At 38.4% G+C, this 72,089-nt stretch overlaps 5 protein-coding genes and 1 long non-coding RNA gene across 6 annotated transcripts; 1 reads left to right on the top strand and 5 right to left on the bottom strand.

Moving 5' to 3' along the window:
* Nucleotides 1–19,565: 19,565 nt before the first annotated feature.
* Nucleotides 19,566–20,414, bottom strand: LOC138887982 (uncharacterized). Its single transcript, XM_070169775.1, has one exon. The coding sequence runs from the start codon at nucleotides 20,412–20,414 to the stop codon at nucleotides 19,566–19,568; it is 849 nt and encodes a 282-aa protein (XP_070025876.1).
* Nucleotides 20,415–28,979: 8,565 nt separating this feature from the next.
* On the top strand, nucleotides 28,980–29,585 carry LOC104237942 (uncharacterized). The gene has a single exon (XM_009792174.2). It carries the CDS (start codon nucleotides 28,980–28,982, stop codon nucleotides 29,583–29,585), a length of 606 nt encoding a protein of 201 aa, XP_009790476.2.
* Nucleotides 29,586–31,180: 1,595 nt separating this feature from the next.
* Nucleotides 31,181–37,473, bottom strand: LOC104237943 (uncharacterized). Its single transcript, XM_009792175.2, has 2 exons — nucleotides 36,309–37,473; nucleotides 31,181–31,489 (listed from the first exon to the last, which is right to left on the bottom strand). The coding sequence occupies exon 1, from the start codon at nucleotides 37,222–37,224 to the stop codon at nucleotides 36,619–36,621; it is 606 nt and encodes a 201-aa protein (XP_009790477.2). The 5' UTR covers nucleotides 37,225–37,473; the 3' UTR covers nucleotides 31,181–31,489; nucleotides 36,309–36,618.
* On the bottom strand, nucleotides 35,611–36,592 carry LOC138887981 (uncharacterized). The gene is made up of 2 exons (XM_070169774.1): nucleotides 36,588–36,592; nucleotides 35,611–36,430 (listed from the first exon to the last, which is right to left on the bottom strand). Exons 1-2 carry the CDS (start codon nucleotides 36,590–36,592, stop codon nucleotides 35,611–35,613), a joined length of 825 nt encoding a protein of 274 aa, XP_070025875.1.
* Nucleotides 37,474–38,214: 741 nt separating the features above from the next.
* On the bottom strand, nucleotides 38,215–42,189 carry LOC138888749 (uncharacterized). The gene is made up of 4 exons (XR_011406177.1): nucleotides 41,560–42,189; nucleotides 41,054–41,387; nucleotides 40,887–40,970; nucleotides 38,215–38,409 (listed from the first exon to the last, which is right to left on the bottom strand). It is a non-coding gene; the product is annotated as an uncharacterized lncRNA (long non-coding RNA).
* Nucleotides 42,190–44,180: 1,991 nt separating this feature from the next.
* LOC104237939 (receptor-like serine/threonine-protein kinase At4g25390) lies at nucleotides 44,181–46,672 on the bottom strand. The gene has a single exon (XM_009792173.2). The coding sequence runs from the start codon at nucleotides 46,466–46,468 to the stop codon at nucleotides 44,408–44,410; it is 2,061 nt and encodes a 686-aa protein (XP_009790475.1). The 5' UTR covers nucleotides 46,469–46,672; the 3' UTR covers nucleotides 44,181–44,407.
* Between the last annotated feature and the right edge of the window lie 25,417 nt (nucleotides 46,673–72,089).

Raw genomic sequence — 72,089 nt, 5'->3', positions numbered from 1 at the left:
TGGAGCATATGTACCTTCATAGCCCCTCGCCTCGGTCCTTTTGACTAGAGGCTTTCTCGACTTTGAAGTTGTTCTCAATGGAGCAGCCTCCAGGAATGAACCTCTTTAGGGGAGGTTCCGGGGCCACCTCGGGCATGGTTACCTCGGCATCCGTGGCCGGGTTAGAAGTTGAAGGAATGGTCTGTTGAGGCACAGATTTTAAAGTCTTCACCATCGAATTCTAGAAAATATAAAGGTTTGAAAGTGAGGATGAAGATTTAAAGATAAGGATGAAAGTATGAAGGTCAGATTTGAAGATGGAGTATGAAGATTTGAAGATGGGAGGACAAAAATATGTAGATCTGAGAAACAATGTATGAAGATTTGAAGGGGTTAAGAATAAGTAAAGAGTTCGAGGGCAAATTAAGAGGCTCTAGAATCGGAAAGTGAAAAAGGGACCAAAGCTTTTATAGAGAAAGGATAATCAATGCGTGACATTTCACATTCGAGGATAGTCAACATGTGGTTAACACGTGTCCGAAGCCAGAACGACGTGACTGATGGGACGTTTCAATGACCCGTCAGCTTGGTTGTAGCGTACGGAGGAAGGAACATGGGTTAATTCATCGCTTCCCATTGCTTCGATAAATCTGATCTCCAAGAAGCGAGGGGACTATCTGTCTACGAGTAAAATCGGGGGCAGAGTTTTCCTTGATAAGGAACAAAAAAGGGAAGCACGGCTTGACACAATTACAAGCGAGGCTGAAGGACCCTTCTAACGGAACCCAGGAGGAGTAAATGATGCCTTTGGGATCGGGCATGGTGAAATAACAAACAGACCAAGTAAGGTTTCTAGATCACGAGAAATGTGGAGAACAGTTATGCATGATGAGTAGGGAGCCGTAATATTCGCCCTCAATTTTGTTTTAACTTAATTACCTGTTGTTCTTAATTATTCGTGTTGAATTAAATCACTTATCCTTTAAACCGCGTACAAATTTGATTATTACTCATTTTTTAGGGTAAACAATGTTAAGAATTGGATAGTGTTATTGTACTTATTTAATTACCTTCGAACAAATAAGCCAAATCATATCACTTGTTACTACACTCAAGTCCAATGCCTAGATGGCTTTCCAAACAACAACTCAGTATAATCCCACTTAGTGGGGTTTGAGGAGGGTAGTGTGTACGCAGATCTTACCCCTACCCTAGGGTAGAGAGGTTGTTTCCAAATAGATCTTCGACATCCTTCCCTCCAAGAACTTCCCACCTTGCTCTTGGGGAGACTCGAACTCACAACCTCTTGGTTGGAAGTAGAAGTTGCTTACCATCAGAGCAACCCCTCTTGTCTTTCCAAACACATCCTAAATTAATCGTGATATCGCCAGCGATACAAGAACTAGGGGTCCGGAACCCAATTGTGGTTCTTTTGGACTCAAAATACATAAATAGGTGGGGGAAAAAAAAGATGACATTTTTATATATAGTGCCACAATACTTGGCGCTATACATTAATGTTAACTGTGCCGTTAATGTATAGCGCCAAGTATTGTGGTACTATACTGAAAAAGCTGACACGCCCAGATATAACACCATAATACCTGACGCTATACATTAAGTTTTATATATAGCGCCTGGTATTTTGGCGCTATACTCTTTTTTCAGGGAGTAACTGTCCGAAAAGTCATAAAGTGTCCATATAAGGTAAATTAATCAGTTCGAAAATATTCGGGATTCGGTATTAATTCCTGTACAGTTACGAATTCAAAGTTTTATGCTAAACATCATAAGAAGCTCTTACTCCTTTAAATTGTTTTCATATTATTCTCATTTTTAATTATTTGCTTTCAATTCACAGAGATCTATTTATATGAAGTTTGAAATATACTTGCGGCCTAATTTTATAGATTTAATTATTTTAGTCTACTAATCAAATCTTAGATTAAACAGTATATTGATCATTTCTGTAAAAAAGAATAACAAATATATTGCTTTAAATTAATTTCCAACCAAAATTTGATTTCATCTGGCTAGGATTGCTATAATGATTTTTTAGGTGGTTATAATTCTTTCTTTCATGTTCTATTCTACATTTTAATAGTTTTACACGTAAATTTATGCTTTTCATCGAAAATATTAAGCTAAGATAGATTCGACACCAAAACATTGAATCAACCATATGATGTCTATAAATAAAAAAAATCTACAACTCAGATGTTCTTACAAATTAATTAATGTATGATATATGTCTTCTTATTTTTTATTACTTAATCAAGATTACTTAATAGTATATACTTTACCTCAATTTTCATTTGATTTAATATAAATATTGATTCATTTATGGTGGCTTGCAATTGTCAATTTCGCGTCCTTTGGTCGCAAAGGGCCATTTAATTTAGGCACCAATAACTTCAACCCAAAGCACGTCTACTTCAATATGTAGGTTGACAATTTATCCCAAATATTGAAGGAAGTTTGTTGTTAGCCATCAAGTTTGATTTTTAACTTGGCTTTAAAAAAAAAAAATAATAATAATAATAATAATAATAATAATAATAATAATAATAATAATAATAATAATAAGGTTTTGTGTTCTGATCTTCCATTTCGTTCATTGCAAACTTCAGTTTAATGGAAGGAGTGGCAACAAAACAATGCACTCTTATCTCATTCAGTTTACGAGAATCTATTTTTTTTATCCTTTCTAAAAAATGATTTATATCTAAATTTAGAAATAAATAAATATAAATTTTTAATTCTTCCCTCAATTAAAAACTTCAATAGTAATATAAATGTTATGGCACATTTAATACCATTTTTAAAAAATAATTATAGCCACACAAATATTATGCCTTATTAAGGACCACAAATCTTTAAAATCTTCATTTCTTTCTTAAATTTTATACTCAGTCAAATATGTTATAACATAAATTGGAATAAAAGGAGTATCTATTTTTTAAATATAATTTAATATTAATAATTTTGTTTTAATATATTTAGTTACGAATATAATTACCAATCCGGTACATGAAAATATTATTCAAATTAATATTTGTATAGAATTTTGTAACATAAAAAATGTATCGCATTGTACATGAAATATTATTCAAATTAATATTTGTACATAATTTTGTAATGTAAAATTTGTGTCTCATTTACGTCATATTACATGAGTGCTTATTGTTATTTTTTTTTCCTTTTACACAGAAGAACACTTTGTTGATCAAAAGACATAACATTGTAGGTCGTGGATGTAAATAATTTGAAATGTGGCGATACATTGTATCCTTTTTGTAAATGTTACAAAAAGAAATAAATTTATTTGGATAAATAGTTAAAAATAGGTAATACTAATGCAAACTTGTCCTTGTATATCGAGTACCACAGTATAGTGGACCTCGTAATCTGCATCAAATGAGATGCAAGGGTATAGCGCCAGGTATTGACGTTATAGCTAGGCGTGTTAGCTTTTTCAGTATAGTGCCACAATACTTGGCACTTTACATACAACACAATTAACGTTAATGTATAGCGCCAAGTATTGTGGCACTATATATAAAAATGTCATCTTTTTTTTCATCTATTTATGTATTTTAAGTCCAAAAAAATCACAAATGGGTTCCGGACTCCGAAAACTAGTCTCTGGAAGGTCCATACTCTATAAGTACGACAGGCCAGAGTAATCAATAGAGGGCAGTGCACATAATTAAGATCTGATTTAATATGATTGACCTTTGCATTACTTATACTGGGTCAATGGGTCATGGTGGCTTTGTGTTTCCCAGCTCCTCTTTTGTTGGATTCAACTTTGAAATAGACAGTTGATTAATCAACTGGCCGCAAATGTCGTTATTAAAGCAATGTGATCTATCTTTGCAAAAAAGTTTCCTTTCTAATTTTTTTAATTAAATAGTGGAAGAGCCGGAAGAGGGTGATTGTTTAACCAAAAATCTGAGTCTTTGGTCAAAATTAAAAAGAAATTCGGGTTACTGATAATCAGGAGACAAAAATAAAATACTTTTGAGAACGATGGTAAAGAAGCAAATAGATGTGTATTTCAATAAATTCTCAATAGTCTTTCGTGTCCTTACAAATGATGATACTTCTTCCTTTTATAGATAATTCTAGGTAAATGAATGAAGCCTCAGCTTTAATGATATAATCATGAGTAATAAATGATATTAAATAAGCCGTTATACAATTATTCCTATTAAATACCGATTTTGTAACGTATCAAGTATTTAATAATGAATTTGGACTCCTTTCTGTCACCAGATCTTTGCTTTCAATGCCTTCTATCCGTTGGCTGTAAATAATTTAAATTGGTACGAGACTCGTATCTATACGTCGTCTCGTGCCTATTTAAATTCTTCTTCCCGTGGCTGTTTCCATCCGTGCCTCTTAGTCAATTGCTGCGCTTTGACCATTTAACTAATCCACGTGTCATGCCACATCATCTTTTAATATAAACTCAGTTTTTTCCCAATATAGATAGTCCCCCCACTTTCCATTTTTTTATCAATTAAATAATTGGGAAGTGGATCTTCATGTAAAAGGAATTTTTACCACAATTAATGCTCATGACAGTACTAACGTCTCATCAGTCTTTTCCATTTAATGTTCTGCCCATGTGTCATTTTCTAATTGATTCCACTATTCATACTCTTTTTCGAGACTTCTTCACTCTCACTATTTACGAAGTGATAGCTGCCTTTATTATAGGCTTTTCATCATTACACTTAAAAAGTTGACGGTTCCCATTTTACACATAACTTTGTCCTCCTTTGTCTTCTTCACAAATCTTCAGCACATACTTCCTTCTTAACAATGTCTTCTTCAAACCCTAACCGTAAAAAAGTTCCAATTCTAGATCAATTCCCCAACGCCCCTGTTAAACACAGAAGAGGCGGAGGAGGTAGGCTTCGAACAGGGTTAGAATCTACGCGAGGCGGCTCCTCTGGTTCTTCTTCAAGGAGTTCTATCCCAAAAGCCCCTTCTTCTAAAAGTATGGAAATTCTTGATCCTTCTCAAGAACCCTCAGTTGATGATATAGTTCCCAGCGATTTGTCTTTTGAAAGTGACAAAACGTCTCTTCAAAAACAAATTAAAAATTTAGAAAGAGCCGATACTTACCCAACAATAGTAACCGAGCTTACAATCCCCACCATAAGAAGAGATTGTAACTGGAAGGATAGTCTCCGAATGTCAATTCCTTCCCCAAATCAAAGAATTTCCTCTTTTAGAAGTGGGTATTCTTCTGTTTACACTTACCCCTTCACTTTAGGTTTCAATCCTCCGATTGACCCAGTTATTCTCGATTTTTGTCGTTTCTTTACAATTTGTTTGGCCCAAATCGGTCCATTGGTGTGGAGAACAGTGGCTTGTTTGAGATATTTATCTTCCAAGGCCAATGTCAATTTCACCTTTTCTCACCTCATTCATCTATACCATCCTAACTTAATACGCTATGGGGTTTTTACCTTAACTGCAAGGAGCAAAAAAGTTTTGGTAAATCCTGAGGATGACAAAGATCGTGGATGGTATATCCGTTACGTTGTTGTCCGTACAGTGGACTTGATTGGCGAAACAAATATTCCCTTCCCTGAGAAGTGGAATTTTGAACGTAGGTTTCCTTTTATTTACCGTACCTACTTTTGAGAATTTCAAAAGAAAGTTGTTTTTAACCTCGTCCCTTCTTGGTTTTTTGTAGCAACCATGGGAGATGTGGAACCTATTCCCAACTTTCGTGGTTGGGTAGACTCACTTTTGAAGATTGCTTCTAGGGAGCAGAGAACTTGGAAATCAATTTCTTCCTTACATGGCTGGAAAGTCAAAACACATGGTATCCCCCTTTTATATGAAATTTTTTTTTTACATGTTAAGCGCTTTTTCCTCAACTTCAATCATGTATATCCATCCTTTAATCAGGATTTGGCATCAGAGGAATGACGGTTGAAGTAGCTATGGCCATTCGCATATCTGCGAATGCTGCTCTTGATTTGGATAAGGCTCGAGCCTTGCTGCCTAAAAGGAAAGCTACAAAGGAAAGTTCTGAAGAAGAAGAGGAGGGTACCTCCCTAATTACCAGGCAGAGGGTCAGGAGACGAATAATCATTGATGATGAAATTGAAAACACTCCTGCTCGTACCTCCGCCACCGAGCCTGTTTTGATTCAATCTGATGAGGACGCCGAACCAAGAGATAATGATGAATCAATTCAGCATCTTTTTGACAGTGGTTTCGGGAGTAGCGAGCTCGGCCCTATTTTTTATGAAGCTCCCCTTTCCTCATTTGTTCCTATTTCCTCCATTCCTCTGCCAGCCGTAAGTATTTCGTTACCAGTTTTGACGACTTCCGTTCTTTTGCCAGTTTCTACCGCTCCTATATCCGTTCCCTTGGCTGTTTCTACTGCACCTGCTTCCGCTCCTGTGTTGGTTTCTACATCTTTTCCTTCCATTCCTTCCACTGCTCCTCTTCCCTCTGTTCATCATACAGAGACAGGTTCTAGCAGTGGAAGTATGACTATGAGAAGTGTTACTTTGGAGGTTCCTGCCAATCATAGCCTCTTGAGGAAGACCGGCAGAGCCGATGTTTGGCTCGAACCTCTAATTGGAGATATCGAGAAGAAGAAGATGGAGAGCCATAGCTGCTTAACTCTGATGAATGACGTAGTTCATTCTACTTTGAAGGTATTTTTACCAACAAGTTTTTTTTTTAAATTATCTTCAATCTCTCATTTCCATGACTTACCTCTGTAGGCTAACCTTATTGGCACGGAATTAATGGGAAGAATTTCCCTACTGGAAAGAAGAGCTCGTGAGTCTGAAAAGACTATGCACGAGGCCGAGGAAATAGCTAGGGGAGCCCAGCTTGAAGCAACCAATTGGAAGGAGCAGTTCGAGAATGCTCAAGGGACCATAGAGGAGTTGCAAGAAGATAAAAATCTCCTGGAGCAGCAAAACCGTGGTTTAACTTCTGAACTGGCAACTGTCAAAGCCTCTTCAAGCCAATTGAAAAGAGACAAAGAGCTTTTGGAATGCTCTTTGTCAGAACAATTATCCAGGGCTAGTGAAGAAGTTAGAGAGCTGAAGGCACTTTTGGCTAGGAAGGAAGAATATGCAGGAGAGTTAGTGCAAAGCTTGACTCAAGCTCAGGCTGACTTACAGACTTCTTCTGACGAGATTCATGCCTTGAAGAGTTCTCATGCTTCTCTTGAAGCTTCCCTTGATTCCCATTTAGCTGAATATCAAATCTTAAAAAACGATCTTGCTATGTGGGAAAAGGAATATGGACTTCTAGAGGAAAATTTTAACATAGAAGTGAGTTGGGCTTTCCTGAAATCTCGTCGTGATGCTTTGACGGAAGCTGCTCAAGAAGGTTTTGACTTGCAGTCTGAACTGGCCAAAGTCATAGATACCATCGAGAAAAGCCAACAGTCTGCTGATACTCCTTCTCCTGCACTTGAAGTTCCTGGAACAGAAGAACTTTTAAATGAAGAAGTGAATACTGCAGCAATTGGGATTACAATTCCTGCTTCAGCTGAAAATGTTGCAATTCCAGCTTCAGAGGGTGAAACTTCTATGACCCAGTCTGTGGAAGTTGAAGCTTCCGTGACTCTTGTTTCCCTCATTGATCCTAACATCTCAAGCTCTACTGAAATCGTTCATGTTGCTGCTTCTTCAGAAGTTGCCACCGTGTCTATGGCTGAAAGTGAAATTAATATTGCAACTTCTGATGTGCTAACCCCTTCAATTGGATGATGGTTTTATCCCTTAGTTTTTAAGGGATTTTTTGGTGAAAGTCCCCAGTTATCATAATGGGGCACTTGTATAAACTTTTATTGACTAAGTTTCTACTTAGTCTTTTTAATTATATTAAGAAGTTTTGTTAGTACTTCAATGTGTTCTATTCTTGCCTTTACCTTACTTATTTAGGACTTATAGAATAGTTTAGCATTTTTATCCTTTGAAAATGCTTTATGATTCTTCTCATGACTTATTAACATGAGGCTTATAAAAGAGGGCCCTTTTATTTTATCGACACTTAATGAAGAAGACGTCTCAACTTCATAATGGTGTTATAATACGATGAAAGTAATAGGAAAACACACGTTTTATATGAAACAACTTTGGCAAGTTTTTATTCATAAACTTTTAACAAGTGTTTGACTGTTACATGTATTACAATACATCTACAACTTTCTCGTAACTGTTTTTCTTGTAACAGATTTGTAAATAACATAAAATAAACAAGGTTTTTCTTCATAACCTGTTTCAGTACATAGTCATGACCCTATATTTACATGTTAAGAAGGGTTTGAGAGGTGACTTTGTTTATGAGTTTGAGAGATGACTCTGTTGTTCTCATGAATGCTGAAGACTTCGTAACTTTTTCTCAACATTTGCTTCTTTGTGGCCGATTTTTGTTCGATACTCGTATCTGTTTCTTTCTCTACACATATTTGTGTATAATATGTAGTCCCCCAAGTGTTTGAGCGGTGAAGTATGAAGCCTCGAGCACTTGTTTATTTCTTTTACTTTGGCCCTTTTCCTGAAACAGAAAGATATACGGGACTCGACGGTGCGATTATAGATGAAGACTGCCTAACTCGTGTGTATTTCCATCAGATTAATTGTAACCCTGGGCTAGGAATTTAAGAATACTCCATTTTGCCTTGCAGGTTGTGACTCATCATTTGGCACGAGTTAGGATATTTTGCCTAGCATCTAAAATCGTTAGTAAAATATTAATAAACCAAGAGAGAAATTTTAACATGATGATACCTGACCGTAGGTACTTTCTTAAAAGTAATATCTTTTTAAGTGGACAGCATTCCAATGTGAGGGTAAAACTTTACCATCCATTGTTTCCAACTGGTATGCTCCTTTTCCCGCAATGCCACGGACTTTGTATGGTCCATCCCATGTTGGACTTAGCTTTCCTGAGTTAGCAGCTTTTTGCAGATTGGAACACCTTTTTAAGCACAAAGTCCCCAATTTTGAAAAATCTGAGGCGTGCTTTCCTATTGTAATATCGTTCTATTACTTGCTTTTGTGCTGCCATTCTTATCAAAGCAGCTTCTCTTTTTCCTTCAAGTAAATCTAGGCTAACCCGCATCTCTTCATTATTAGATTCCTCCGTTGTCTGATCGTATCGTGTGCTTGGCTCACCTATTTCAACTGGAATTAAGGCTTCCGTACCATAAACCATCGAAAATGGTGTTTCTCCAGTGCCTGTTTTGGTCGTTGTACGATAAGCCCATAGTACTCCAGGTAACACCTCAGGCCAATTACCTTTTGAATCTTGTAACCTCTTTTTCAAGTTATTGATAATAACTTTGTTAGTTGATTCTGCTTGTCCATTCCCCACTGGATGATATGGCGTAGACGTTATTCTTTTGATCTGCCAACTTCGAAGAAATTCTGTAACTTGTGCTCCAATAAATTGTGGTCCATTGTCACACACGATCTCCTTTGGTACTCCAAAGCGGCATATTATATTTCGCCATATGAAGTCTTTAACTTCTTTTTCTCGTACCTGTTTAAATGCCCCTGCTTCTACCCATTTAGTGAAATAATCTGTAAGTACAAGTAGAAATTTTACCTGACCTTTTGCTTGTGGAAGTGGACCTACGATATCCATTCCCCATTTCATAAAGGGCCAAGGGGCTAAAACAGGATGTAGTAACTCAGCTGGTCTGTGCATATTATTGCCGTACCTTTGACATTTATCACATTTGGACACGAAACTGGTTGCCTCTTCTTCCATCTTAGGCCAATAATATCCTGTGCGAATTAACGTTCTTACCAGTGACCGTCCTCCTGCGTGATTCCCACAATGTCCTTCATGTACTTCTCTCATGACATATTCGGTTTGAGAGGGACCGAGACACCTTGCTAGTGGTCCGCCGAACATCTTTCGATAAAGATTACCTTGATATAAACAATATCGTGCAGCTTTTTTGTGAAGCGCGTAAGCCTTTCCTTTGTCATTAGGCACGGTTCCGTGCTGTAAAAAGGCAACAATTTCATTTCTCCAATCCCATGTTAGATGATTAAAATTTACCTCGTTTTTATCAGGTTCAAGAACGGAATGAAATAGATGTATGACTGAAGCATCTGTATTGTTTGCCACGTCTGCTGCGGATGCAATGTTTGCTAAAGCATATGCCTATACATTCTCATCTCTTGGGATCTGCACTACTTTCCAAGTTTGGAATTGCTTTATTAACTCCCGTACCTTTGCGAGGTATTCTTGCATTCGTGACTCTCTGGCTGTATAAGTCCCCAGCATCTGATTAACCACGAGTTGAGAATCACTCTTGATTATAATCTGTGTTATGCCGAGTTCTCGTGCCAATTCTAAACCTGCAATTACAGCCTCATACTCTGCTTCATTGTTAGTTATAGAATGACATTTTATAGCCTGTCTAATGGTCTCACCCGCAGGTGGTACGAGGACTATTCCTAAGCCTGCCCCTTTTACATTAGATGAACCGTCAGTGTATAAAACCCAAGTCCCCGGGTTCGCACCATTAAAAACTAATAATTCTTTTTCTGCTTCTAAATGCATCCCCTGGCTAAAATCAGCCACGAAATCAGCTAGTACTTGAGACTTTATAGCGGTCCTGGGTTGATAAATAACTTCATACTCACTTAGTTCTATAGCCCATTTTGCTAATCTTCCTGAAAGTTCGTGTTTATGCAAAATATTTCGAAGTGGAAAAGCAGTAACTACTACAATGGGATGACATTGAAAATAAGGTCTTAACTTTCTAGATGCCATGATCAAAGCTAATGCTAATTTTTCTAGCTGTGGGTATCGTGTCTCAGCTTCCAATAAGGACTTACTTACATAATAAATAGGAGATTGTTTACCTTGGTCCTCGCGGACTAAAACAGCACTTACTGCGACTTCAGATACGGCCAGATAAATGAGAAGTTTTTCCCCCACCTTCGGTTTTGCCAACAACGGTGGTTTTGACAAATAAGCTTTCAAATTTCTAAGGGCTTGTTGACAATCTTCATTCCATTCAAAATGATCTTGCTTTTTAAGTGCAGAGAAAAACTTAAAACACCTTTCCGAGGATTTGGAAATAAATCTCCCCAAAGCTGCAATTCTTCCCGTTAATCTTTGTACTTCCTTTTTATTAGTAAGTATATTCCGGGATTTCTTCTATTGCTTTGATCTGAGAAGGATTCACTTCAATACCACGATTAGAAACAAGAAAACCCAAAAACTTACCTGATGCAACACCAAATGCACATTTTTCTGGGTTGAGTTTCATATTAAATTTTCGCAAAATTTCAAAAGTAACAGATAGATGAGAAATATGGTCGTGAGATTGTTGGGTTTTGACGAGCATATCGTCTATATATACCTCCATTGTTTTCCCTAAATGTTCTTGGAACATTTTGGTGACCAACCTTTGATAGGTTGCCCCAGCATTTTTGAGGCCAAAGGGCATTACTTTATAACAGTAAGTCCCCCTGTCTGTGATGAAAGAAGTTTTTTCTTCATCACCAGGATCCATTTTAATTTGATTATATCCTGAGTATGCATCTAAAAAACTTAAAAGTTCATGACCTGCGGTTGCATCAATTAGTTGGTCTATATGCGGTAAGGGAAAGGAATCTTTTGGACAGGCTTTATTTAAATCGGTATAATCTACACAAACACGCCACTTACCATTTTTCTTGGGTACAACCACCGTGTTAGCTAACCAAGTAGGATATTTTACCTCACGGATTGATCCGATTTTTAATAATTTTTGGACTTCATCCTGAATCACCTGGTTCTTGAAAGCACCTTGTTTCCGTTTCTTTTGCTTTATTGGTGTGAAAGAAGGGTCCTCATTGAGTTTGTGAGTCATCACATTTGGTGGTATCCCTGTCATATCAGCGTGGGACCAAGCAAAGCAGTCTAAGTTAGCTTTTAAAAATTCGATTATCATACCTCGCATGTTCGTGCTTAAATTGGCCCCGACATAAACCTTCCGTTCAGGCCATTGATCAAATAACATCACTGCCTCAAGCTCTTCAATTGTCGTTTTGATGCTTTCATTTTCTTCAGGTTCTTGAATTGTGTCAGGTCTTGAGTCCAAATCCGTCTTTTCCTGTTCAGTTGAAGTTTGATCTTTTTTACCTTCAACTGTTTCCTGTAATTGCTACTTTTCTTTATTCTCGGCGCTCGTACTTGTTACAACGTTGACACTTTTAGCCATCTGCTGATCCCCACGAATTTGGCAAATTCCCCATGGCGATGGGAATTTAATAACCTGATGTAGAGTTGATGGGACAGCGTCCATATCGTGTATCCATGGTCTCCCCATGATCATATTGTAGGCCATTTCCATATCAACTACCTGAAATTTAGTTTCCTTCACAACACCCATAGCAAAAGTTGTTAGAAATACCTCACCTTTTGTTACTACACTTGAATTGTCAAAGCCTGACAAGGTGTGCGCCTTGGGTATCATTTTGTCTTCAGCTTGCATTTCTCGTAGTACCCTTAGTAATATAATATTTACAGAACTCCCTGGATCAATCAAAACTCGTTTTACATTAGTATCATGTACAAGTAAAGATATTACCAGTGCGTCATTATGTGGAGTTGTTACTCCTTCGGTATCTGCGTCATCGAACGAAATACTTTCATTTTCAAGGACCTGCCGCACCCGTTTCCCGTGTGTAATTGTTACCTTAGAAACCTTGTTGGAGGCGGTATAGGTTACGCCGTGAATGTCCTCTCCCCCGCTTATGACATTCATTGTCCTCTTGGGTGAAGGAGGTTGTGGTGGCTCTTGTCTGTTTTTCATATAAGCTTGTTTTCCTTTCTCACTAAATAACTCAGTGAGGTACCCTTGCTTTAATAAATGATCCACTTCACTCTGCAGGAATCTGCATTCTGAAGTTTTGTGCCCGTGATCGTTGTGAAATTCGCACCAATGATCCGGATTGCGTCTACTTGGATTTGACCGCATCTCTTTTGGCCACCGTACCTTATCTCCCATGCTTCTTAAAACAGCTACGAGCTCGGAGGTAGAGACATTAAAATTATATCCACCGAATCGTGCCTTTAAACTCCTGTCATCATCTCGTGATTCTTGTCTGTTCCGATCATTCCTGAACTTTGAAGAAGAGCCAGAATCCTGGTTCCTTGATTTTTGATCATATTGCTGGCTATCTTGTTTCGACCGTGGGTCCTTTCCTGCGGGTCCCATATATGGATCGTACCTGTTTTTACCTGATCTTTTTTCGGTTTCTGACATTCGGGTACCGCCCCTTTCTTCATGATGGAGCTTAGGTACGGTATCTTCTTCGATTCGCAGCTTCGTGCTATACCTGTTGTAAACATCATTCCATGTGGTTGCAGGAAATTCTCGAAGACTTTCTTTGAGTCGTCTCGTGGCTTCAGAACTTTTGTCATTTAAATTACTTGCAAAAGCTATAGCAGCCCAATTGTCAGGCACACGAGGTAGAGTCATTCTTTCACGCTGGAATCTATCAACGAAGTTTCTAAGCAACTCTGAATCCCCTTGTTTGATTTTGAAAATATCTTCCATCCTTTTCTCAACCTTTTGTGCTCCCGAATGTGCTTTAATAAAAGAATCTGCAAGCTCAGCAAAAGAATTAATAGAATTTTCAGATAAAAGAGAATACCAGGTTAATGCACCCTTGGTGAGTGTTTCTCCAAATTTCTTGACCAATACTGATTCAATTTCTTGTTTGGTCAAGTCGTTGCCTTTTACGCCGGTTGTAAATGCAGTTACGTGGTCACGTGGGTCTGTAGTACCATCATATTTCGGGATGTCAGGCATTTTGAACTTTTTCGGAATTGGAAGGGGAGCAGCACTAGGCTTCCATGGTTGTTGTGAGTATTTGTCCATGTCTACTCCTTTTATTACAGGTGGAACTCCAGGGATTTGTTCAATACGCTCATTTTGTTCCTTAAGCTGTTTCTGCAAGGTTAGTACTAAATTTTGCAAATACGAATTATTTAAATTACCTGGTCCCCCTTCTTGTGGTTCACTGGGGGTTGCTCCGTTTCCAGAATTATCAAGACCAGAACGGGGGTTCTCCAATGTATTATTATTAGGAGTTGGTGTAGGTGGCGCAGCAGGCAATCGACTAACAAGTGCCTGAAGAGCTTTGCCGACCTGTGCATCAATTAGCTTTTGCAAAGCTTCAGTTGTAACTCCTTCAAAATGTTCAGATTGCTCTTGTTGATCAGCACGGGATTCAGTAACAGGAGTGCCTTCACGAGATTGACGTGGTGAATTTAGAGGAGAGGGAACCACGTTATCTTGATTTTGATGTATTTGATTCTCATGGTTTCCCAATGTGTTATTACTATTGTTGTCGGCGTTGTTGTTTGACATGGTGACGACAATAGATAAGATATAGCTTAAAAGGAAAGATTATCAGATTCCCGGTAACGGAACCAATTTGTTTAACCAAAAATCTGAGTCTTTGGTCAAAGCTAAAAAGAAATTCGGGTTACTGATAATCAGGAGACAAAAATAAAATACTTTTGAGAACGATGGTAAAGAAGCAAATAGATGTGTATTTCAATAAATTCTCAATAGTATTCCGTGTCCTTACAAATGATGATACTTCTTCCTTTTATAGATAATTCTAGGTAAAGGAATGAAGCCTCAGCTTTAATGATATAATCATGAGTAATAAATGATATTAAATAAGCCGTTATACAATCATTCCTATTAAATACCGATTTCGTAACGTATCAAGTATTTAATAATGAATTTGGACTCCTTTCTGTCACCAGATCTTTGCTTTCAATGCCTTCTATCCGTTGGCTGTAAATAATTTAAATTGGTACGAGACTCGTATCTATACGTCGTCTCGTGCCTATTTAAATTCTTCTTCCCGTGGCTGTTTCCATCCGTGCCTCTTAGTCAATTGTTGCGCTTTGACCATTTAACTAATCCACGTGTCATGCCACATCATCTTTTAATATAAACTCAGTTTTTTTCCAATACAGTGATATGTATGGGATTTGAATCCTTTTGTTTTTATGCCCTTTACTAATTTCATATATCTTTACCCCTTTAACAACTTATTATCACTTGAAGGAGCAATTTGATGTGTGTACACAAAAAGATGAAGTAAATGAGTTTCACATGATGATGTTGACATCTCTCTCTCGTAATCCTATTTTAGCTAAAAGCAATCCTTCAATCAGAATAAAGCAAGCAAGTCTAGAATCCACATTGCAAACCTCACATACAAAGTTAGAAAAGAAAATAAAAACACTTGGTTTTGTAGTTTCGTAGAAATTTAACTTCTTGACAAAAAATGAATACACACAAAGTATGAAAATTGAACTCGTTTTTGACAATAAACACAATTACTATACTAGTTAATACCTTTTGTGAATTGTGATATGTTACCTTCTCAAAGTTTAACGGCTAATATCGTATTTTTTGCAACTCTTAGGTGTGGTTTGGTTAGGAGATAAATTATGCAGGATTTAGCTATTTAGATATTAGTTATGTAGGTATTAGTTATTAATTATCCAGAGATTAGTTATGCAGAGATTAATTCTTTTTGAAAGGTTTAGTCATTGAGGAGAATTTTAGTACACATTATATAATAAAGTATAATTTTTTTAAAATTATTATTTTAAGAAAAAACTCTGCTTAAATTTTTTTTTTTGTGGAATCTACTTAGTTGAAATTAAGTGATCCAACGTTACTCTCACGTAGCTGTATAGAAAGGCACCGGGCATAATTAATGAAACTGTCAATAATGTATTCTAATGAAAGGTAATTAAAGATAGGGTCCCTTAAAGACATAAGCTTGAAGTTTCGCCCTTTTGATATTTTAATTCAGGTATAATTAATATGCAACTCTTATTCCATCTCTATTCCGCATAAAATAGTGTAGAGATTTCCGCATAAAGTTATGCATATATTATTTAGGAAGAAAACTAAAATCCTAACCAAACATTTGTATATGTTATGCTAGGTTTTATATATACGGAGACTAACTTTCTTTTAGTAACAACCAAAGATACTTCTTAAACACAAACCAAAGGCCGCTTAATCTGTAACCATTTCCCATCTGTCACCATTTGTTTTCAAAATAAACACCATAAGAAGATTTTTTTTTCTCCATAAAATCAACTTTTGAGTTTTTAAAATTGGCAATAATATGTAAATCACCAATGGTGAACTCGATAGTACACAAACTCTGTTTTAAAAGACAAAATTGGGACTAACCCGGGGCTCTCCTCGAGGCGAAGCAGTCGTAAAACGCTCCTGAGCTTATGTGTGGGGCTTAATTCCATGAGACTTACGCCTCGGCCATCGGGGCTTACGCCCCGGACACGCCCAACGCCTAGCGTTCTGGGCTCGTCTAATAGAACTTTATGCAATCGTATGTAACTGACCTTGTAAATCCTCAAAAATTCTTAATAAATCGTTGATTATTCAAAATTACTTTTTCTGTTTCATAAATTATTAAGTTGAGAGTTTTTTATATCATAATTAAAATAAAAATTATTGCACGTTATCCAATAAGACTGCTATGATATTTAATTTTAAATAAATCTTTCATTTAAAAAGTATTTATTTATTAACTTTTGTTATGTCATTACTATATAACAGTCCATAATTTTTTTATAATTATTTTTCTAAATATTATTTTTTTTCACGTTTACGAGATACAATACTTATTAATTTAATAACTCTGTATTAGCTAGTAACTATTTACAAATAATTAGTTATCATGGTATTGTATGGTGAATTATGTGTCACTCTGATGGTAAGCAACCTCCACTTCCAACCAAGAGGTTGTGAGTTCGAGTCTCCCCAATAGCAAGGTGGGAAGTTCTTGGAGGGAAGGATGCCGAGGGTCTATTTGGAAACAGCTTCTCTACCCCAGGGTAGGGGTAAGGTCTGCGTACACACTACCCTCCCCAAACCCCACTAAGTGGGATTATACTGAGTTGTTGTTGTTGTTGGTATTGTATGGTGAACTATGTGTCACTTTATTAACTTGTTGAAACTTAAAAATAAATGATGCTAGAGAATCATATTTAAATTATAAATTGTGTTCTTATATAATTCTTTATCAAATAGAAAGCATATTAAATAAAAGGAGTATTTTAAGAAAAATATTAAATTATAATATTAAAATTCTTTTAAGACTCATTAGTCATTGCTCCTTCAGAGATACATATAAGATTTCATATTGAATACATTATTTTTTATGTTTGAGTTGTAACGACGTTGCAGCTAATTTGTATATTATGACATATGTCATACTTTTCGTATTATTCATAGTTGATTTATAATTTATAAATATTTTAAATAGATTAGTTGTTATAATTTTGTGATTTTAATGTAATTTTTAAAATTATTTTTTATTTTATACTATCTTAAAATTCTTGAAATTAGTAAAATTTAAAGATTCGTGGGACTTACGCCTCGCCTCACGCCTCCGCCTTTTAAAACATTGTACACAAACAACCCATTGTGGATGTAAATATTGCATGGGGCGCCCTATTTGGTCGCCCCCATTTAACTTATACCAATTTTTTAAAAAAGTTTTAACTTGTACCCACTTTCTAAATAACTTTAGCCCCCTTTCTCCTCCTTCGTTTTCTTCTTCTTCTTCTTCTTTCTTCTGCCTGTTGGTGCTACTAAAGCAACTGTACAATTGTAATTGTGAACTTTCTGGCGGATGGAAGCTTAAGTTTTGATAACTTCGTGTAGCATCATTGGAAATTTATTTTTCTTCTTTAGCCATGTGTGTAGTTGTCTTTATCACAGTTCCCTTAGAAGAATAAAGTTTTTAGCATTAGGATTTCACACTTGTACAGGTCCCTTTTTGGATATGTCCTGGTGCATCGGAACTCAAAAACAATTCATCAGGATCACAGCCAAAGCAAATAACAACAACAACAACATCCCAGTATAATCCCACCAGTGGGGTCTGAGGAGGGTAGTATATACGCAGACCTTACCCCTACCCCGAAGGGCAGAGAGGCTGTTTCCAGGAGACCCTCGGCTCAAGAGAGCAACAAAGAGACAATATAATAGAGTCATAATAAATAACATAAAATACATAATATAAAATAACAGAATAACAACAATATAAGAAATATAGGCAATACGAAAAAGGATGGAGAAAAGGATGTAAGGTATACTAATATCCAACTGACACAAGCCCTACATCTGTAGCCGATCAGTAGCCTCCTAAGACTAACTCCTAAATGGCTAATGTTACTCTAGTGCACTTTAGTAATACTCACAGACTTCCCCCTAACCTACAACTTTAATGCTTGACCTCCACAATTCCCTGTCAAGGGCCATGTCCTCAAAAATCCTAAGTCGTGCTAGGTCCTGCCTAATCACCTCCCCCCAATACTTCTTAGGTCTCCCTATACCTCTCTTCATGCCCACCACAGCCAGTCGCTCACACCTCCTCACTGGCGCATCAGTGCTCCTCCTCTGAATGTGTCCGAACCATCTGAGTCTTGCTTCCCGCATCTTGTCCTCCATGGGGGCCACGCCCACCTTATCTCGAATAACTTCATTCCTAATCTTGTCCATCCTTGTATGCCTGCACATCCACATCAGCATCCTCATCTCTGCTACTCATCTTCTAGATGTGTGAATTTTTAACCGGCCAACACTCGGTCCCATACAACATAGCAGGCCTAACCACTGCTCTGTAAAACTTACCTTTTAGTAACGGTGGCACTTTCTTGTCACACAAGACTCCCATTGCTAACCTCCACTTCATCCACCCTACCCCTATACAATGTGTGACATCCTCGTCGATCTCCCCGGTCCCCTGAATAACTGACCCAAGGTACTTAAAACTACCCCTCTTAGGGATGACTTGTGAGTCGAGCCTTACTTCCAGTCCTGCTTCCGTCGGCTCGGCCCCAAATTTACACTCGAGGTATTCCGTCTTCGTCCTGCTCAGCCTGAAACCTTTAGACTCAAGGGTGTGTCTCCAAACCTCTAGCCTCTCGTTGATGCCACGTCGTGTATCATCTATTAGGACTATGTCATTAGCAAATAACATGCACCATGGCACCTCCCCTTGAATATGATGCGTTATGGCATCCATCACCAGGGCAAATAGGAAAGGGCTGAACGTAGACCCTTGATGCAATCCCGTAACAACCGGAAAATGGTCGAAGTCGCCTCCTACTGTCCTAATTCGAGTCTTAGCTCCATCATACATATCTTTAATCACCCTAATGTAGTCAACCGGGACCCCTTTAACCTCTAGGCATCTCCATAGGACCTCCCTAAGAACCCCGTCGTACGCTTTCTCTAGATCAATAAACACCATGTGGATATCCTTCTTCTTATCCCTGTATTGTTTCATCATCCTCCTAATAAGGTGGATAGCTTTTGTGGTAGATTGCCCTGGCATGAATTCGAACTGGTTATCTGAAATAGACACCGTCCTTCGCACTCTCATTTCTACCACTCTCTCCCAGACTTTCATGGTGTGACTCAGTAATTTGATACCCCTATAGTTGTTACAGCTCTGAACATCGCCTTTGTTCTTATACAGCGGAACCATTGTACTCCACCTCTACTCTTCAGGCATCTTATTAGTCTTGAATATAACATTAAACAACCCAGTAAGCCATTCCAAGCCTGCTCTACCCACACACCTCCAAAGTTTAACTAGAATTTCGTCTGGCCCGGTAGCTCTGCCCCTCCTCATCTTACGCATTGCCTCCATGATCTTATCTACCTCAATGTCCCCACCATAACTTAGTTCATGTGGGCTGTTGGCACTCCTCAATTCACCTAGCACAATATCCTGATCCCCTTCTTCATTTAGAAGTTTATGAAAGTAGGTCTGCCATCTCCTCTTAATCTGGTCATCCCCCATCAATACTTTGTCATCATCATCTTTTATGCACATCACTTGGTCCAGATCTCGAGCTGACCTCTCTCTCACCTTAGCTAGTCGGAATAACTTCTTCTCCCCTCCTTTGTTCCCTAGTTCCTCATACAGACGAGCATAAGCTGCTGTCTTAGCCTCCATTACTGCCATCTTCGCCTCCCTCCTAGCTACCTTATATCTCTCACTGTTCGCTCTCCTCTCCTCCTCTCCAAAGCTCCATACCAACCGCAGGTAAGCCGCCTTCTTCGCTTCCACTTTATCTTGGACAACTGCATTCCACCACCAGTCTCCTTTGTGGCCACCGGTGCAGCCCGAAGATATCCCTAACACCTCTCTTGCCGCCTTCCTTATACAATCAGCCGTCGTCGACCACATAGTGTTTGCGTCCCCACTACTTCTCCAAGCCGCCATTGCTGATAGCCTTCCTTCCAACTCCTGAGCTTTATCCTTAGTAAAGGCGCCCCACCTAATCCTCGGACGGCCTCGTACTGACCTCTTCTTCCTCCTTATCCTAATACCAATGTCCATCACCAAAAGCCTATGTTGTGTTGCTAGGGTCTCACCTGGGATAACTTTGCAATCCTCACACAACCTTTTGTCGCATCTCCTGAGGAGGAGATAGTCAATCTGAGTCTTCGCCGCCGAACTTCTATAAGTAACCAAATGTTCATCCCGCTTCGGAAAACTTGAGTTCGCAATCACTAGATCGAATGCCTTGGAAAAGTCCAACAGCGAAGTGCCTCATCCGTTCCGCTCCCCGACACCATAGCCGTCATGCACCTCAGTATAACCAACTGCCGACAACCCAATATGACCATTGAAATCTCCTCCTACGAATAATCTCTCCGAAGGCGGAATACTACGAACGATGTCATCCAACCCCTCCCAAAAACGCCTTTTAATCTCCTCATCCAGGCCTACTTGCGGTGCGTACGCGCTAATGACATTTAAAGTACACTCACCCACCACCAATTTAATAGTCATTAGTCTATCATTCACCCGTCTGACCTCTACAATCGACTCTCGAAGATGGTTATCTACCAGGATACCCACTTCATTCTTACCCCTCAGGACTCCAGAGTACCATAACTTATACCCATCCACGTTTTTCGCCCTCGATCCAACCCACCTAGTCTCCTAGACACACGCTATATTAATCTTCTTCTTCTGAAGTATCTTCGCCAACTCTATAGACTTACTCGTTAGCGAACCTATGTTTCATGACCCGATTCTCAACCTATAGGCTCTCTTTCCCCCCTCTACCTCCCCTACCACCCGTCTTACACCTTGACCCCGGCCCCCCACTCTGTCCCACCCGAGGACATGCCCTTAATCTATCATCCCAGATTGCAGCCACTACACCTACGACAAATCTCAAGAAGACTCACTAGTGCACACGAATCAAAGTAGAAGGAAACAAGTGACTACAAGTACACTAGTAGAATGATTGAACTATTGCGAACCAAAGTAACATCAATTTAGCTAACACCAAAAGGGAAACAGTAGAAAAAGAGGTACCAACTCCCGAGAACCAAACCTGTATTGATTTGTTGTACTTGATGTAGTTGTACACTCACGCACCGCTTCCCACCGCCCGTTGTGGACGCTCGTCATGGTTGCTCTCCTTTTCTAGTGCTCGTGCTTCCAACTTGTCTCCACAACTTCGAGAATTTTCCTGAAAACACAAAAAATACCACGACCCGAAAACCAAAAAGGGCTGTCACCGCTACCACTGGTGACACCCAAATGAAAAAATTGAAAAAATTGAACTTTTCAAGACCCAATATGGCAAAGATTTGAACTTTGGAGCAAAACCAAGAAATGGGAAATTCCTACCCAAATTGGCTAAAAGATTCAAGACCCAAAATGAAAAAGAACAATAACCCAATATAGGGAAAAATCTGAACTTTCAAGACCCAATATGGAAAAACTTCTGGACTTTGGATAAAAATCAAGAAATGGGAAAATGGGAAATATATGAATGAAGCAAAAGAGGAGACGCGTTGATGAAATTAAGTAAATTTAAGTTTTCAAGAATGCAGCAGAAGAAAAAGGTGTAGTAGGGACAAGAGTCAATTCCTTGCTTACTATATGAAATGAGTAATACCTTAAAAATCGAAGTAAAACATAGAAAGACTAACAATAACAATAAGCACTAGTCCTGAATGGCTCAAATCATTTCAGATTCACAACAATCAGGTGGTCAAAGTTTTCAGATCTGTACTTTAAGAGACAAATATGAAAAATGGAAAATCTAAACAAAACGGCAGATCTAGTTCAGCATAATGATACCCAAATCGATAAATTAAGCCTAATAAATACAAAATATGCATAAAACCCACAGATTAAACCTAAAACTTTACCTGAAAAAACCAAATATGAATAAAACCCACAAATAAATTGAAAATTTACCTGGAAAAAATCGATAAAACAAGATCTTTTGGGGTGAAAGGTTTCTAGAGAGAGAAAGTCTTTAGCGGTCAACAAACAGGGTCCTCTGTACGTTGGTTAATTTTGATTCCAAAAGTTGAATTCTTGACTGTTCCTTACAACTCGTTGGCTATTGAAATTTTTCTTGATGTAAAAACTGGTTAATGTTACACTTGTCCATATCAATGCAATTTGTGCGTTTAAGATGGATACTGGTTCTTCAAAAACTTCAGCTTTTAGTGCTGAAGTTTTTAGAAATGAATTAACTAATTTCAGCATCTTTTGCTGAAGTTTTTGAAAAAGCTTATCCAGGACAAAAAAACTTCAGCTTATTTAGTGCTGAAGTTTTTATAAATGAACTAAATAACTTCAACATCTTCTGCTGAAGTTTTTAAAAAAGCTTAATGACAAAACTAATGAATCCAGGCCAAAAAAAACTCCAGCTTATTTAGTGCAGTTACAAACAAAAACTTCAGCAAATAGAGAACAAAACTTCAGCTACTACGCTTAAGTTCAGCAATTACAAGCAAAAACTTCAGCACACTTGGTTCAGCACACTTGCTACTTCATGCTCGTCTACTGGAATGCTTAAGTTTTGCGTGATTGCCTTTGCAACTTCAGCCACGTATGTTGAAGTTACGCGAAAAAGTGGATACACTTGTAAATTTTTTTTTTTTGCAAAACGGACACAAGTTAAAACGTGACCTAAAAACGGGTATAGATACAAATGCCCCATTGTGAATGGACCTCTTGACCTAACGTATCTCACACATGATAATGAGGGGCGATCCCAGGGCGGCTCTAAGGTAAGGCAATAAAGCCCTTGCCTTAGGTCCCAAATATTCAGGGCCCAAATTATAAAATACTATATTAATATTATATATGATATATAATTTATACAAATATTATTAACAAAAAAATTCAGATTGAGGTTCCCATTGAGTGAGTAAATAATGACAAAGTTTCTCTCCTATTAAATTAAATAGTATATATTTATCTTCTCATCAATTCTTAAAAAAAAAAATCTTTTCTTTATGACACTCTTTCTTCTCTTTATGTTTTGATAACCTCATCATGTGTTTGGGTTTTTACCACTAGACCAAAGTCATGTCGGTTTCTTTTGTATCTCATTATTATATGATTTTACGAAGATTTAAGGGTCTTTTAATATATTTTTACTTTAATTAGGCCACAAAATTCGTTGAGCTGCCCCCGAGCGTATTTAGTCGACAGTATAGAGGCTATGGGTTTCGTTGTATTTCTACCCAAAAAATTATTTAATATGCTCAAATAATAAATTGTAAACTCATTAAATTAGATGAGATGTGGTAGAATTGCGAATCTGAACATATAACGTTTAATCCACCTCTAATGATAATGACACATATTATGATTAATCTCAAATGACACGACAGTAATGCATTGTTAAAGCGTCTATATGAAACCAAAAGAATCCTTTTTCATATTTTTTTTTCTCTTCAGGTAATTAAGAACTTCTTTATCTTTAAAACGGAGGATTAAGACAAAAGAAGGTATTAAACCCTGGTGATTGGCTCACCAACATCAAATAACAACATTGACACTACAATCTCGACGAATCACCTGCTATTTTTATTTATTTTAATATCAGTAGTGTCTGAATCAATTTACAAGCATCTCACATGTTAATTTATTATTATTACAATGGGATTAGCCAATCAGTGTTACATGAGAAAAAGGGTCAAAAATGAAATTTGGAAATCGTATTCCATTAAGTCCACGCAACTCTGCACCTTGAATTTATTAAACACTGCCCACCCTCTCCTTATGAAATTGGAGAATCACTTTTAAGCTAATGCCCATAAGAATCTCCCTCATTGATTTCAAGATATCCATCTTCTTAGGCAAAATCCAGCACAGAGTTTCTTCTTCTTCTTCTTATCTTATATATATTGTCGACATTGAAGTCACCACTCTAATCAAGAATTAAATGAGACCTTACCCTCACCCACACCCACTCTTGATAAAACCTTATTTGCACTAGGTGTTTACATTGATGATTAAGTAATAAATTGAGGTGAGACTATATATTAATGAACTATGATTTGGTGATAACTACTGTAAAAACATGTGTCATGTATTCATTGGTTGGTGTAAACACCATTTGCAGATAAATTTTTACCCCTCACCAAGTCCCAAGTTTTTCTCTTTACAAGTTAATATTGCAATATAGACTTTCACTAAAAAGGAACATTATTAACTAAAGGTGCTAATATAAGTATAAGTAGAAGCAAAAGATTGATCCAGGAAGACACCTTTGCTAGTGAAATATAAATTTGAAAAATAAGGAAGAAAAGAGAAAGGTCAGAGGCTACTGTATTAAAAGACCAAGATAGTCTAAAAACTCCAACAACATCCAATAAAGATTACTACTATAAGTTAACAGTAAAAGATGAATTTATAAAAAGCACAGACGACACAATGGTCCGGTTAAGTATGCTATCGTTTTGGTCGGCAAGCGCCCATACCAGAGGTCCAGATCACATCAGTAAAATCAACAATTGCAGCAATGACTGACCTACAGCCTACAGGTTCTCATTTACCATATAGGAGTAGCAATTATGACTTTTTTCATGATTTACTAATTATTACTATGATAATTACTTCACAAAAAACATGTTTCATATGCTTGGACTAAGGCCCCTTCCTTTTTTCTCTTTTTATTTTATCGGATAAAAGATGTGATGTCTCGAGATCTAAAGATTTTTTTTCCTTTCTATGACATTAGTATTCCAACTGTCTTGCACGCACCTAGACTAATATACAAGCAACCTGCTAGAGCGGTAGGTTGGAGCAGCTAAGCTCACACCTAGTGTTTTAGCTAAAATTCAAACTTAGGATCTCCAAATGATTACACCTATCCTCAACAACTCAGCCATCTCCTTTTAGCCTCGGAGCATTCCTAGAATTAATATGGCATTGGACCAAGGAGAGATTAGAGCTTTCTATAGGACTGAACATTGAATCCTTTGGCATGTAGAAAGTGCTTCTAAACAAACTGAAGCAAACGACCGTCCAATTGATACTAAACCACTTGCCCAATGCTACAGTCTAACGCACACGCAAGTATACACGATCGTCAACTAATAAAGTGATTAGAAGTCGGATGTCAAATCCACAAGGACTTGTTATCAACTATTTGTTAAGTTAGACTATCCTAGTTATCTAAATCATAATTAAACTTAGAAGTGTTTGACTCTAAACTATTTAAAATAAAGGGAAAACAAATAGTGAACTCTGAACAAAGGAAGAGCAAACTTTTTTTATGTTATCAATGTAATGAAAACGGTCTAGGATTATGTGCTATCTAACAATCCTATTGTATTCTTCTATTGAATTGATTGCTTCATTTATCTGGCTTATTGGTTGGCAGGGTTAATATTGCTCATAAGAATCTATCGAATTCTTACTCACCTATTCAAGCTAATCTAACACCTATATGTCTATAGAGTTAGAATTAACAAGAATTCATTCATAATTCCTATATAATAATCAAGCAAGGCAACTAGCATACGTATATCCTAATTGCGAATCCATTCCCCAATACCCAAGTTCAAGAACTTGCTCCACTCAATCTTATGTGCAATCAAGAATTCTCACTTTCGAGTTCAACTCTAGATTCATAGATATTATTCAATTAGTGATCAAGCAATCAAATAATTAAGTGCAAGATTGAATAAATAAATTAATATGATAAATTAAAATCAATATTTGAATAACAATAGTCATGAATGAACCATAATCCTAGAACGTAAAGTTTAGCTCCACATAAACATGGTAGCCAAACGATAAATTATCCAAAAAAATATATAAAATTACTAAGTGTGGTGGAAGAAAAATAAAATTTGATGAACTTCAGCCTCCATGACGGCTCCTTTCTCTCCAAAATCGAATTCCCCCTAAAAATTGAGTTCAGGAACTATTTATAGGTGTAGATTCGAAGTATCCAAGTCCAAAATCAACCAGAAAATCGGACAGGGCATCTCACAAGGCCTGGTCTAAAGCTAGGAAATAACCTAGCAAGACAAGACCTGGTCTTGGGAGGTGATGGGCCTCGCTAGGCGAGGTGGGAGGCGAGATAGACCTCACCTCTTGCCAAGTGGGGCGAGATCTGGGGCCTAGTCCCCTCCATGCCTTGCGCTGATTTTCCTTTCATGCTCTTTCTTTGTATTTTCAATATCATTGTGTGCAACCTTCATTCCACTTTGCGATCAAATGGTCTTACACATAAAATCAACTCAATTAAGTTCAAACGTCTGCACAATGTAAGGTAAGTAAAATACTAAAAATATCTAATTATAGCAAACATCACCTAAAATTCTACATAATATTAGTCCATAATCAAAAGAGCACAGCATTAAATGATACTATTCACTAGAAATTAGTAATTAAGTTGAGAAACAGCAAAAGTTTCCCAAATATCAGTTCTTAGATAATTCGATGCAACATAGTACCAGCATACTTTTGCTACTTATGGGTACCATAGATTGTAATTACCCCCAGAGTATAAACATAATACAAGACCCTAAACCATTCATCAACCGAGTATTAAGGGCGAGAGGGAGGACACTAAGAACAAATTCAGGAAGTAACATGTCTTATTATATATCATGCAGAAAGCGATTAGTGTTTTAAAATGTGTTTTTTAGACGAGCCATGGGGCAAGGCATATCAAAAACCTGCTGAGGCGTACTAGCGGGGTATAAGCCTTAACATTCCGGGTTTTCACCTAGGCGTAACTCTCAACTCTGGGTTTAAGCCCGAGAACTTTTTAAAATTTGAGCCAAAATTATTTAATAATTTTTTTTAACTTAAGTATTTAAAAGTTAATACTTAGTACATTTTCAAACAAAACTCTTAAAAATTAAAGTTTTTTTCTAATTGTTTATCATAATTTCATAATCTTTTCTCTCTGGCGTTTACTAAACAAATACATTTTAGCCAAAGTGCAAACTAAAAGCAAAGAGTTTTGTCCTTCAATTCTTAATCTGCTTCTATGGTTGCATTTTCCTTCTTTATGCTTTATTTTTATTTTTATTTTGTATTCTTTAATTTATTCTTTTCAAATTAATTTTTGATTTTAGAATTTCTTTTGGTCTCTAATTTAGATATTATTTTGATGACTCTATTTTGGTTATTTATATTATACAATGTGTATTTTTAATTTATTATCTAATTTTATATTTTTAAACAAATAAATTTATTTTATTATTACTAGAATATTATTTTTATACCTCTAAGTTTGTTCTACATAGTCATGTTATAGGTGTAGTGCATCTATATATCTTTTGTTTTTCAAGAAAAAAATATATTCTTTTGTATGGTTCATGCTAGCATGTTTATATGTACACACATTTTTCTACTAATTTTATAATTTTCTTGAATTTGTTTACATTTTTAATGTATTTTGATTATATATTTATTGTATTAATTTATAAAAATATTAAAAATAAAATACTCGATACTGTTGGCCAAAACACGATACTGATATCAGCGACAAACTCTCTCTCCAAACGCTCACTACCAACGGTAACATAAGACGATCTCAACAGCGACTAGTTCAGTCGTCGGCGACCACCCTCCGCCCAGGTAAGTCCCCTCGCCCCTCTCTCCTCCCCATCATCCAACACCCCCCTCTCTCTTTCTCCGCCCATCTCTCTCACCCCGCCTCTCCTCCTTTCCCGTCTTGTCTTCTCCCCCTCTTACCCCGGCGAGACACAGATCAGTCGCTGGCGAGTGGGAACAACCACAATCAGGTTTCCGGCCTGGTTGTAGTGCCGTGGTGACACACAAACCAGACCCGTCTTCAAGCCAGAGGTGCGGATTCTTTTCCGGCGAGGTCAAGCTATTTTCAGGTGGCTTTGGGCGGCGAGCGAGACGGGCACGTGCAAATAGTGAAGAACAACCCAAGTATTAGCAAGGAACGACAGGAGTTGGACGCGAACGAGCTAGGTGGACGCAATATAGTCGAGTATACTAAGACAATTCCTAGGTTATACTCACGGGAATTGGTACCTCCCGTTTGGCTATTTCCCTCTATTGTGTTAGTAAAATTGTTGTCATTTTAGTTCTTATTAGTTTAGTCACCGTATTAGGGCGCTTGCAGTGACATTTTGTCTTATTCTAGTTTGTTCTGTGGTGTTTGTTAGTGATTCCCCCTAGTCCGCCGGAGTTATAGTGGTTGCAGTCTCGGATGGTCTAGTGAGTTCATGTCCTCGGGGCGTGCGGGGGGTGGGTCGGGAGGTAGGGCGGGGGCTAGGAGGTGGGTTGGGATGCAAGGGAGGTAAAGGGAACAAGGGTGTCCATCGGTTGAGAATTGGGTCATGGAACGTAGGTTCATTGACAGGTAAATCTATAGAGCTGGCGAAGATCCTCAAGAAGAGGAGGGTCAATATAGCGTGTGTCCAGAAGACAAGGTGGGCAGGGTCGAGTGCGAGGGATGCAGATGGGTATAAACTTTGGAACTTTGGAACCCAGAAGGGTAAGAATAGAGTGGGTATATTGGTGGATAGGGAACTTAGAGAGTTTGTTGTTGAGGTTAGACGAGTGAATGATAGATTGATGATTATTAAGTCGGTGGTTGGTCAGTGCACCATAAACGTCGTTAGTGCCTATGCGCCACATATGGGCCTAGATGAGGAGGTTAAACGGCGCTTTTGGGATGGGTTGGATGAGATTATACGTCAGGTACCACCTACTGAGAAGTTATTCATAGGAGGGGATTTCAATAGCCATATTGGGTCGACCGCAGGTGTGTATGACGAAGTGCGTGGAGGCTTCAGTTTTGGGGAGAGGAACCGAGGAGGAACCACGTTACTGGACATTTCTAAGGCTTTTGGGTTGGTGGTGGCTAACTCTTGCTTTCCGAAGAGGGAGGAGCATTTGGTTACTTTTCAAAATGCGGTGGCGAAGATTCAGATTGACTATCTCCTCCTTAGGAGGCGCGACAGATGCTTGTGCAAGGATTGCAAGGTGATTCCAGGTGAGATACTCGTGACGCGACATAGGCTCTTGGTGATGGACATTGGTATTATGGTGAAGAGGAGGAAAATGTCTGCTCGAGGAAGACCGAGAATCAGGTGGGGAGCCTTAACTAAGGACAAAGCTCAAGAGTTGGAAGGGCGGTTGTCGGTTATGAGAGCTTGGAGGAGCAGTGGTGACGCGAACTCTATGTGGTCAACTACATCAAACTGTATAAGAGAGGCTGCGAGAGAGGTGTTAGGGTTTTGACGGGCGTCTCCGGCAGGCACAAAGGAGACTGGTGGTGGAATGAAGGGGTACAAGGTAAAGTGGAAGCGAAAAAGCAGGCGTACCAGAGCATAGGTGAGGGGGAGAGGCGAGCGTGCATGGAGAGGTATAAGGTAGCTAGAAAGGAAGCGAAGTTGGCGGTCACGGAGGCTAAGACTGCGGCTTATAGTCGTATGTATGAGGAACTAGGGGAAAAGGAGGGGAGAATAAGTTATTTAGGCTGGCCAAGCTAAGAGAGGGGAAAGCTCGGGATTTAGACCGAGTGAGATGCATCAAGGACGACGATGGTAGAGTGTTGTTGGAAGCTTCTTAATGAAGTAGGGGATCGGGATATTGTGCTCGGTGAATTGTAGCATTCCGAGAGTCACAATGACTCTGGGTACTGCAGGCACATCAAGGTTGAGGAGGTCGTGGGAGCTATGAGTAAGATGAGTAGGGGCAAAACGACCGGGCCTGACGAGATTCCGGTAGAATTTTGGAAGTGTGTGGGGAAAACAGGTTTGGAGTGGTTGACTAGGTTGTTGAATGTTATTTTTAAGGCGAAGAGGATGCAAGATAAGTGGAGGTGGAGTACGATGGTCTCATTTTATAAGAACAAAGGTGATATCCAGAGTTGTAACAATTATAGGGGTATCAAATTACTGAGTCATACTATAAAAGTATGGGAGAGGGTGGTTGAAGCAAGGTTGAGGATGACGGTGTCCGTCTCCGACAACCAATTTGGTTTCATGCTGGGTCGTTCTACTACAGAAGCTATACACCTTGTTAGGAGGTTGGTTGAACAGTACAGAGATAAGAAGAAAGATCTGAACATGGTGTTTATTGACCTAGAAAAAGTGTATGACAAGGTTCCTAGAGAAGTTCTTTGGAGAAGCTTGAAGGCAAAAGGTGTGTCGGTTCCCTACATTATGGCGATTAAGAACATGTATGATGGGGTAAAGACTCGGGTTAGGACAGTAGGAGGCGACTCTGAGGATTTTCCGGTTGTTATGGCGTTATACCAAGGTTCTGCGCTCAGTCCGTTCCTATTCGCCCTGGTGATGGACGCGTTAACACATCACATTCAAGGGGATGTGCCATGGTGCATGCTCTTCGCCGATGACATAGTTCTGATTGATGAGTCGCGAACCGGTGTTAACGAGAGACTGGAGGTTTGGAGACAAGCTCTTGAATCTAAGGGTTTCAAGCTTAGCAGGACAAAGACGGAATACCTGGAGTGAAAGTTTAGCGTTGAGCAGAGGGAAGTGGGCGTGGATGTGAGGCTTGAATCACAGGTCATCCCGAGTAGAGACAGCTTTAAGTACCTTGGGTCGGTTATCCAGGGGGGAAGGGAGATCGACGAGGATGTTACACACCGTATCGGGGTAGGATGGATGAAGTGGAAGGTAGCATTTGGAGTATTGTGTGACAAAATGTCACGACCCAATTTAGGATTGTGACCGGCGCTTAGCAGCAAGTGCTCCCAAGTAAGCCTCATTGGTAATTTTACAAAAAATCGGATAGAGTTTTCCCTATTTTTGGACCATCCCAAAAAAAATGTCCTGTCTCATATCAGTAACCAAACACCCTAATAGCAATTCAAACAATCGACAACTTATTAATTAACCAAAATAGTCTTCACTATTACTAGTCAACCCACTAACAACCAGAAATACTAATTTATCTCCGACTTTGATAATAAAGAACGATACTCAACATAAGACTAATAGCAAAATAATACTCATGACACTAAAAGAATGACTAGGGAACAACTCTAAGAATTCAAAAAAAAAAGACCATAACAATTGAAAAAATATTCGCTCATGCGAACAAGTGCGAGGCTCACCAAGAATTCTCAACCTGTGCGCTCTACTTAACGAAATCCTCGTCTGCGTCAACTGCTGTCTCTGTAAAAAAAAATTAGCGGGGAATGAGTCGCTAGCTCAGTGAGTAATAATACTTAACCACAACCATTTTTATTTGGGGACAAGTCAGAAAACATGCTAGTATCTCAAACAGATAACATCAAAATGCCCTTTCAGAAACAATAAAAAATTTCAGTCTCATCATGCTTTTCTTGTAGTATAATACCACTAACAGTTCAGTAATAAGTTCGGTAACCACTGTATAATATCAATATTCACATTGGGAGGTTTCAATGAACGGATCATGTAATCGGTATAACTATGGACTTCTTCGCAAGAAGTCAAATATAACGGTAGTCTCTACTCGAGGGAAGTCGGTAACAGTATGCTAGTTCTACCTTCCCACTAGCGAGGGCTATAACGGTAATCTGTAATTACAAGGTGCACCAGGTCTAACGAACCCACCGTTAGCTACGGGATCCTTCAATGTCTACTCTCATTTATACTTGTCTCTGTAATCCGTATATACTCGTAGAAAATACTTTAAAACAATATAGGGCATTTCGGTTCTTATCAAATCATATAATTTCTTTTCGATAACAGTATATTCAAGTAACAGTAAAACAGATAGTGACAACGAAAATATTTAATACCACGATATTCATCTCAAATAACTATTTCGGTATCATATCGAATAAAAGACTTGTCCCACATGCAACTTAAAATAATCGGTAACATTCATATTAAAAATCATGTGTAAATCATGCAAGTTATGAAAACACAAATTGCGGTAAGATTACTACTCATAATACTCAGGCCGAAATACCAACTGCTTCACCTCAAGTAACTCGTACAAATTCCTCCAATCAATCTATAATTACATAATATCGATCTCATGTTAATTTTCTTATTTAGGCTAATTCATAGCTATTTTAGAATACCCAACCCTCGAGGTTTCATGTTTGACTCTTATTTTGCCTAGAATAATTCTTATTGGTATTTAATTTTGTATACCTTGTAAAACCCTTCAAATATATGAACTGAGATAAAAAGAATTACTAGAAGAAAAGAACCCAGATGAGAAATTCGAGTGTTACCCGTAAAGACCAATGCGTATTTAAGATTTCTCAAGATTTGGTTCCAGCCTTTTTTTTCTTCTTCTTCTCTTCCTTTTGAAACTCCTTTTCTGCATTTTTCTGAAGCAGACCGTATTCGTTTTTCTGAAGCAGACTTATTTCCCCCCTTTCTCTCTTTCGTTGCTCTTTATGTGCTTTTGGTTACATATGGGCTTGGCCCTTTGTTGTAAACCCCTATTTCTTTTCCCTTTTTTTTGGATTTGTTTTGTTTTGCCTTTTTTTATAGTTATTTTCTTATTATTATTATTATTATTACACCCTTATTTAAAGATATAGGGTATTACATCCTCTCCACCTTATGAAATTTGATCCCCGAATTTAACTCAAGTACGTAGTTGTAGACTGAAACAAATGGGGGTACTTGACTCGCATAGTGTCTTCTATTTCCAAAGTAGCTTCTTCAACTATATGATTTCTCCATAAGACTTTCACGAACACGATTTCTTTTTACCGCAGTTTTCTTATTTGTCTATCAACAATAGCCATTGGCTCCTCCTCGTAAGACTTCTCATCGAGTGGTATAGTCAGTGCTTCAATCACCTGAGATGAGTCTGATATACATTTTCTTAGCATTGAGACGTGAAACACAGGATGAATAAAGGGCAACTCAAGAGGAAGTGCCAAACGATAAGCCACCGCTCCCACTCGGTCTAATATCTCATACGGTCCTATAAACCTAGGGCTCAACTTGCCTCTTTTCCCAAACCGCATCATACCTTTCATAGGGGAGACTCGTAGGAATACTTTGTCCCCAATTGTGAACACTAAACCTCTTCTTCTCTTATCAGCATAAGACTTTTGTCTACTTTGAGCTGCAAGTAATCTCTGTCTGATCAACTGGACCTTGTCCATAACTTCTTGTACTAGGTCGGGTCCCAATAAGTTAGTCTCACCAGCTTCAAACCATCTGATAGGAGAACGACATCTTCTATCATATAATGCTTCGTACGGTGCCATTTGAATACTGGACTGGAAGTTATTGTTGTAAGCAAATTCAGCTAATGGTAGATAAGTGTCCCAACTACCTCCAAACTCAAGAATGCAAGCTCTCAACATATCCTCCAAGATCTGAATAGTACATTCAGACTGCCCGTTTGTCTGTGGATGAAATGCAGTACTAAGATCTACTCGTGTACCCAATGCTTCTTGAAAAGATTTCCAAAAGCGTGAAGTGAACTGTGACCCTCTATCAGAGATGATGGATACTGGAACTTCGTGAAGTCGGACAATTTCGTTCATAAATATCTGTGCATACTTGACTCCACCATATGTAGTCTTTACCGGCAAAAAGTGTGCTGATTTCATCAGTCGATCTACAATCACCCATACCGAGTCATAACCTCTAAGAGTTCGTGGTAGCCCGGTGACAAAATCCATAGTAATTCTTTCCCATTTCCACTCTGGAATCTCAATTTGTTGTAGTAGTCCTGCGGGTTGTTGATGCTCAGCCTTGCCCTGCTGACAAGTTAAACAACTAGAAACAAAGTTAGCAACATCTTTCTTCATACCTTCCCACCAATAAAATTGCTTCAGGTCATGGTACATTTTAGTGGATCCAGGATGTATAGTGTATTTAGTGTTGTGAGCTTCTTTAAGAATAGCATGTCTCAACCCATCTACGTCTGCTACACATAGCCTGTCACCCATTCGAAGAACACCATCACTTTCAACAATCATATCCTTGCTTTTACCAGCTAATGCCACATCTCTATATTTGCATAATCGTTCATCCTTATATTGGGTGGCCTTAATGCGCTCAACTAATGAAGACTTAGCCTGAGCACAAGCCAACAATGCTTCTGAATTTCCGATACTAAATCTGATACCTGTATCTTCTAGTCTCTGAATATCTCTGGTCTATAGTCTCTTTCCAGGGGCTATATGTGTCAAACTCCCCATAGATTTTCTACTCAATGCATCGGCCACCACATTGCTTTTCCAGGATGATACAAAATAGAACAATCATAGTCTTTGAGTAATTCCATTCAACGACGCTGCCGAAGATTTAGATCTCTCTGCTGAAAGATATACTTCAGACTTTTATGGTTGGTATAAATCTCACAAGTTTCGCCGTATAGATAATGTCTCCAAATTTTTAGAGCAAATACCACTGCAGCCATCTCCAAATCATGTGTAAGATAGTTTTGCTCGTGCTTTTTCAATTGTCTCGAAGCATAAGCTATAACACGACCATTTTGCATGAGAACGCATCCTAATCCCACCCTCGAGGCATCGCAGAATACTGTAAATCCTCCAGGACCTGATGGTAAGGCTAATATTGGTGCAGTTGTCAGACACGTTTTGAGTTTCTGAAAGTTTTGCTCACATTCCTCCGTCGACTGAAACTTTGCATTTTTCTGTGTTAGCTTGGTCAGCGGCGATGCTTTTCTGGAGAAATCCTGCACAAAACGCCTGTAATAGCCTGCTAAGCCTAAAAATGCTGCGAATCTCTGTCGGAGAAGTAGGTCTGGGCCATTTCTACACAGCTTCAGTCTTCTTAGGATCTACCATAATTCCATCTTTGGATACAACATGCCCCAAAAATGTTACCGAGTCTAGCCAGAATTCACACTTCGAGAACTTAGCATAAAGCCGATGTTCTCGCAATGTCTGCAACACAGTCCTGAGATGATTCTCGTGTTCTACTTGGCTACGAGAATATATCAGGATATCATCAATAAATACTATTACAAAGCTATCCAAGAACGGCTTGAACACTCTATTTATTAAATCCATGAATACAGTTGGAGCATTTGTCAGTCCTAAAGGCATCACAAGAAACTCATAGTGCTCGTATCGAGTTCTGAAAGCAGTCTTAGAAATATCTTCATCTTTGATTCTAAGTTGATGATAACCAGAACGGAGGTCAATATTTGAAAAGTGGACAGCTCCTCGTAACTGATCAAACAGGTCTCCTATACGAGGCAAAGGATATTTATTGTGTATTGTTATCTTGTTCAACTGCCTGTAGTCAATGCACATTCTCATGGATCCGTCTTTCTTCCTTACGAATAGTACTGGTGCACCTCATGGTGATACACTAGGTCTAATAAAACCCTTATCTAACAAATCTTGTAACTGTTGCTTTAGCTCCCTCAACTCTGCTGGTGCCATTCGATATGGGGGTATCGATATGGGTTGTGTGTCAAGTAGCAAATCAATACCAAAGTCTATTTCTCTTATTGGAGGCAGTCCTGGTAAATCCTCAGGAAATACATCGAAAAATTCTCTCACTACTGGTACATTCTCTATACTAACTATTTCCTTTCTTGTATCATTTACAATAGCTAAGACACCCAAGCAACCTTTCTTCAGAAGTCGTTGAGCCTTCATAAAAGATACAATTTTATAAGTCTCTGGAACCTGACTCCCTCTTAGAATAAAACTAGGTTCATTTGGTATCTCAAACTTAACTATCTTTGCATGACAATCGACTATAGCATAGCAAGAAGATAACCAATCCATTCCCATCAGCATGTCAAAGTCAATCATATCAAGTACAATAAGGTCAGCTAAAGTATCTCTACCCTCGACCCGAATCTGACAAGCACGATACACGTATTCAGCTAATAGAGACTCTCCAACAGGAGTAGCAACTAGAAAAGGATCATTCAATAGCTCGGGTTGTCTACTAAATATCAAAGCAAAGTACGAGGACGCATAAGAGTGAGTAGATCCCGGATCAATCAACGCAAGTGCATCAAATGAACAGACAGAAAGAATACCTGTAACCACAGCATTCGAGGCCTGAGCATCCTGTCTTGTAAATGCAAAAACTCTCGTCTGACCTCTACCAACATTGTCTTGTCCTTGATTCACAGTAGCACGGTCTCCAGCACCTCGACCTCTATTTCATGTATCTGTAGCACCTGAAGTATCACGAGTAGTCTGAGTCGGTGCAGCTGACTGAATAGAAGTCTGGTTAAAATTTCTCGGAGGCTGAGGGCAATCCCTCAAGTGATGTCCCAACTGGCCACACCGAAAGCACTCTCTAGTTAGAACACGACATTGGCCCGAATGTGATCTACCACAAGTCTAGCAGACTGGAGTAGTGGCATATATCTGCCCAGAATTACGATGTCCAGAAGATGATGGTCTCCTATTACCTTGTCTGTAATGTGGTCTGTATGTGGACTGTGAAGACATGTGTGTTCCTGTCTGAGAAGCATGTTGTTGTTGTTGTCCTTGATTTTCCGCTCTTCTATTTTCACTAAAACCACCACTGAAAGCCCCTCCTGTCTTGGCCTTCTTACGTAAATCACTAGTTGTACGCTCCTCACGCCCCTTGTTTTCAATCTTTCTAGCAAGGTCGACTACATCAAAGTAGGATAAAGTCTTCATCTGTGGGGCTACTGCAGTGTATATACGACCAACCAATCCATCAACAAACCTCTGAACTCGAGTTTCTTCGGTAGGCACTAAGTGAAGAGCATATATAGCCAGCTTACAGAACTTAGTATTATATGTTGACACATCCATATCACGAGTCTGAACCAATCTCTCAAAGTCTCTAGCATATTGTTGCATCAGACTGTCTGGAAGAAAATGATTCTTGAACAACTTAGTGAACTCGTCCCATGTCAGTGGTGCTGCTCCTGCTGGCCTTCCTAGCAATATAGTTTCATACCATGTGTTGGTCATATCCTCTAGTTTGTATGTTGCGAGCTCCACGACTCTCTCACTAGAACATCCAAGAGCACGTAATGCCTTGAGTGTCCCATCCAAGAAACCTTGAGGATCTGCTGAATTATCGGAACCTGTGAATTTTGGTGATTTCAATTTCAGGAACTCGTGTAGGGATACTTCTTTATTCCCAAAAGGCTGAGTCTGTGCAGGTGCTTGTGTCTGTAAAGTAGCCTGAGGAGTTGAACTTCCGCCCTGAGTAGGCACCAATGCCTCTAACACATTCTATAGCCTTGCTACTGCATCTGCAGGTAAGACAACAGTAGGTACAACAGTTGGTACTGGTGGTGGAGCGTTTTGAACTCCCTGCTCTTGCACTTGATCTGGCATAACAGCTTGGGTTTGACCCATGTTCCCAACTTGAGATTGAGGAGCAGTCTGTCTTCTAGTTTGATGAACCCCAATTTGACCGCCACCCCGGGTAGCATCACGTCCAGCACCACGTCCAGCAGATGAAGGTGTGCGTGTCCAAGCCATCTGCAAAAGAAATATTCCAAAGTCAATCTCAAGTTATCTCAACGCACGATCAAAGAATGAAAGAAGGGAAAACTTTCCTAAATGACCAGTAGCCTCGAGATCATATGTATGGGCGCCTACATGCCCATGAACAAGACTCTACTAAACATTGCTCTATGACTCGGGACTTAAAGCCTAAGCTCTGATACCAACTTGTCACGACCCAATTTAGGATTGTGGCCGGCGCTTAGGAGCAAGTGCTCCTAAGTAAGCCTCATCGGTAATTTTACAGAAAATCGGACAAGATTTCCCCTGTTTTTGGACCATCTCAAAAAAAAATCCTGTCTCAAATCAGCAACCAAACACCCTAATAGCAATTCAAACAATCCATAATTTATTAATTAACCAAAATAGTCTTCACTATTACTAGTCAACCCACTAACAACCAGAAATACTAATTTATCTCCGACTTTGATAATAAAGAACGATACTCGACATAAGACTAATAGAAAAATAATACACATGACACTAAAAGGATGACTAGGGAGCGACTCTAAGAATTCAAAAAAAAAAGACCATAACAATTAATAAAAATATTCGCCCACGCAAACAAGTGCGAGGCTCACCAAGAATTCTCAACCAATGCGCTCTACTTAACGAAATCCTCGCCTACGTCAACTGTTGTCTCTGTAAAAAAAAATAGCGGGGAATGAGTCGCTAGCTCAGTGAGTAATAACACTTAACCACAACCGTTTTTATTTGGGGACAAGTCAGAAAACATGCTAGTATCTCAAACAGATAACATCAAAATGCCCTTTCAGAAACAATAAAAAATTTCAGTCTAATCATGCTTTTCTTGTAGTATAATACCACTAACAGTTCAGTAATAAGTTCGGTAACCACTGTATAATATCAATATTCACATTGGGAGGTTTTAATGAACGAATCATGTAATCGGTATAACTGTGGACTTCTTCGCAAGAAGTCAAATATAACGGTAGTCCCTACTCGAGGGAAGTCGGTAACAGTATGCTAGTTCTACCTTCCCACTAGCGAGGGCTATAACGGTAATCTGTAATTACAAGGTGCACCAGGTCTAACGAACCCGTCGTTAGCTACGGGATCCTTCAATGTCTACTCTCATTTATACTTGTCTCTGTAATTCGTATATACTCGTAGAAAATACTTTAAAACAATATAGGGCATTTCGGTTCTTATCAAATCATATAATTTCTTTTTGATAACAGTAAATTCAAGTAACAGTAAAACAGATCTAGTGACAACGAAAATATTTAATACCACGATATTCATCTCAAATAACTATTTCGGTATTATATCGAGTAAAAGACTTGTCTCACATGCAACTTAAAATAATCGGTAACATATTCATATTAAAAATCATGTGTAAATCATGCAAGTTATGAAAACACAAATTGCGGTAAGATTACTACTCACAGTACTGGTGCCGAAATACCAACTGCTTCACCTCAAGCAACTCGTACAAATTCCTCCAATCAATCTATAATTACATAATATCGATCTCATGTTAATTTTCTTATTTAGGCTAATTCATAGCTATTTTAGAATACCCAACCCTCGAGGTTTCATGTTTGACTCTTATTTTGCCTAGAATAATTCTTATTGGTATTTAATTTTGTATACCTTGTGAAACCCTTCAAATATATGAACTGAGATAAAAAGAATTACTAGAAGAAAAGAACCCAGATGAAAAATTCGAGTGTTACCCGTAAAGACCAATGCGTATTTAAGATTTCTCAAGATTTGGTTCCAGCCTTTTTTTTCTTCTTCTTCTCTTCCTTTTGAAACCCCTTTTCTGCATTTTTCTGAAGCAGACCGTATTCGTTTTTCTGAAGCAGACTTATTTCCCCCCTTTCTCTCTTTCGTTGCTCTTTATGTGCTTTTGGTTACATATGGGCTTGGCCCTTTGTTGTAAACCCCTATTTCTTTTCCCTTTTTTTTGGATTTGTTTTGTTTTGCCTTATTATTATTATTTAAAGATATAGGGTATTACACAAAAGAGTGCCACTGATACTCAAAGGTAAGTTCTATAAAGCGGTGGTTAGGCCGACCATGATGTATGGGGCTGAGTGTTGGCCGATTAAGAAATCACATATCCAGAAGATGAAGGTAGCAGAAATGAGGATGTTGAGGTGAATGTGCGGACATAGTAGGATGGATAAGATTAGGAATGATGATATTCGAGAGAAAGTGTGCGTGGCTCCCATTGATGACAAGATGCGGGAAGCAAGGCTCAGGTGGTTCGGGCACGTTCAGAGGAGAAGCCCAGATGCTCTGGTAAGGAGGTGCGAACGGCTGGTTGTGGAGGGCTCGAGAAGAGGTAGAGGGCGGCCTAAGAAGTATTGGGGGAGGTGATTAGGCAGGATATGGCGATGCTTCAGATTTCCGAGGACATGGTACTTGATAGGAACATGTGGAGGTCGAGTATTAGGGTTGTAGGCTAGGAGGTAGTTGAGTCTTGCCTTATGCCATAACTGTGGTAGACTATATATATATATATATATTATTTCTGTGGTGTTACTAATATTATCTTCTTTTTCGGAAACAGCCTCTCTACTCCTTCGAGGTAGGGGTAAGGTCTGCGTACACACTACCCTCCCCAGACCCCACTAGTGGGATTTCACTGGGTTATTGTTGTTGTAAAAATAAAATACTCATGGGGCTTACGCCCATCACCCCAAAGCTTTCGCCTCGCACCATGTGAGATAAAATGTCCCGCCTCTCGCCCACGCCTGTTAAAACTCTGGAAAGCATTTACATTGAATCTGTTACCTAGCAGTACCCCAACTGTTTACATTTACACCTTATCTAGTCTAGTAGATAATTCATTAACATCTACTAACATCTAATGTTCTGCTGAGTTGCAGAAGTCTAATACATAGCCAGCCACCACACCAATGATAATTTGGTGCAGAACACAAGAGTGTCCCCATCGTCCCCTGCCTTCCCCAAAATTAAAGAGTTGGTGCCACTAACTTGACTCAATCGTCATAGCATTAAAGAATTGGTGCCACTAAATTGATTCAATCGTCATAGTTGCAGTATCAGTTACTGGGGATGCACATACATTAGACAGAAGACTGACAGAAGTAAGATAGCAACATGCATACAATTTGAACAATTACCTGAGGTTATGTATTACACCTTTCCATAGGCCTTTATTTTCTGATACTTCACCTTCCAACGTAATGAAGATCTTCCAAGTTTATCTAAATAAGAAAAAGAACACCATCTCGATTAATACAACTTACGAGGAGATCTATTCTACTGAAAGAATTCATGGTTTACTTACTGTCAAATGAAAATATATGCTGACACGTTATAGTATCCAGTCAATAATTTCGCTTCAAGCAAGCCACAATACAACTAATAAGAGGTAATTACCCTCCAAGGGTACACCGGATGAAAAGTAACCTTGAAATAGAAGGATCACGGCCTTCTCACATGCATATGGCAGATTTCAAAACCCCAAGCCAACCCGAAGCAAAAGGAACATAGAGTTCAGACATTATATAAAGGCTGAGAAGCAACAACCATGCTTTGGTTCCCCAACTTCTGCCTTCAAACACATTCCGTCCTGTGCAATTCTTTGCTGTGCTATAGACTATAGTACAACTTCGTCACTCCTGCACACATATACATGTCCTTTGCTTTATAAATCATATTAATATGAAAGCAGAATCTGTCATTATTATAATGTACTAATAATTACATATGTGTCCACTTCACTGAAGAACAAATTCTCCAAAATGCTAAAAGAGGAGAAGAAAATATTGCATAAAACAGTATTAGTCATACCTGTAGTTTATCGAAAAGTGATTGGTCCTTGGGCAGTCAGATACATTTTTAAGCCAAATAGCTAATATTCTCCACATACAGCAGAAATTACCAAGCTTTATCAGAGACTGCAGACAGAATTCTATGGATCCATCCAACTTTCATCAAGCTTTTTGCTCTTTGTGATACCGACAATTGATACTACAGCTAGCGTGCCGGCAGTATATAACTTTAGGTTCCCTTGCTACCATGTCATTGGAATATTCAAATGCAGCTAGCTTTCAGTATCAAGGAAGTCAGTGGAAGTACACATATAATGGTTGTCAATGAGACTAAAGAATAGTTTTTTGAGAAAGGACGAAAGAATAGTAAAATGAATCTCTCTTCTTTAAGTGACTGTAAATGAGAGAGGTAGTCGACATCCACGAGGCCTAACCAAGAGCAGATGCACCTAGCTAAACATATAGAAATAGCTAAAGAGCTGAAACAGCAAAAAAGAACAGAGTAGGAGAGCAGCTTTAAGTTGCTTGCTAGAATCGAGAATTGACTAAAAGCAAGACAATCAAGCTACGGTCAAAAGGAACCATGCAAGGATAAACTATGAACTAGCCAAGCAATTTGCTCAAAAAACTCAGCTCGGCAGCCAACTCCCTTAAGTTCAAGTATAGCTCGGCTCGGCAGCCAACTCCCTTAAGTTCAAGTATAGCTCGTTATTAACAAGTTAAGCTTGATGGTTAGACAAGCGAGCTTGAATAAGCAAGACTCGGATTGTAAACTTTTTAACAGCTATTATTTATTTCTAGGTCTAAATTATAAAAATGAGAGCTAGGCTTTCAGGAACCTAATACACATGATAAGTGCAATTACACAAGTTTTCATTCTCTTCCCTCACGGCTTCCTTCCTAATCTCCAGCAGAATCCTTAAGCCTTTCCAATCAACAACATTATCATTCTTGTTATTTTTCATCTAACCCCTCGCACTTCCCCTTCCCTTTGGAGTCATCCATCACAAATCTTATGCTGCAGTGCTGCTTTGCCTCTTTGCCCTCCGCTCACAATACTGCCATCAGCTTTTAAAGCCCCTCTTTGATGGCGATAACAATAATATCAGCAACAAGGTTTCCTTATTTTTCTATTTTTTCACCATCCATTTGCTATGTTTGCCTCTGTCTGTCGAGACACTGTTATAGTCACACCAACTTTTTGTGGTTTTTGTTCTTCAGCAATGATGCGACACCAATTCATGCTCAGTTTTTACCAAAATTCAAGCACAGAGTATTTTCAATCAAGGCAAGTTCTTGAGTCCACCTAGACTCATCTGATACTCGAACGAAGTTGAATCTCTGAAGCTCGGCTTGAATCAGCTCATTACACCTCCAACGTGGACCAAGATGCCAAGCCATTTACAAAATGATTGCAGTTAGCTCTAAACATATTCATGATTACTCTTGCCAGATATAAATCTAGATTTAACACTCCCCTTTCTTAATAAATAGATAAGTAAATCAAGATTTAACACAATGCTTGTGGATTCGCCAAAATTAGCAGAAAAGAAACCCTTTAGCATACTGCTTTTTGGTAGAAAAGGATGAATTAATAAAAAATAACACAAGCAACAAGAAACAAAGGGGACAAAAAGATCACTAACAAAAAGGCTAAAGATGAGAAACTGGTGTATCTCTATCTCTTGATAAAGAAGATCAACAACATATTATTAATCTATTGAAAACGTGACCATATCTGTAGACTGCAACATATAGAATTACCTTCTTTTTATTTGGTACATTCCTTTGTTATAAATCGTCTGTGCCTAATCAAAAGCGACCAGCAATAGTTGAAACAGTAACTCTATAGTTCTGCAAAACACTAAAGCCTACAGCTCATCTAATTTGAGTCATTGGAAAAAAGCATGACAAAAGTCAACCTCCAGTAAATTGGAAACAGAAGTTCTATAACATCAGAAAAACCTCATGCTTGGGACGCTTCAATTCAACCCCAAAATATCAGATTTTTGATCACTAAAAACTTTTTCAACCTATAGCATGTTCTCCATCACTGGAAGCACAAGATGGAGGGTTAAAAGGCACTTCAAATAATTAGTATGGAGGGATATATATCTGTTTCTGAAGGAATCAAAGTATCGTAATGCACATATGCATCAAACTAACACATGAAAGAGTTCACAGCCATTTGCTACAATCGCAGAGAAAAGCGTACCTGTATGCAGATGTACAAATATCACCCGTCACAAAGTAAAATAGATTTAGTATCTCCTAGTTTTACCCCAAAAAAAAAAGAGACTAAACGGTGCATCTTTCCATTCCTCATCCTACCTCACTTCTCCTTTCCACTTATTTAATTCAATTTTTCATTTTGAGGGAGGGGAGTAAAGGGCCAGTTGGAAGCCAAAGCAGTGACAGTAATAGCCTTGTTCAAAAGCAGGGATGATACACAACGGAAAAGAAAGGGACAAGCAGCCAATGTTTGGTAATAGCTATCAGGTGTCCAAAATAATGGTCCATAAGCAGCGATTGAGACAGAAAGCAAACACTTGAAGCACCTAAAAGGCTAAAACTGGGGCCTTGTTCCGCTTGTCCAAACATCTCTAGCAATTAAGAGTCAATATCAAAACTCAAGATAAATTATCAAATGGCTTTGTTGACTGTTATTTAGCTTCCAGAAAGAAAAAGAATACACATATACCAACTCAAAAGTAAAACAATAAACAGAACATGAAAGAAAAAAATCCAGTAAAACTGTTAATTCTTTGATTCCTATCTCTTCTTTACATAATAAGTCATCCACAAAGACAAGAAATAATCACCAACATAAACTGCTTTTTGTACAGAACTGAGACTTGATTTTAAGCTCACCGAACCTTCTTGTGGGACTTGAATGGGAAGCGGGAGGGGGGCGAGGGTGAAAGTTCAACTGGTAGTTGAGGAGCTTCTAAATCTCCAGAGAGCATCCCCACTACTTCTTTCATTGATGGACGACGGGCAGGTGACTTCTGCAAGCAGCGCAGGGCAACAGTAATGCAGAGTAATGCTTGTTCTTTGTCTAATGATTCAACAGACTGATCAACCAGATCAAGAAGCTTCCCTGCTCGGGCAAGGTGACGTGCCCAAGAGAGAAGATTAGCACGTTGAAATTCAGACATGGGCGACCCTGTCACCTGAAGTGGCCTACGCCCAGCAATAAGAACTAACAAAAGCACCCCATAGCTATAAACATCACACTTTTCAGATAGATCACCACAGCTACCATACTCTGGTGCAACATAACACACAGTTCCTCTCATGCTTGGAGTGCTACTGATGCCACCACTTTTAGGTATCTCCCCACTAGCAGAATCATAACTATTCTTCCGAGCTCTCCGAAGCTCGCTACTAAATCCATCCAACCACCAATCCATGCTACTCTTACTGCTTCTGCTCCTACTCCTTTTCTTCTTCCTATCAGCATACAATTCATCATCCCTTGGCCACCAAGAGTCACTATGACAATCATCACTAACTGAACCTATTCCACCCTGTTGCTTCTTCTTTTTCTTTTTCTTCCTGGCAAGCTCCTCACAATACTCCTCCTTCCACCACTCCCTTGCAGGCCTCCTCTTCTCCTTTTTCACATTCTTTTCATCATCTAAAGAAACCCACCAATCTAATCGCTTCTTATGCTTCTTCTTTTCTGTTTTACCTACCACTCCTGAACTCGACGAAGCCCCAATCCACTCAGTCTTTGGCCTCTCCTTCTTGATCTCATTCCCAATCCATTCCATTACATAATCCTTCACCACTCCTGAATCCGTCCCACCAGTATCTTGCTTCCACCACCAGTCTTTGCCAGTAACACTTTTCTTCTTCTTATTCTTCTTCACCCCACTCTTCTTATCACCAATCTCAATCCCACTGTCTATACTGGACCTATCAAAAATACCCTCTGAAAGACTCGTTTTTTCTATGCCCTCAGATGGGGACACCATATCCGCCACCGTTCTTGGAGATACCACATGGGCCTCAGGTGACAATTCCACCCCAATAACAACACTCTCCGGCGACTGCTCAACTCCTCTGTGAAACTCCTCAAAACCATTAACAGTAACCACACTCACACTCTCCGTTTCCTCAGCCACCGACCCATTATCCTCAACTACCCCATTTCCTCCTACAGGACTCTCCTTTTTCACTTCAATTTCAACCTGATCCTCTGATTTCAACCGTGCCAACCCAAAATCACCAATTTTTGCATTAAAATTATCATCCAATAAAATATTACTCGGCTTAATATCGCCGTGAATCACTGCTGGGTCACAGAAATGGTGCAAATACTCTAACCCTTTAGCTATATCAAGAGCAATTGAATACCTCTTTTTCCAATCTTTTAATTCACTGCACTTGCGATGCAAAAGGCAGTCTTGTAAACTTCCGTTAGACAAAAGCTCGTAAACAAGTAACATACGGCGGCCTCTTTTGTCTGAAGAGAAACCGATTGTAGATACTATGTATTTAGAGTAGATTTTACCAGATAAGAACAGCTCATTTTGGAATTCGCGCTCGCCTTGTAAGGACCCTGAATCCATGACTTTAACGGCCACTGAAACATTATTGGAAGTTGGGCTTTTGAGAGTTCCGCTGTAGACTGATCCAAACCCGCCTTGGCCCAAGCGAAGAGCTGGAGAGAAGTTGGAAGTGGCGCGTCGGAGAGAGGAGTAGGAGAACCGGTGAGGGGGTTTTTTATTTGACTCGGAGTCGGAAGATGGGACGGTTTTCTTATGGCTAATTTTTCGGAAGCAGAAAGTGAAGAGAATAAGGAGGGAGGCTGCGGCGGCGATACCTCCGGCAAGTGGTGGAAGGAGGTGGTGTCTCTGACGGTGAACTGGTTGAGACAGCGTCGGCGTCGGCGGTAAAGAACGGAGTTCGCGAGATGGCATGATGAAAAAGAAATTACAGAAATGAAGGATTTGTGCTGTGAAAAACCCACATAAGTGTATCGTTGCAAAGAATCGGATCGGAGATTTTTCTTCTTCTTTTTCAGGTTCTGAACTGAGATTAATGCTTTTTGCTTGCAGAGGTATATGGCTTTTTGTGCATATCTTTATTTTGTTTTTACTTTGCTTTTCCACAGTGCAGAATGCAGATGGACAAGTCTGCTCGTGGTCCCTTTTTAGTCAAAGGGGGCGCTATTTTTTTTCCTTCTTTTTTCTCTCTTTTTTTTTCTTTTTTCTTATAAGTTCTATGCTCAAATTAGGAGGAAATAATGCTAAATTTGGGGGGAAATGCAGTTACATTACAATTATATACTCTCCTCTACTAACAAAAAGATTTAACTAATCAAATAACTTTACTAAGAAACAAAATTTTTATATATATACTGTATGGGTCAAAATTAAAAAGAATAGTAAGGGTCGATCAAGCCATAGTAGTACCCACAAGGCGTAATAGCAACGAATACCCGGCCACTGCCGAGATCGAGCCATCAGAAGGCTTGCACGGCAGAATATATGTCGTAATACTTGAGCAAGTAAGGAAGAGTATAGTCAAGTGGGGGTATGCTGGTTAAATACCATTGGATAAAGGAGAAGATTCGTAATATATATATATGAAGGCAAGAAAAGGGGATCCCGGGAGAGAAAAAGGAACAGAAGAACAGGAGGAGACCTCCAACATCAAAGCAACAACCTAGATTATGGTTGCAAACCTTTGTAATCGTCATTGTTGAATGAATAAAGATAGATCTCATAGTTATCAATGACATTTCGTCCATTCCTTCTTTGTTCTTACAAGTACGGAATAATGTGTCAAAGGTGTAAGCTTATCATTTATGTTTAATGTCTTTTAATAATCTTAAGAAGTGTTATGTAAACTCGACCTCGTTCGATTCTCATATTCAATATGTTCAGATCTAGAGTTAATTATGTTTGGCTAAGATTTATCCTCCATTTTCTTCATTAATTAGTTTAACCAAGAGCTCAACACTTTTGGTCAAATAATTTGGCGTTGTCTGTGGGGATTTCTTAGCCAATTTTTTAGTTTCCTTTAGATCTAAAACCAGCCAAGTATCACTTCCAGGTTGTCAAAGCCTCGTTGTCTCGGTATAAACACCGACTCGGAAAAGTGGTAGATAAGCTTTTGAGTTAACTAAACCAATCTAGGTCAGATCTCTATATGAAATAGAAATTATGACCGATGTCTATGCAAAACTCACGCCTCACCTGCAGCGATGGGTTTGGCACGTCATGTGCATGTTTAAAGTAGGATCACGGTCACTATGCGCTTAGCACGACCGCAATCTCATTTGACGTATTCACCTTAAATATCGGCATGTACTTCCACATCTTAGGAAGGGACGATAGCCTACTATGTGATTCTTTGAAATAACGAGCATATCATGCCTTATTTTCGTACCCACATGCACTGGGTGATTTATGAACAGAGTATGACGTGTTTCCCTTATTGTTTATGCATATCGGACGGGGTCGGACTGGGATTCGGTTTCAATATCCCAACGGGCAAGGTAAGCCCAACCCATGAGAAGCCTAGACGCGATTAACGACGAAGCCGAACACGGCCGCCAAATCTGAAATCATCATTCGAGTACGAGGCAAAGCGAGCGACCCTATAGCGTCGTTCCTCCTTTCACCGATTTACCAGGCCAAGGTAACAAGCAATTTCGTATGGGTTTAACTTATCACGCTCTCTTGTTGGTTTGGAACAGGAACACGAGCACTCTCACAGGTATGCGAACAAGGAACGAACGCCACCAAAACACCCCAAGAAAAGGTTCTGTAACATACCATCTCACAAGCAATGACCGAGCAAAGACATCTATTACGTACCGTACTACAAATAACAGAAACGGTTCAGCACAAGCCGACAATTAAGAAACAATCTCCAGAACAGGGGGCTCACCCACGAAATGCACAGTATTCTCCAATGAAAGCAAAGTTAAGCGAACTGGGACTCACCCATGAAACGCACAGTATTCTCTAATGAAAGCAAAGTTAAGCGAACTGGGACTCACCTATGAACATAGAGTATTCTCCAATGAAAGCAAAGTTAAGCAAACTGGGACTAACCCATGAAACGCACGGTATTCTCCAATGAAAGCAAAACCAAGCATATCGGGACTTGCCCCGACGCACGCATAAACAACACGGAGACGTGTAATGTCCTCCAATAAAAATAATACAATGGGTTACAATTCCGACTTCGCTCGAATTAACACCCTTACGACCATCGGTCGTCACCAAATGAAAGAAAAGTTTGACCTCGCTCGAATTCACGACGGGTTACAATTTCGACTTCGCTTGAATTAACACCCTTACGGCCATCGGCTATTGCCAACCGAAAAGAAAGTTTGACCTCGCTAGAATTCACGACGGGTTACAATTTTGACCTCACTCGAATTAACACCCTTACGGCCATCGGCCATCGCCAAACGAAAGGAAAGTTCGACTTTTCTCTAATTTACAACGGGTCACAATTCCGACTTCGCTCGAATTAACACCCTCATGACCATCGGCCATCGCCAAATGAAAGGAAAGTTCGATCTCACTCAAACATATAAATCAAAACTGACTTCTCCCAAGTTGGCAACTCTAAGTTCGACCTCGCCCGAATGTATAAGTCAGAACCGATTTCGCCTAAGTTGGCAAGTCTAAATTCGACCCCGTTCGAATACATAAGTCAAGTTTGACTTCGCCCAAGTTGGCCAGTCAATTCAACTCCATTCGAATATACAAATCAAGGTTAATTCCGCCCAAGTTGGAAAATCAGAAGTCAATCTCGTTTGAACTTGCAGATCCGAGGTGACCTCATTCGAACTCACATAACAAAACTCGACTTTGCTCAGATAGAGAAAACTAGTTTCGCCCTCGTTCGAATCCCAATCAAAAGTTCAGGGACTCGACATGAAGAAATTTGAGGGTCTACGCCAAAAAAAACAACAACAAACAGGAGGGAAGGAAAAAGAAAATCAAAAGATACACAAACGAAGGTGAAACAACTATTTCATTCAAATATACGTGTGCAATAGTCTCACCTTACAAAAGGACAAAGCGGGCCCTCGGGAGATAGATGAAAATAAATAACAAAAGAACAAAAAAAACTAAGTACAAAGGTTGCAGAAAAGTTTCCCTCGGCGTCATCCCCATTGCCTTTCTTCCCAACATCATCATCCTCAGAAGAGAGCCCATCCTCAACATCAACGCCCTCACCAGCCTCCGGCGTCGCAGGGTCGTAACCGCAGGCAGTACGAGCCTCGCGTGCCTTCGCCCGAGCATCTTCAAATGCGGCCTCTGGAATACTCCCCGCCTCTCACAAACCCTTGTAGATATCACGTTGGGCATCAGCATGGACCCATAGCTCATACAGGCGGTAGGGAACAGTAACCGAAGTAGACTTTTGAGGGGAGCTTGGGCCAATAACTACACTTTCTCAGCTTTAAGAGCCGCGACCCGATCTCCCATGCTCGAAGCCTCCCGATCAAGTTTACCAATTCGCTCCTCGAGCCGTGCCTCCCTCAATGTGGTCGTCGCCCTCTCAGATCCCTGCTCGAACTGAAGGACACGGATAGTGTCCTCTAGCGTCGTCGCCCTTGCCAAAGCCGACGCTCAAGCATTTTCGGCTCTCTCCATCTCGGTCACTTTCTTCTCTAGCTCGGCCACTTTATCCGTCCATTCTGCACTTAGAGCATCAACCCTAATAGCATTTTGCTCAAGCTTAGCTCGTAAAAATAGCACCTTCGCCGAATGTCCTCGCAGTCTGCGCAACCCCTTTGCCCACCACAAGCTCTTTGTCCTTGGCATGAAGTAGCTCCTCAAGCTCACTACATCTACGGATAGACCACATCAGTTCCTCATCTCTTTTCTCCAACTCCTCTCTGGTTGACTGGGTACTGGCACCCGCTCTGAGCTACTCATGTATATCACGACATCTATTGCGATACCGTCGATACTTCTCGGCCATCTTTAGAAAAATCTCGGCCCGCGTCTCGGCCCTACGAGCACTCTCAGCCTCTAACATGTAAGTCTAAAAAATGGGGAACAAGAAAGGGGAGAAAAGAGTCAGTAAAAACAAAGGTCACAAAGCAAAGAAAAACAAAATGGACTCACACTTAGGCCCATCACGGCCACAACGCATGACAGCTCAGAATCCCTGACATCCTGAAGAGCTCCACTTTCAGTGGCGGAGCATTGAAGATCGAACTGCGGCACCAAATCAACCGTGTCATGCAGAAAGTTGAGATCCGACAGAATTTCGAGTATTCGGAAAGGACCTTCCGCTCTTACCATAGTTCGGGTAAAGCCCTCTTGGAACATCCTCATGTCCTCAGGGTCAATGTCGGATTCAGATTTATAATCCTCAACCATGACGCCCTTCCCCCTCTTATTGGCCGAAGAGGGGGCGCGATTTTGCCGAGATGTCGAAGGGCCACCCGAAACCGCAATGGCAGCCTCGGAACTCCGTCTCTCTGCCATACTAGCCCCTTGAACGCTCACAATAGGCGTCGTCTCTACGGCCATGTTGACACCGCCGCAGGTTTTGGGCACCGCTGAGGCAAGGTCGCCCCTCGAAGATGTTTCAGCTGGAGAAGCCTCTTCCAACACTACCCTTCGTCTCTTCGATGGGGCCTTTCCACTGCCTACGCAGAAAGATTTGCCTGTTGAACGAACTGCGGGAATCGGAATCTCCGGATGAGGAGTAACCTCCAAGAACACGGCTTCAACTACGGGCGCAGGTCGGCAGTAGCTCTTGGTGCAGGCCGTGCAGCAACCCTCGGCACAGGTCGGGCAGAAGGAGCCGGTTGACGGAATACAAGCGGAGGAGCCCTTGTCCTTATCACTCCTCTCTGCCCTGTCAACAAGGAGGGATTAGATCATATAACAACAAGGTTAAACTATGAAGCAGAGAACAAAGTAAAACTACAACAAGCAGACTCACCAGTAAGAGGCTTGCGCCCAAACTTCTCTTGGAAAGGCCCCTACCGTGTAAGGAAGAATTGCGCTCACCCACTCGCGGATATCAACAACTAGCGGGGGAGGTAGTATCTCGGTTGCAAAGCAAAAAATAAGTCCTCAGCGAAGTCACTAAAAGCAGGACGATCGACGACCGTCTTAAGAAAAATCACAAAGTAAACAGAGGAAAGCTCACGAGCGAAGTTCCACGTCTTTGGAAACCCTGCTGAGTTCGCCACAAGATGCCATGTCCGCACATAGAAGTAGCTTTCCCAAAAAAGGCGATTGGTCTTATCGTCCATCTTCACCACCAAACTCTTGGTTCCTCGATGGCGCATATGAATCATCGTACCCCGAAGAAAATGAGGGGCGGAGATGTGGAGCATGTGCCATAGGGAAATTCCTTGGCCGGCCAACTCCGCATACTTGATGAGCATAAGAAAGAGCTTATACACATACGGAGAGAGTTGAGCCGGGCACACTTCATAGAAGTAGCAGAAATCCACCATCAGAGATGGAAAGGGGGAGCGTGTACCCGATAATAAAGGGATACGCATAAAATGCGCAGTAGCCTGAGCAGTGCAGATGCACTATGTCCTGCCTCGCCTGCACCATTTCGATATGATCAGGGATTCCCCATTTGGCTTTGAGCTTCGTGATCGCCACATCATCCATAGTGGAAGGACAGGCTTCGGTTCATCTCCGGTATAGCTGTTAAAATCAGTCTTCGTCTTCCCGGGAAGGGGAACTACCTCATCCACCGTCGAAAACCCCTTGTCTTCTACCACCTCTACTCTCTCTTCGAGTAAGGATACATCACTTTCCGGCACCGGAGCACCAACATCTTTATCAGACCAGGAAGGAGAACTAACCATTTGTCTTATTCGATCGAAATAAACGAGAACGATGAAGGAAAAAAGGTAATGGTCACAGGGAATTCTAGCGAAAACAGAAGTATGAAAGGCTAGAGAAGGGGAAGGAAGTTTGCAAAGTTCTTTCTTAGACAATTGAAAAGCACAACAATCAAATGAGATACTTCTCCCCTATTTATAGGGACATAAATTCCCAAAGCGGGAAAACCAAGAGCCGCCAATCAGAAAATGGAAAGGGCACAGAAAATGGTACGGTGCCTGAGAAATGTGCGCCATAATAACACATAATAAGCATTCATGATATCCTGAATTGACGTAACGGTCCAATTCTGAACTGACGTAACGGTCCAATGAAACTCTTGAAGCGTCATATCGCTACCTCTCCATAAGGACCCCTTTCCTCGCATAACATGTTCAAATTTCTCCTAATTTTTGAATCAATAAAATCCGCCCATCGAGCTCGCCAAGAGGCGATCCTAACGGGCGGAGGGACTAACTGTATGGGTCAAAATCTGACTATAAGTGGATTATCATTAAAAGGAATGGTAAGGGGTCAACTAAGTCATAGTCGTACCCACAAGGCATAATAGCGACGAGTATCTTGGCCACTACCGAGATCGAGCCATCAGAAGGCTTGCACAGCAGAATATATGTCGTAATGCTTGAGCAAGCAAGGAAGACTATAGTCAAGAGGGGGTATACTGGTTAAAGACTGTTGGATAAATAGGAAGATTTGTAATATATATATATGAGGTAAGAAGGCAAGAAAAAGGGGTTGCAAACCTCCAACATCAAAGCAACAACCTAGATTATGGTTGCAAACCTTTGTAATCGTCATTGTTGAATGAATAAAGATAGATATCATAGTTATCAATGACATTTCTTCCTTTCCTTCTTTGCTTTTACAAGTACGGAACAATGTACCAAAGACATAAGCTTATCATTTATGTTTGATGTCTTTTAATAATCTTAAGAAGTGTTATGTAAACTCGGTGTCGTTCGATTCTCATATTCAATATGCTCAGATCTAGAGTTAATTATGTTTGGCTAAGATTTATCCTCCATTTTCTTCGTTAATTAGTTTAACCAAGAGCTCAACACTTTTTGGTCAAACATATACATAGCAGCTTAATTGGCTAAAAAAATTACAGCCTAGTGATATCCTATCCTTCTATCTTCACCCCACAGCTTGCCCAATCTTACACAATCTTACAGGAAAAGAAAAGTTAAAACAAACACAAATATGCTTATTAACATTATGTAGTGACAGTATAAAATATATTACACAATCAGATAATTGCAAGTAATTATCTTTAATTGCATTAATAAATAGTCTATGACAAATTATAAGTAGTATGTTACTCTCTCTTTTTAATTTAGATGACATATTTTACTTATCGAGAGTCAATTTTACTAAATTTTGTAGCTAGCTTGGATTAGTTAGGTTATTTAAAACTATATGAAAAGTAGTAATAAGTTATAATTTTTTCATATCAATATGATAAAAAAACCTATATTTTTAAAATATTGGTCAAACTTCACATAATTTGACTCTCGAAAAACAAAATGTGTCATATAAATTGAAATGGAAGTAATAACAAGTTAAATTATATCCATAGTATAAGAAACTCAATATACTATTCTTGTACATAAATTTAAAATCTATAATTCCGTTGATCTTGCGTGGAAACTGGAAAATATAATAATCAAGCTCTTATATTATATTTTAATGTCTTTACTTATAATAGAAAGAAAAAAAAAGAAGAGGAAAATCAACATCTAAAACGTGTAAAAATAATATTTTTTAACTGAAAATAAAAACAAAGAAAAGATTAAATGTGTTGGTATTTGATGGTGTATAGCGAATAAAAGAACAATGTAAATGAATTGTCAAAGTGGAATAACAACTGGTGTTGCTTAATCAAAGTGGCAACCTTACACCTACCAAATGGCACGGCCAAATAATAAGGCAAGACTGACTATGGTCCTTATTTTCCATTAAAATATAAAGGGCAGTTGAGCAGTAGGTTTTTGCCACTTTGGCTACTTAATTTCTTCTATATTTTCATTTTTTATCATTTGGCCACCTCTTCTCAACTAAAACCTATTTAGTGTCTCCTGATTTGACTATCTCCTGCAATTAATTAATATTAGTAGTAAAAAATTTATAGCTGATAGGGACAACTTCTCCACCGGCTTATGTCCATTTCCTTTAATTTAATTAATGATCACAACTTTTTTTGTGGTGGGTGAACGACTAATCTTTGTTACTCTTGCTATCAACTTCATGGGAAGGGACCATTATCATAAGTTATTAATTAGTGCAGTAATATCGTGATTTATTAAATAAAATTCTTGATTCGACTCATGGAAATTGTAAAAATTTCAATTGTTTTTTTTCTACATTTAAGTTTCATGAGAGGACATGGAATTAAGGAAGCCTGAAATATAATCTCAAAGATTAAAAGATGTTTTATTAAAATCTACTAATTAATTCGCGTAAAATTTTTTGACATTGTAAAGACTTGAAAAAGAAATCATCAATTGCAGTTGGGGAAACAGAAAAGGGAAAAGTGGAGTTGACTGCAATTTGATGCCATTGGCTTTTAACGAAGTCGTCCATTACTGTGAAAATTTGTGGGTCGTTTGCCAGAAAGGATAAAGGAAAAGACATTATTAGCTTCAATTTCCCACAAGTTGGCTTTTTATACTACTTTTTCTTTTTCCCATATTGATACTAACGAGTTTATTGCACAGGCACAGCATTTAGAAAGTCTTTATTACTGTTGCACGCTTGTCTTTATTATTATTACTCATTAGTATTGTTTTTATTTTTACCCTCACATTTTCCCTTCTTTTTTTGTTGTTGTGGTTTTAGGAGAAGGAGGTCCAAATTGTTGATTAGGACACGATAATAATCAAAAGCCGACATTCATTAAATAAGACAAGTGATTAACGTAATTGTAGGTGAAATTGAACCATTATTTTTGTGTCCAAAAACTAAAATAATGCAAAGGACTAATTTATTTTGGAGTAAGTAAAATGCTAAATGTGACATATATTAACATCTGCACCAGCTTATAGACTTTCAAGATTATTATGACTTTCGAGATTTTATTGAGTTTGAACTCTTAGGATTTCAGACCTTCTTTCTCCATACCTTTCCTTTTTTATCTTTATGAAAGCCGGGCACCATTATTCGAGATTAAAACTTATTTGGATGGTTATTATTCATTATTTTATAATGTATCAAAATGCAGTAAAAAAAAATATTACACAATGCTCATTGTAGCAAAAGAAAAAGGAATATGTAGTATGAATAAGTCAAAGTATTCTAAGGACAAATTTGGAGCTTAACGCAACATTTATTAAGAGCCAACATTTGGAGACCGTTTGGAAAGCCACCTAAAAAAAATTTGATTGTAATTAGGTGTAATTACACATATTGATATGTTTGTCTAGCCAAATAATTACTTGGTCAACATAAGTGTAATTGAGAGGGTATAATTACACTCTTCAACTCTTAGGTTTGGGGGGGGGGGGGGAGGGAGGGAGAGGATTGAGAATTGGTGATAATTATACCGTGTAATTACAAGATAATATAACCTTTTAATTTCTTTTTTATTTTTTATTTTCAAAATATATTGAATACTATTCTTTTTAATTTTTTTCATTTCCCTTATTCTCATTTTTAGCCTTCCAACATGTTGCTTATGGTGTATTATGCTACCATATAATTTTGCAACTTTTTATATTTTGCTTCTTCCTTTAATATTTTTTTTTTATTTTTCTTAATTGTCAAACATAATTTCGTATTTTACTAGTTTGGTTTTCTATTCATTTGTTTAAAATAATTATTAAGAAAAACCTTTTAAACTCATATTTAACTTTTTTGTTATTTAAAAAGTACAATAAATTATAAATTTAATACTTTGCTCACATGAGTTGGAAAAAAAATTTAAATCCATAATTAAATTTTTTATTAATTTAAAGTTAAGTTGAAGTATTATTTATTTGAAAGATAGTCAGAATTTGATAATTTTTTCGATACTAGTTATCAATTTATAATTATTTATTTCTTTTATTTTTAAAAAATACTTATTAAGTACCTGGTTATAAATAATATCTAGTATTTCTTGTATATATACATGTATTTATCACATATTAATGAGTTAATAAAAAAATTAAATCGTTATTGAAATTTTGATTAATTAGTTTACGTAATTATATTATTTAGTTGGAAGAGACTTACTACTTTTAAGATATTATTTATCAATTTATAATTATTTAATAAATTTTGATAATTTAATCTAGAAAAAAATTAACTATATAATTACGTTTGTCCAACCAAATATGATAATGAAAATTATACTATAATTTTATTCAGACAAGTAAATAAATTATTACAATTAATATATTATGTAGTTAGCAGATTGTGTAATGGCTATCTAGTAATAAAAATTTTCAAACAGACTCTTGAAGAAAACGAGAGTAATAGGATAAATAATACTTTATTAAATAATTAAAAGCGGGAGATTCTTTCTACATTTTCAAGTTTGAAGACGGCATGTGGATTGTGGGGATCGTTTTGGGGTTTGGTCTAAGCAAAGAGCCAATGTCCCCACATGCTTCCTTCTTCTTCTTCTTCTTCTTCTTTTTTTCTCTTTTCTTTTTAATTACATGCTTCCTTCTCGAAACAGGAATTGTTAGGACCATTTCGTAATTATATTTAACGAAACGTGGGGGAAAGCTATAGCCAAACTCAAATTGATATTGAGACGTATGGACCACGTGTAATGACTTTATTTACAAATTGCAAATTCTTACACTAAAATAAAATATTAATTCCAGATTTCCATTCTATAAATGGCACAATGACGCGTGTCCTTTACAAGAAGAAGATTTTTAACACTGAAAAGAAGGATAAGGAAGTATTATTGTTATTTTTTAATCCAATAGTGTTAGACCAAATTAAAAGTAAGAACTTATAAACCAAATACATTATTAATGACTTTGACCATGACATGAAAACCAAGTTAATCTAAATATATAGTCTCTGGGTTCATTTCAAATGCTTCATAAACGTCATCTAATTCTAAATTAAAAATCCTCTCTTAATCCAAAAGTCTCCTCCCAAAGGGATAGTAGAAAAATATGAATTTGCAAAGGGGCTATATTAATCTATATATTCTGTCTCTATATACAGTAGTTTCACATATCTTTCTCAATCAATTAAAAACTACTAGAAGTCACTCAGACTAATTAGAGTTATAATAATTTAACACAAGATTTGAAGTATAAATGGTGAGACTAATTTCCTTTCTCGGACTTGGTCATCATATGAATAAATCCCGGTCATGATTCATGAATTTGCACAAGACTCAGTTACCTAATTACCTTCATATATAGGAAACTGAAAAACATTAAGTGACACAAGGTACGTATGGCAGATTGCAAAATTAGTAGGTTTTGGAAACAGAACACTTGAGAACAATATTACTCTCCTCCTACAGTAATTATATGCTAGAATACGTTACACACACTGATTAGGATTGTTTTTCTACTGAAATTACACAGAAAAACATGTGTTTGAAGGGACACACACATAGCACTTGAATTTGTGTTTTTCATTGTCCACCCAATAGGAAAAAGAATCCTCCTATCTATAAATAAAGGAATTTTTACATACATATACACTATTGAAAACTTTATTATCTTCCCTACTCAAGTTTCAATTTAATTACCTCCTGTATATAAATTTACCAATTATATACACTTTAGGAATTAAATGAGTATCCCTTTATATTAAGAATCAATTATTTCCCATCCTTATTCTCTCTCCCTCATGCGCTCTCTCTCTCTCTCTCTCTCTCTCTCTATATATATATATATATATATATACGTCTCTCTCTATCTCTCAATCCCTAATTCTAGTAATGTAGAGCAAAGGAAAAGAGAGCAACAATTTCACCATTGATAGCTATTAAAAAGATTTGAACCTTTGAATTCGAATTTAATTAGTTTTCAAAAAACATTATTTGTTTGAATTGGATGTTGTTGCAAACAATTGGAAATTCTCTCTACGTCTCTCTATCTCTCAATCCCTAATTTCAGTAATGTAAAGCAAAAAAGAGAGAGCAACAATTCCACCATTGACAGCCATTAAAAAGTTTTGAAGCTTTGAATTCGAATTTGGATTTTCAAAAACCATTATTTGTTTGGATTGGGTGTTGTTATAAACAATTGAGAATATGATTTGGAGTTTATATCTCAATTTTGAGGATGTTTTGGTGAAGATTAGACTTGATTTTGGCTGAATTTCAAATTGAAACTCGAAGAGAAAGAAGAAGATGACATGACATACATTATACTTACGAAATTGTAGTAAAATTGTATTATGTTGTTTATATATATTTTTTTAAATATTGTATGAAAGTTGAACAAAATTGTATAAAAATTATATTTAAGTTATATATAACTGGTAGAAATAACGTATGAAAGTTGTAGATAAGTTGTATATATATAATTAGTTGTATGAAATTTGTTTGTACTATGTATAAATCAGATATAAAATATACAAAAGACAAATTGTATAAAATTTGTATAAAAATAGTATTTAAGTGGTATGATATTGTAGTTATATATAACTGAGTAGAAATAATGTGTGAAAGTTATAGATAAGTTCTAGATAAGTTGTAGATAATTTGTATAATATATAATTAGTTGTATAAAATTTATTTTTACTATGTATAAATCAGTTACAAAATATACAAAAGACATTGTATAAAATTTTGTATAAAATTTGTATTTAAGTTGTATGATATTGTAGTTGTATTTAACTGTGTAAAAAAAAATATGAAAATACTTCTAAGTCTATTATAACAACTGTTATTTTCACTTTACTCGTTTTAAAATTTAAGTATAAAGAAGATGATTTTTTTCTATTTTGCCTTATTTTGGTGAGGAAAATGCATAAGTACCACCCTGGTTTATATCCGAATTTCCAACTACATACTTTATTTTTACGGGAATCATATTACCTCCCTAAATTATTTTTAAATGGAATAAATATCACCCTAAAACTAGACAACCAAACTCTTGGCAAGTGGTGAAGTACACGCGCTGCCATATGTATTTTTAATATTTTTTTTTATTCTTTCTTCTTTTTCTTATCCTTTTTTCTTATTTCTCATTATTCTCATTTTATTTTGGTTATTTCATTCTCTTTCTTTTTGTTTTGGTCACCCGTGGCATAAAATAGTGACCGTCGGAATTTCAAGAATATCATTTTTTCCGGCGATAGATTTTTATCCCGATCTGAGTATATTTTGCTTTGCTTATGAATAGATCTTTTTGAGAGTTTAATTTGTGTGTGAAAAGATAGAAAGAGGAAAAATAAAAACAAAATAAATGGAAGAAAAATGGTAAGATAAAGTCGCCGGAGAATGAATATCCGCCGAAATTAGAGAAGAAACGAAAAAAGAAGTAAAAGGAAAAGACAAAGAAAAAGGAAAAGGAAAAGGAAAAGGAAAAGGGAAAAAAAGTAAGAAAAAATGGTAAAAAAAACAACAAAAAATCTGAAAATCGTTGTTTCTTGTTTCTCACTTTTCCAAAGGAGAGTGAAATACACATATTTTGCCACATCAGCGTGTAAATAATTTTACTTTAAAATACTTTAGGGATAATAAAAGCCCCGCAAAATTAGAGTGTATAGTTGAGAATCCGAGTATAGGTTAGGAGTACTCATGCATTCTCCCTTATTGGTGAGGATTTCAAATATCTAAATTACCTTACACAAAAAATATTTGATGAGGTATTTGTGTTGAAAAATGGAAGAAATAGGCGAAGGAAGATGCCACAAAGGCGTTCTGTCAAAATAGCCAACAGTGATTTGTTGTCTCTGTTTCAAGAAGAGAGGCGTAACCATCCTATTGAAGGATATTGGAGGTGAATACAGGAGTGGGAAACATGTTAAGGAGAATTCGAAATTTGACTTACAAGAAGAAATATGTGTCTGTGAATACGTGTCTGTGATTGTAGTTTAAGTTAGCTTTGTAATTTCAGTTTGTTCGGATTGTTTTTGACGAGGAGAGCTAAAAGGAGATTTGGTATCGGAGGGGATCCCGTACCAATATTCCGGAGAGAAGAAAGAGAAGAAGAGAAATAAAAGGAAAATGGTGTAATTAAATTTCTTGATTGAAGACACTAATAATGGATTTGGAGCCTTTTAAGGTGGAATGCATATATTTTGTAGGGAAAATGCATAAGTATCCCTTGACCTATACCCGGATTTTCAACTACACACTTTTTCTTTGCGGGAATCCTATTACCCCCTAAACTTATTTTAAATGAAATTATTTGCACCCTTAACACTGACAACCAAACTCTTGGCAAGTGGTGAGTTACATGCGCCCCACATTTTTAGTATTTTTTTTTATTCTTTCTTCTTTTTCTTATCTTTTTTTTCTTATTTCTTATTATTCTCATTTTTTTGGTTATTTCATTCTCTTTCTTTTTGTTTTGGTCACCGGTGGCATAAAATGGTGGTCATCGAAATTTCACAAACACCTTTTTTCCGGTGATTTTTTTTTCCGGCAATAAAATTTTACCCCGATCTAAGTGTGTCTTGTTTTTTATATATATAATTTTTCTTGAAAGTGTAATTTATGTGTGGGAGAAAGAGCAAAAGAAATAAAAATGAATATAAGCTGAGAAAACTTTTTTCAATTAAAATTTCAAAACATCATTTTTTTCCGGTGTGAGAAGGTTTCCCGATGATGAATCCCCCCCCCCCCCAAATCTGAGTGTATTTTGCTTTGTTTATGAATAGATCCTTTTGAGAGTTTAATTTGTGTGTGAAAAGAAAAAATGGAAGAAAAACAGTTAGACAAAGTCGTCGGTGTATGAATATCTGCCGGAATTAGAGAAGAAACGAAAAAAAAAAGTAAAAGAAAAAAGAATAAGAAAAAGGAAAAGGAAAAGGAAAAGGAAAAAAAAGTAAGAAAAAATGGTAAAAAAAGAATAAAAAATACTCTGAAAATCGTTTTTTCTTGCTTCCCATACACACACTCTGCCATGTCAGCGTTAAGGGTGCAAATAATTCTATTTAAAATAAGTTTAGGGAGGTAATAGGATTCCCGCAAAGAAAAAGTGTGTAGTTGGAAATACGGGTATAGGTCAGGGGGGTACTTATGCATTTTTCCTATTTTGTAAACAAAAGTTGTTTAAATCTGATAATTAACTAAACATGAACATTTTTGATAATAAAGTTTCCAATAGTGTATATGTATGTAAAAATCCCATCTATAAATGGTAAAGTAAAGAACTCAAAATCTATTTGCACCGACCAAAAGATTTACGTCTGATTTGCTTGAGATTTAGTCGTAATATATTATATAAGTTTTTCTATAAGTTTATACGAGTAGTATTTCAGTTTTTTAAAAAATTTAACCAAGGAATATTATTTAACTAATTTAGAAAACTAAACAAAGTCCCATAATATAAAAAGTAGCAAAGAAAAAGGGAAAATACATAAGTACCCCCTGACCTATACCCGTATTTCCAATTACACACTTTTTCTTTGCGGGAATCCTATTACTCCCCTAAACTTATTTTAAATGGAATTATTTGCAACCTTAACGCTGACGTGACAGAGTGTGTGTATTTCACTCTCCCAAAGGAGAGTGAGAAGCAAGAAAAAATGATTTTCAGATTATTTTTTATTCTTTTTTACCATTTTTTCTTACTTTTTTTTCCTTTTCCTTTTCCTTTTCCTTTTACTTTTTTTTTGCGTTTCTTCTCTAATTCCGGCAGATATTCATTCACTGACGACTTTGTCTAACCGTTTTTCTTCCATTTTTTTTCACACACAAATTAAACTCTTAAAAAGATCTATTCATAAGCAAAGAAAAATACACTCAGATTTGGGGGAAAAAATTCATCATCGGAAAATCTTCCCACGCCGGAAAAAAATGATGTATTGAAATTTTAACTGGAAAAAGTTTTCTCAGCTTATATTTGTTTTTATTTCTTTTGCTCTTCCTCCCACACATAAATTACACTTTCAAGAAAAATTATATATATATAAAAAACAAAACACACTTAGATCGAGGTAAAAATTTGTTGCTGGAAAAAAAAAATCGCCGGAAAAATGGTGTTTGTGAAATTCCGACGACCACTATTTTATGCCACCGGTGACCAAAACAAAAAGAAAGAGAATGAAATAACCAAGAAAAATGAGAATAATAAGAAATAAGAAAAAGAAGAAAGAATAAAAAAAGTACTAACAATACATGTGGGGGCACGTGTAGCTCACCACTTGCCAAGATTTTGGTTGTCAATGTTAAGAGTGCAAATAATTCCATTTAAAATAAGTTTAGGGGGGTAATAGGATTCCCGCAAAGAAAAAGTGTGTAGTTGGAAATCCGGGTATAGGTCAGGGGGGTACTTATGCATTTTCCCAATATTTTACTTATAAGGTGTTGGATACTCTTAATGGAGCGAGGTCTTTTGGAAATACCGTGACGGTTTGGCCCAAAGTGAATATCTCCTTTACCTGTTATATATTATAGGTGGCACACACAGTTAAGCTCCAAATTAGCCCATAAATATTGATGATGAATCATGTGGAACTTAATTCAGTGAGATGTTGGGTGTGTCTAAACAAAATCCCGCTCGTAATGATGTGAGGGCTTTATGGGATTACTGTGCGAGCTTGGACGAAAGCAAACAATATCATACCATGTTAGTTCAAGGAGGAAATTGTTTAGTGTGTGTGAACAAAGTCCCACATAAAAAATAGAAAAGAAAAAGATTCTTCTTATAAGATGTTGAATACTATTAATGGTGTGAGGCATTTTGAGGATTACCGTATGAATAATATCACACCATATTAAAAATATTTTTTGATTGTTTTAGCCCAACAATTAACCCCACACCTAAAAAAAAGGAAATAAACCGTTCGATATGCTTACCGATTTGATGATTGTCTAGCAAACTTGGATAAAGTGTTAGCAAGATGTGAAGAAATAAATTTGGTGCTCAATTGGGAGAAATGTCATTTCATGGTCGCGGAAGGCATTATCCTTGGTCACAAGATCTCAAAGAATGGCATTGAAGTCGACAAGGCAAAGATTGAGGTGATTTCTAAACTTCCACTTCCAACTTCGGTGAAAGGTGTGCGGAGTTTCTTAGGCCACGCCGGATTTTACCGGCGTTTCATCAAGGATTTTTCTAAAGTGGTGAACCCCTTGTACAAACCTTTGGAGAAAGATGCTAAGTTCCACTTCAATGATGATTGCATGCGAGCCTTTGAATTGCTAAAGTTCAAGTTGACTACTACTCCCATTATCACTGCTCCAAATTGGAGTGTTCCTTTTGAGCTCATGTGCGATGCAAGCGATGTAGTGATAAGGGCTTTTTTGGGGCAACGTATCAACAAGATTTTTCATCCGGTCTACTATGCTAGTAAGACCATGAATAGTGCCCAAGTCAACTACACCGTTATGGAGAAAGAGCTCATTGCCATTGTGTTTGCTATTAAGAAGTTTTGCCCGTACTTGATAGGTGCAAAAGTATTGTCCACACAGATCATGCAGCACTTCGTTATCTTATGAGCAAGAAAGATTCCAAATCCCGGTTGATGATATGGGTGCTTTTGTTGTAAGAGTTTGATATTGACACTCAAGATCGAAAAGAAAGTGAAAATCAAGTGGCAGACCAGTTGCCTTATTTGGAGGAGGAGGGGAGACCACATGATGGCCTTGAAATCAACGACTTTTTCCCCGATGAGCAACTTCTGGCTATTTCAATGAAAGAGGTGCCATGGTTGGTGGATCAAGCAAATTTTCTTGTGAGTGGTATCATCCCGGATGGTTTCTCTTCAAACCAAAGGAAGAAGCTCAAACGGGATTGTCAAGACTGTTATTGGGATGAACCGTACCTTTTCCGGATTTGTACGGATGGAGTGATTAGAAGATGTGTACCGGAGGAGGAACAATATGAAATTCTTGAGGCTTGTCATTCTTCGCCGTATGGTGGTCACCATGGTAGAGCAAGAACCATGGCCAAAGTGCTAAATAGCGGTTTCTATTGGCCCACTCTTTACAAGGATGCAAGTAATCTAGTCAAATATTGTGATGAATGTCAAAGAGCCGATGGAATCTCGAAGAAAAATGAAATTCCCCTTACCACCATTTTGGAGATTGATATCTTCGATGTGTGGGGTATTTATTTCATGGGTCTTTTGTAAGTTCTTGTGGAAACACCTACATCTTGGTCGTGGTTGATTATGTGTCCAAATGGGTTGAGGTCGTTACTTTACCCAATAATGAAGCGAGAAGAGTGGTGGCGTTCTTGAAGAAGATTATTTTCACAAGGTTTGGCACTCCGCGGGCTATCATAAGCTATGAGGGGTCACATTTTTGCAACAAAACCTTCGACACCTTACTCACCAAGTATGGTGTTACTAATGTCACGACTACCTATCATCCACAAGCAATCGATCAAGTGGAAGTCTCCAACCGGGAAATAAAGAGTATTTTGTCCAAAATAGTGAATGTTAACCGGACGGATTGGTCAAAGAAACTTGATGATGCTTTATGGGCTTATAGGATGACTTACAAAACACCTATCGGAATGTCTCCATACCGGTTGGTGTTCGGAAAAGCTTGTCATCTTCCAGTGGAACTTGAGCACAAAGCCATGTGGGCTTTAAAGAAGTTGAATCATGAGTGAGATTTCGCCTCCAACTTAAGGGTGACACATTTGAATGAGTTGGATGAGTTCCGGTACCATGCATATACAAGTTCGTCCTTATACAAAGAGAAGATCAAATATCTTCCTGACAAGTATATTTGGAACAAAAAATTCAAAGGGGGTGATCTTGTGTTGCTGTTCAATTCACGGTTGCGGATGTTTCCCGAAAAGTTAAAGTCTAAATGGAGTGGTCCGTTTGAGGTTGTGGGTGTGACACCCTTTGGTGCATTGGACTTGAAGAATAAAAATGATGAGGTGTTTAGAGTTAATGGTCACCAGGTGAAGCATTATTTGGGAAAAGTTGGTGATGGCCACATCATTGCGATAATTCATTTCAAGTGATGATAATCTGCATCGTGCCGCGACGTTAAATCAGGCGCTTCTTGGGAGGAAACCATGTTCCTTTTCTTTTTCTTTTCTTCTTTTTTTAGATAGGTCTTATTTTGTGCTAACTGAATTTGAAGTGTGTTGCAAGAATAGGTGTGCTTTACAGGAACTGTGCTCAGAAAAATTGGCTAACTATGAAAAAAGTGCGGACTGCCTATGTATTGTGTGGATCACACAATTTTGAATGTACAACAGAAGGCAACTGCGGTCGCACAATTCTTGTGCGAACCGCACAATTCTTGTGCGAACCGCACAACTTAGAAAGGGAAAATGCAAACTCTCTGATGTTTGGTCAGTTAGAGAATTGGCCATTCTGCGGCCACACATCTAATTATGCGGTCCGCAGTCCAAATCTGCGATCACACCACAAATTGTGTGGACCGCAGATCAACAGAGGCTAGTGAGCCTTCAGGTAACAGAGTGTGGACCGTAGAAGGAATTCTGCGACTGTACTCCTCCTTCATTTTCCCAAGACTACCTGCATGTATAAATAGTAGCCTAAGGCTACTGTATAAGTTTTCCCTCTCTAAGCACTATAAACTCTTAAACTTGGAAATCATCTATTTAATACTCTGCCACACTCCATCCATATCTGTGATCATTTAGTTGCACTCCTTCATATCTGGTATGCCTAATTTCTCATAGAATTTTTCAATTTTCTTAGTTTAATTTATAATTTATTTTTTACATAGTTTTAGGCCATTTGTCAATAGATTTTGATTTTACTACCATATGGGGGTTAATCTGTGTGGGTTAACTACTAATTGCTTTATGGGGCTGGGTAAACTGATCTGCATGCTTACTTGTTAATACAATGTCAATTTTTGCAAAAATTTGTAAACCCTAGGAATTTGATCGACTGTAATTTGAAACTTGCAGCCGCACAAGAAATTGTGCGGTCCACAGAAATCATAATTAGGGTACTGTATGAGAAGCATGATTCTGCGGCCGCACTTGAAATTGTGCGGACCGCAGAAATTTCACTGCGGTGGCAAAAAAGTGTGTGTCGCTGTAGATCAACCAATCTCTGTCATTAGAGAGTTGGTATTTTTTGGGAATTCTAATGTGCAGCCGCAATGAGAAATATGTGGACCGCACTTCAATTCTGCGGTCACACTTAATATTGTGCGGACCCCAAATCCATGTCTACGACCGCATTTCTAAATTGTGCGGTCCGCACAACCTAATCTGCGGTCGCACTTCCCCGACCTGCATTCATATTTCACACTTTGTTGACTGTCTGTTTTGAACTTGAATTACAACTGATCATGTGCTGCTTGTTACAAATAATGGTTAGATCTCGAAGCCACGGTGATACATCAAAATGGAGGGGTGATCCTTCCAGAGGCCGAGGCAAGAGTTCCTTACCTCTCACCCTTCAATAGATTATAACCAAAAAGGCAACAGACGGCCGAGGCATAAATGCAGAGCACGCTGAATCAAGCTCTTATGTCCCTTCTAGGGAAGCATCGGAGGGCAACTCGGTTGAAGAGCAGCGAAATGTCCAATTAAAGCCATCAAGGAGATTCCAACTCTAGAACGAGCCTTCTATATCACAAAGCACTTCCGAGGGTTCGAAAGGTAACAGTTAGGCTTCGGAGCCTTCATCTACACATGCTCCCGATGCACCAGCTACTACAGTAGATGTTGATGATATTCTAGATGATGGCCTGGGGGGTGATACTAGAGTTGCCGGTTTGAGAGGTCGAAGAAGAAAGAGGTGTGGGAAGATAGATTCGTTAGTCTGGCTGCCTTCACGAGTTTCCGAGAGAGGTGGACGGTAAGATCGCTCACTCTTGAGAGTATTTGAAAGACCTTGACAAATACAACCTGGCAGTGTTGAGACAGTTCCGGGAGCGGAAAGGGTGGATGTGGTTCACCTAGAGTGTGGTAGATGCCAAGGAATATTTGGTCCGGGAATTTTATGCCAACGTGGAGCATATAAAATAAAGGGACCAAGGTAACAAAAGTGAGAAATCTGAAGGTGAGATTCGACTAGAACACCCTAAACACTTATTTAGGGTTTGAGTATTTGGAGCCTATGCAATACCTGGAAAAGCTAGCACTAGAAGATGTAGCTCGTCCGTGGATAGCTAAAATTCTTGCAGCTCTGGGCCACCTCCAGCATAGATCACAGTAGGGGTTCCTATTCAGCGGAACACCCTAAACTTTGAGGCAAAGGGATGGCATACATTCGTGTACAATAGGCTAGATCCGTGCCAAAATGAATTAAATCTTTCGATTTCGCGGTCAGTGCTAGTCGCCTCTATTATGGCCGAGTACTCGATCAATGTGGGTGCCGTGATGTCGGCCAACATGTCTGTGGTTGGCAGGCAAGGTGATACCTACTACCCGTATCCCAACACCATCATTGAGTACCTTACAGATGCAGGGGTGGAGCCGAGGGATTTTGATACGAAGGTGCGGGGGAAAAAGCCTTTCTCATGGTATTCTTTGATGGGTGGTGGAAACCTAAAGAAGAAGGGTCAGCCCCCTACTACTGCGGGTCAGTCTAATGAGCCCGCTGGGGTAGTTGCTGAGACAGTTGACGTGCCATCTACTTCAGCAGAGCCTTCAGCCAATATAGCTGCCATGCCCCCACCTTCAGCATCAATGCCTTTCACCTCGGCTTTAAAGCCGGTGCCTATGCCCACTCATCCACTATCTGCATTGTGAGTCTCCTAGATACTAGCGAGCCTCAACAACTGGATTGTAGATATCCACTGCAAAGCTGTCTGACATATCCAGTATTGTTGCAGTCATCCATTCCGGCACCCTAGGTTCCTCTGACAGTGGAGGAGACATTAAAGAAGCTCTTGGAGAACCAAGCCACCATAATGAACACATTGGTAGCACATGAAGCAGTGATTGAGGAGCTGGGAAAGCAGGTGAAGAAAACGAGGAAATCCCAGGCATCCAAGAAATCAGTTGACAAGTTAAGGAGAGAGGTGACCAAGATAGCAACAGCTGGTGATCTTCCATTTGACATGCTGATGGAGTCAAATCCACTAGCACTAGAAGATCCAACAACACCATGAGCTCTAGTGGCACTAGCTGGCCAGTTTGAGGAGCTAGACCTGGCTACCACAGTGTCAAGGTGGTGCGCTAGATGTTCACCAACCTAGCTACTCCTAGAGTTAAGGATGATGAGATTCAGTTAGAAGAGGCTGAGGGCGGTGGCACTGCTATGGACACAGGGATGTCCAAGGCCAGATAGGGAGTCCTCCACTTTCTTATTCTTATTTTGTTAAGCATTGGGGACAATACTTATTTTTATTTAGGGGGTGGAGTTTATTTGAGCTATTTTGATGATTCTAGACATTTGATTTGTAATAACTGACAATATTTTCTTCTTTCTCCTTATTCTGTATATATTCTCTCCTTTCTCTCATGATGTATATATTCTCTCTTGTCCTCTCTCATTATGTATATTCATTACGTTTTCAGTAGTTTTGCTTTGTAGCTTTTTTATTTTGTTTTCTTATTAGCTAATGTTTAATTTAGTAGTTTCTTTTTGAGTTAGTAACTTCTTTTTATGTTTTAGTGGACAATAAGCTTTTAATTTTCTTAATGCCACGGTTCTTTCCAAAGGTAGTTTTTGTGTGAACCGGGTGACTCGTCCCAATGATGGATGACGTGACAACCTTCTTAAGGGATTGAGTCCGTCTTTGATGTATAGGTAGTAATAGTAGTATTAATGAATAAAAAGACCCAATTGAGTCAGGCTCTAAGAGTCAAACATGCTTTAATTGGTACCAATACACTTAGCTACGTGCTTATGGTTAAAAATAAGGTTTTTGGAAAGAAATAGCTCTAGTTAGTGACCTTTTGACTCTTGTATTGACTTAGGCAATCATCGAGTGGTTTGGTCGAACCATAGTGATTTTCAATCTTGAATATGGTCGTTGTGGGACCTCGACTCTATCCTCTTTAACAATGTAGCTACGTGAGAGGTGAGATGTATTTGGTGCAAGTCCAAGTACCCGTGTAAATGGTCTAGAACTTGCCCCGAATGTGTTTCTAGGCGAAATTGTAAGTTCTTCTTGGCTTGAGAAATGATTAAAGTCTCTCCTTGTCCCGCTTGAAATTTTCCATGGCCCACCAATGTTGTTATCCCTAGTCAACCCATTTGAGCCTAAAACCTTTCTCATTTGATAACCATGTTAGAAGCCTATACCCGTTTTGTCATGACCCTCTCTTGGCACCTGAGCTTTCCTTAACACTCTTATTACATATTGGCTAAAATGTAAGTTTGGGGGAGAGAAGAGGAGTTTGAAAATGGTATAAAGGAAAAAGAGAAAATAAATGAAGAGAAGGAAAGGCAAGAAAAAGAAAGAATAAAAAGGAAAATGCAAAAAAAAGTGAATAAGTTGAAAAAGTTGAAAGGATTCAAAGAAAAGTAATGATTCAAAGCATGGAGAAAGCAAAAAAGGAGCAAAATAAATATCATGACTAAGAAAGAGTGATATTAAGTCTCTCTAGTTCCCCTAAGGAAAAGAAAATGCCTCAAAGAGTTGGCAAAGCATGAGCCGATAAAAGAAAATGGAGTGCTTAAGGAAAGATGAACCTGTTCTATCATAGCTTATCCAACCTTAGTCCAAAAGCCTTTATAGCATTCCGAGAAAGCCCTACGTGATTTCAAGCCAAGTAAGCTTACATTAGTGGTGATTTACATGATGGGCAAGCCTATGATATTTAAAGTCGTACTTGCAACATTCTTTTTAGAGAGATGAGCGAACCTTTCACAAATCTTTGAATTGAGTGCTATATTTTCAAGTGAGATAGGCAAATGGAAAGTAGAGGGGGAGGAGTGTCATGACCCCAAACCACCCCGATCGTGATGGCGCCTATCACAATACTAGGCAAGCCGAATCAACACAGATAACATTAGGGTCTTTTGTAAATTCATTTTCCAAATCAGTTATGAACACAAGTCTGTCATTTAATATAACAAAATATGCGGAAGAAGAATATAATACGCAAAATACATCCACACTGCCCGATCCTGGTGTCACTAGTCATGAGCCACTAAGATACTGTCTAGTACTGTCTACTCAATACAAGAAGAAAAGACGGAAATAAATAATACTAAGGATAGGAAGGAGAAAGGCAAGGATGCGAACGCCGTGCAACTACCTTGCTATCTCCGGAAATACTCAGAAGCTGCTGAAAGCCTCACTCCGATGCTCTGGCACCTAGATCAACACACAAGGTGCATGGAGTAACGTGAGTACGCCTATTCAGTAAGTAACTAAAGTAAATAAAGTCTGAGTGCAGTGACAAACATTTAAATCATATACATAATCTAACATAAAATCTCAATGGAAAATCAAAGTCAATTCCGTAGTCCAATTTCCAAAACACTCGTAAAACTTCAATTTCAATGAAAATTATTTAAAACATTTGTTCAATACATTTTCAATAGAGGCTCAGTATAAAGGAGAGTTAAAACAGTAATTTCATAAACAAGTCCCTCGGGCAAAGTATCACTCATAAGTATAGCCCCTCCGGCAAGCCTCTCAGTCACTCGTGACTCAACTCTCGTCAATCATTACTCATACTCAACACTCCCGCTCAATAGATATCTCATAATAATAACTGCTACGACGTGCAGCCCGATCTGTAATATATAGTCGACTGCGCTCACTAGGGTGTGCAGACTCTGGAGGGGCTCCTACAGCCCAAGCGCTATATCGCTGTGGCGTGTAGCCCGATCCAACATATCGCTGTGGCATGTGGCCCAATCCATATAAATATTGCTGTGGCATGCAACCCAATCCATAATATTTATATAATCCTCACCATCCGACCCTTGGCCCCTCTCAGTCATCAACCTCACAGCCACTCGTACATTTCAGTGAAAAATTAGGAAAACTCAGCCCAAACAACTTTCAAATATTTAAAACGGGGTAATGAAACTAAATCAAAAGTAAACAGGTAAAAATCATGACTGAAGATATGCATTCGAATTAAAACAGTGTGAGGAAAGTAGTAAGATACCCTTAAGGGTCCAAACAGTTCGGCACAAGGCCTCAAACATGGCATTCAACCCAAGTTAACTTATTCATTTCTAAAACACATGAATATCATATAAAGTTTATCAAAATATGCAACTCTACAGTCGTCACGGGACGGACCAAGTCACAATCCCTACGGGTGCACGCCCATACGCCCGTCACCTAGCATGTGCGTCACCTCATTTATCAAAATAGTATAAAATTCTAGGGTTTCATACCCTCAGGCCTAGATTTACAATCGTTACTTACCTCGAACCGGATGAAAATCTACTCCGCAATGCCCTTGCCACTCGACTCAGCCTCAAATCGCCCCAAATCTATCCAAAATCAGAATCATAACATCAATATATGCTAAGGGAACAAAGCCCACACGAAAATAATCAAATTACATCAAAAATCCGAAATTAGTCAAAACCGACCCCCGGGCCCACATCTCGAAATCCAATAAAAATCACATCACTAGAATCCTTATCCTCCCACGAGTCCATACATGCCAAGAACATCAAAATTGGACCTCAAATGGCCCTCATATCCCCAATTTCAAGCCCTAATTCTCTAATTTTA

This window comes from Nicotiana sylvestris, chromosome 3, assembly GCF_000393655.2.
Source record: "Nicotiana sylvestris chromosome 3, ASM39365v2, whole genome shotgun sequence".
In the NCBI taxonomy this organism is placed as follows: Eukaryota; Viridiplantae; Streptophyta; class Magnoliopsida; order Solanales; family Solanaceae; genus Nicotiana; species Nicotiana sylvestris.
The sequence above is the reverse complement of the archived record's forward strand: the minus strand, read 5'-3'. Positions and strand labels throughout refer to the sequence as shown.

Coding starts and splice junctions, on each gene's coding strand:
- LOC104237939 (XM_009792173.2), bottom strand. CDS start 46,468: ATGCCATCTCGCGAACTCCGTTCTTTACCGCCGACGCCGACGCTGTCT.
- LOC104237942 (XM_009792174.2), top strand. CDS start 28,980: ATGGGCCTAGATGAGGAGGTTAAACGGCGCTTTTGGGATGGGTTGGAT.
- LOC138887982 (XM_070169775.1), bottom strand. CDS start 20,414: ATGGACATTGGTATTAGGATAAGGAGGAAGAAGAGGTCAGTACGAGGC.
- LOC104237943 (XM_009792175.2), bottom strand. CDS start 37,224: ATGACCAACACATGGTATGAAACTATATTGCTAGGAAGGCCAGCAGGA.